The sequence below is a fragment of the Photinus pyralis genome, unplaced genomic scaffold (assembly GCF_008802855.1).
Source record: "Photinus pyralis isolate 1611_PpyrPB1 unplaced genomic scaffold, Ppyr1.3 Ppyr1.4_LG4, whole genome shotgun sequence".
NCBI classification, from domain to species: domain Eukaryota; kingdom Metazoa; phylum Arthropoda; class Insecta; order Coleoptera; family Lampyridae; genus Photinus; species Photinus pyralis.
Window position 1 is genome coordinate 15,316,442 of NW_022170511.1, and position 67,727 is coordinate 15,384,168.

The window sequence follows — 67,727 nt, forward strand, 5'->3', positions numbered from 1 at the left end:
CTCGTACCACAGGCTCATTGAAATAACAAGCATACATACAGTTTCTGTTCTTTTGCCACACACTCGAGATATTCGCATAAGGATCTTGAATATCTTCTGATCCGATTTATTTAAAAAAAACGCAATTGTGAGAGAAAACAGGTAGTGAAGATATTTATTCCTGAAAAAACTCTCAAATGTTCATATTCAAATCGTATGTACAAAAGAAAAAAACGACACTACACCACAAGTAGGTATATACAGGGTGATTCCTATAGTACCTGCCACCGTTTGGGAGCGTATAGGGGGTGCCTAGGGGAGTATTTTGATATAGGACACTTGGGGCCGGAAATCTAAAATAAGGGCGCCAGAACCAAATTTATCTTCTGGAATTTCACGCCTGTATGTAGGCAACCCAACCGACCGACGTTTCGCGCGGAGCGATCTCAGGCGGCGATGTGTGGCTGACACTTGATCAGAATTTTGTTTAAACCCACGAAATCCCGTCTGCAACGACGCGAAATAGGAGGAGGTCGGACCGTCGGTGTAAACAAACAAACTTTTCGAAATGGGTGCTTAAATGACCCAAGTATCGATGTGCATCACGAATCTGTGTGTAAAGTTAAGCCTCCGTCAGCTTACCTGCAATTGGCCTGTCTCGCACAGTCGGAAGTGAACTTCTTGAAAGACCTGTCTGCAGGGTAACTGACGGTTTGGATACCGCTCAGCGTACGCTCGTGCGTTACCATTTGCCAATCCGTACATGAAGTGCATGTCCGCGTATTCCGTGTTAGTAAAACGTGCCATAGTGTTTATTCACTTGATACGCGTCGTTGCAGACGGGATTTCGTGGGCCACACATCGCCGCCTGAGATCGCTCCGTGTGCACCGCCGGCCGGTTGGGTTGCCTACCTACAGGCGCGAAATTCCAGAAGGTAAATTTGGCTTTGGCACCCTTATTTTAGATTTCCGACCCCAAGTGTCCTATATCAAAATACTCCCCTACGCACCACCTACACGCTCCCAAACGGTGGCAGGTACTATAGGAATCACCCTGTATGTATAAACGGCCCAAAATAATATTCTTAAACACGCTCATTCTCTTCTGTCTCATGAATATAATCACCATAATAATCTTCGTCACTATCAGATTCGTCCAAGTTGATAATCACAGGTAAGATGTCTGATGTATCAATATGTTGTTCCCGTTCCCAGGCCTGGTTTATAATGCCTCTTGTATGATCAAAATATCTTTTCCATTTTTCCGGTGTAACCTAAACATTAAAGTTATTAAGTACTGTTTCACAAAACAGCATATAAAGATGTTACTTTGTGCAGTGCCTCATTCCATAAAGACAAAACGGCACTGTGTGTGACAGGCTGAATTGAACCGATCCTTGCATCGTAATGCCGTTTGCATTCTGACCATACCATTTCGATTGGATTATACTCGCAGTCATATGGAGGAAGTCTCAAAACACTGGAAATCTAACGAAAATCGTTTGACGGATTGATATTATTGACAGATCAATAATTGGTTTATTTGTCACGACTTACGTTAATGACGTAATTTTTTTGTCTCAATCGATTTAAATGTAATGAAGAGAGAATCGCATTTATGACGTCAGGTTCAGCACCAGTGAAACAAAGTATATTAGATTTTTCCGTCACTCGATAGAGAAAAACATTACAAAACCAGTGATACTAAACACGTATTTCTTTCAATGTATTTCTTATGGCAATAATTCCATGGCCGTGTCTATGCGAGATAACAAACGAACGAATTTGGTTACAATCACAACCAATCTGATGGCGTCTATTTAAAATAAGGAAGTTGATGTCAATATCTCTAAAACCGCCATTTTGAAAATGTTGTTTCTACGTCTATTGAATTTATCCCAACGGATCTTGCAACTTTTATTTGAAACTTCTTTCGATAGCTCTCTTTGTTACTAAAATATTTGAATTTCTAAAAAATGGGGGATTTTCACTCATTTCCAATTATCTACGAAACGATTTATTTTTTTAAAAATATCCATCAGCATAAAAAAATACACAACTTTACCAATTTAACCGAATCTGTAAGTATAATAATAACAAAGATAGCCATTGTATCCCACTCAATTTAAGACACCCCGTATACAATATAAGTCATTCAACAAAAAAAAAAGTAATTTCAAAATATGTAACGCAGCACCCGTTTCCAGCCTTAACGTTAACCCGCCTTATGATGAACACCCGGTATCTAGAAGCGTTTTAAGTGCGCTTCGTTACGAAAATTGTCCCTCCTTTATTTCTGTGTAGTTTAAGAAAACTAACAACGTGATAACAGGTTACACCGCTTGACCTCACATTCCAAAAAACAAAAGGGCATTGCTGGACTGCCAAATTTGGAGATTTCAGACTATTTGAAGTAGGTACAATTAACCGTCATTAGTTGAATGGGGTACAGATAACACCCTCTGATTAAGTTTAGATTACATCTGTTAGATGCGCCCTTAAAAAACTTGAATTTTGACATTGGTCCCGTATTTTTGAAGATGTCTGAGGAGGACCTCATTAATTAAAGAAGGTTTTATAAATGTTTGATATAGATAACCGAATTTGTCGGCCGACTTGGAATTACCTACGTTCCCTGCACGGCATGGATAAGCGCTTAATTTAGAAGGGATATTTTTGCATTTAGCCGTATTTAAGTCTTTTGCTTTCTGTCTTTTGCATCTTTGCAAATTACGTTTTGTAAGCACCGTAATTTTGAGCTATTCCGTAAATTTATTTTGCATTCAGATCGTTTAATTTTGGCTTTTACATTAAGTTTACCGCACAATATCTATAGCTTTTATTTTCATCCGAAATCCCTGATCGTTTACTTAAGGTTTTACTTTTTGTGGAAATGAGATTGTTGCCCAAAATGTATCCATGGCTAGCTCAACTTTATTAAAATACTTTGATACAATTCTCTTACTAAAATGGGCTTATTTGTTTCCAAACTGAACATTTAAAAAATGATCTCTTCCGCCTTGATGGCAAATAACAAAATAAAAATTTGAAATTTATATAAATCGACCGATCTCGGCCTTCCTCTATAGCCCTTCAAAAAAGTAATCTTCTGCTCATTGAACCATCCCGTATCCCAACATTTTACTACGATATTGTACGTTACCTTGAACTTAAACTGAACACTTAAAATGTATATATTTAACTCAGTTAGAAGATTTCCGTACTTAATATTGAATTTAAATGAAAAACTTATTACCTTCTCCTAACCGAGTTCACACAGGAACGTTGATTACAGTGAAAAATTTCTTTTAAACGTTTCACACACTTACAAAATGATTGGATCGAATGTTTCTATTTACGGTATTGAATAGGAATTAAATTTTTTGCACACTTTTTTATGCGTTTCCATGGGGTTTAGTCCGATCAATGAACAATAATGCCCGAGTTAATCAAACTGCAAATTCATTTAAAAAAAAGTATTACCTTCAAAACTAGTTATACAAATAACTATTACCCTTAGCCTCATTTATATAGCGTCTAAAACTAACCCTTAAGTCGTCCAACCATGGAAAACTGGATCACCCGCTATTTCCGATTCATAGAATGGAACCAAAAATCGCTGATCCTGGCTTTACTGCTCGCAAAATCTCAAGGAATGCGTGATGTTGCGCCGTCCAAATTGACGAAGTTAAGTTGAAACGTATTCATTTCATACAAAGTTGTTTACGGCGGATGATTAATAATGCCGTCGCTTAATTGAATAGTCATTTTTACTGCAGAAATTAGAGTTGGTTTTAAATTCTTGTGTAGGATTTTATGCGATAGTTCGTATTGCGCAGTATTGTTCTTGTTGCGCCCCAAAATAGAATTCGGACCTTTAGTTATTCCTTTGAAATTCCTTCAAATAAATTATCCTTAGCACGGCTGTCCCTGCATAGACCGACTTGTTATGTGCGGCGCATGAGCCGTCGAAGTTAGCATTAGCATGAATATGAGCACAATAGAAGATGTTGTACAACCGTCAACACGAACACGACTGGTAAAAAACACCATGTTACTTCGACGAATTTCATTTATCCATCACCGTTAAAGTCTACGTCGTGGTTATATTATAAACTATCCTTCAATACAAATTTTACGTAATCAAACACGTATTCTGATCATTCTGACACGCACACGCTCGTGTTGGATCTTCGAGCCTCCTTAACTTAAACCCTGACTTAAACCAATCACATGGGTATAAGGACCATTATTATCATAACAAACCAATTTGAATCAGCCATTCTGGTCACGTAAATTACACTAAGATTGTGTTATCATCCGTCAGACTGTCGCCAGTAACATTTCCCACGCGATTAACCGGTCGGTGACGCCCTCCCTTCTAACACCGTACGCATCCATTACATAGGAACGTTTCTAATTAAAGGTGAGTTTACAGTCCATTTGTCGCAGCGTAATAATTGAGAGTTGACCAACAATAAATCTCCCATTTAATTAAGGGGCCCTTAATGACCCGGTTACCGTCGAAAACGAATTACGATGGAACTTGATAAATAATATCGAAAATAAAATATAAGCAAATCACGACTTTGTATAACAGGCTAGGATTTATATGTGAACGAATAGCAGTGTAAGTGTAAACATTTCAGAACGGCACACATAATTTTAAGCGGTGCCATGAGTGCGGTCAAAATCTACTTAACGCGGCGACATTCATCTTACGTGATTTACGCAGTTGACAAGCGATGTCGTTACCGAACTATTGCAGACCTTTTATACGGAAGTAAATCACAGACGGATTTTTCTAAAGCTGACGCTGACGGTCTTCAAGCTGATCTATACGATATACGGCATACACAAATGACGACGAAACTTATTGAATTATTCAAATGGAATTACGAAAAGGAGTTTGTGCTTTTATTTGTATTTGTGTCAAAAATAACAATATATAAGAAACATAATAATAATAATAATATAATATAATAATAACAATATAATAACTATTAGGTGAACGGGATACAAATATAACATCTCTTGCCGAGTCAAGTTGGATTAAAAGTTAAATCTACATTAAGACATTAAGTATGCATGCAAGTTACTTGGAAATGGTAAAAATCGAGGCAAAAATTTAAATTTTATGTACTCGTATATCGTTGCATTATTAATACCTAAAGTATTTTAACCCTGAAATATAAATCGTCAAATGGAAAAGTTCTCATAGATTTTTCTCGAAAAGTCAAAAATTGGAAATAATACTTCATAGTGCTATACAGAGCGTTTTGAACGCCATTCAATTCCAGATTAAGCGTCGACGTCTGAGTATCAGAACTCAATTACCTGACCAAGCAAGTTTCGCTTTACCATCGATTTACATTATATCGCAAGAATTAATTTCAGTCGCTCGCCTGTAAAAAAGAGCTTTAATACAAGCTAAAGCTTAGAATCAGTTGCAGGTAGCAAATGTTCTCCCATCATTCGTTTCAATGTAAAATTGACTAAGCCAAAATCGCACATGTGGCACACCAAAGTTAAAAATTCAATTGGCGTTAAATGCAAATGAGTGCATAAAGGAAATGACAGTCGAATGACTGATGAAACCATTTATTTAGAATGAAACATCAAAATGCTGTGACTAATGTGAGTCTGAAATGGTACGTCGATGCACCAATAATAATAAAAGCGATTGCAAGTTTTTCTGGCAATAGTTTCAGGATTTCTTTATTTAAAAAACATCACAGAATAATAGTGATACATTCCATTCAGTCAGAAATATTCAGGAACGAATTGGCATCTTATTAATAGCACTTTACTAGCTCGATTCCGCAGCCTATACCCGATCGTCTTACAGGCATCGTTACTTTAGGGGTATGTTGTGTTGCCTACGGGTTGAAAACCTTGTAACTATATTGATTGTATCGTCTTTCCAACAGAAACTAATACAAGGTGTTACCATTGTTTAAGTATATTTTAAAAATTATACTTTCATTTACACGAAAATTGATTTTTATTTTTTTCTCGATATCGTCCACAGATACGAAATAATTACAAAAGACCAAAAAGTTTCCAAATAAATCAGAAGCTTAAATTCTTGTTTCACCGAAAAAAGTTTAGGGGTAGAAAAATGTAACAAGAACCAATGACATATATTTCAAATTTGACCAAAATATATCAAAAACTGCAGGGGATACAAAGAAAAAAAATTAAAAATCTTGGAATTTTAACACCCTGTAGGGCGGTAATGAAGCGTTTGTGGACCTATGCTTATATAAAGTTTTAGTCATAAAATAAGCCAAAGAATTAGTCCCTGCCTTATTTACATTATATTTAGGAACACACTGTATACAGGATGATTCAAATTCGAGGGCCACCATGGGGATCTCGGAAACTGTAAGAGATAGTTACCTAGCTTAAATTGGGTAAAGTAGCTGCTTAACAAAATGTCGTTTTGAAACTAAAAAAATTCCCACTACTTTCGGAGATATCCTGAAAAAAACGAAATTTTGCAAAATCGTTTTCATTTTTTACCGAGGTTAATTAAAAAGATATTTCAAAATAAATGACACACTATTACGGCCACTTTTTTCCATCTACAAGATGCTAGTTTTAAATTTTAAGTCTGGCGTTTTGTCTCCGGTTAACCATCATCAACTTTGTTTTTCCTTATAGAATTCATGTTTACTTGTTATGTTATTTGATAGTGCATTTTTTTATGATTTAAAAAATGTAAATATATCACTGTATTAAATGGCGCCATTAATTCGTAAAACGCGAGAAACATACCACTACCCAAGACAAAGTTTGCTCGGCAAAAAAGAAGATATTTTAACAATATTTAAAAAATAGTGATCTTTACATTTTTAAAAACGGAAAAAATGCTCTATCAAAGTAAAAATGATTTCAATAAGAAAAACCAACGTTGATGATGGTTAACCGGAGACAAAACGTCAGACGAAGAATTTAAAACTTGTAGAAGGAAAAAAGTGCCCATAACAAATTGTCAATTATTTCGAAATATCTTTTTAAATAACTTCAGTAAAAAATAAAAACGATTTTGCAATATTGTTTTGTGTGCCCGGATTGTTGGGATTTTAATAGAAAACTGTAAGTAATGTTATGATTTCATTATTTGTTAATTGTAATCGCACGCTTACGCGGGGTGTGTAACCGGACCTTGTTGTAATCCATTTTCATTGTTGGGATCTTATGACAAACTTAATTTGTGCGTTTGAAATAAATTTTGTTTGTGTGAATTCATGTGAATCGTGTTTATTAGAACCCTTTAATGATGCAGATAAATGTCTCATGCTCAATTATGATAAATTTTGTTGATCAACCCCCAACGTTTGTTTCAGGTGTCTTTAAAATTTGTGTTAAGTAATCCTTTTGGAATTTAAGGAAGTTGATCGCGGCCATTATTTGCCTTTAGAATTTGAATCGAGATTTGAAATTTTTTGTTGTGCCGGGATTCGGATGTGTCCTGGGAAAAATTTAATACGAGAGCTAGCTAGGCTTAAGGTGTTTTGTGTATGGTTCAGCTTGGCGGGCTGGGCTATTGCACACAGCAATACGAACAATACTTATAAATAAAGCGGATATTATTGGTATTAGTATTGATTGATTGATATTAGTAGAACAACGGCCAAAAACTTCAACGCGCAGAAATAAAACTTTATCGTCGTAATATTTTAAAATGTTCAATGTAATAAAAACACATACGTAAATCTCCGGCATCTGAAGCAGTCGATTGTGCGCAAATAATAATATCATTCTACAATATTGACGTTTACCGCCACATAATCTAATTTTCGAGTGACTGTTTCAAATATCATTATACGAGACCAATGTACGATTTTGTTGACTGTCCTTTTCAATCATTTGAGTCGGCTTAGTGGATCAATCAATACTTCGAGGTTGGTCGGCGAAGAAGCTGTGCCAATAGTTTCCTGTACAAATAAAGCAACCAGATTTTTGTAATAAAATAGGAATAAGCCGATTCCTTTAACCGTTTAAAAAAGTAAAAGCATATCAAATTGTATACAATTCATCATGTGTGACTAGAGATAAGTCAAGTAAAGTCATTTGAATTTAATATTAAATAACGAGAAACTTCCAGCTGAGTTCAATTTATTATTAAGATTGCAAATTCCTAACAAATTTATTGGTGAATTATGTGGTGATGAGAGTGTTAGGTGTAGTATAAATAAATTCGTTTAACATCACTACTTGATCTTAATGTGGAATTATTTATTTTGCTATTATTACAACGGCTGTAAATGAAGGCGGAATTTAATTTGTTTTAACATATGCGAATAATTTGAAATTTGTTGTCTTTATTTGGTCTGAAGCAGAGATGCGTCGATTTAAATTTTTCTATTTCGGTGTCACAATGATGATTTTGTACAACTGTTTTCGGCCGAAAACAGTTGTACAAAGACAGTGATTATAGTCGTTTTTTTTTGGTAACTCATCTCTTAAGTTGGCAGTTACTAGTTAGTACAAGTAGATACTTCGTTGGGTACTTCCATGTTTGAACTTCAAAATGTCAGTCTTACTACGCTGCCAACCTAAAACTTGTACTATTGTAAGCTTCGCTCGCTGGATAATAAGAACTGTTCATTGATCTTAGTGTTAGATTTATCTGTCAGTTAATTTCCATGAAAAGAAATATATTCTCATTAGCGGCCATCTTTCAGATAAATTTAACATAAACTTATAAAATCGGTATTAAGTGGACTGTAATTTATATACAAAAAACCCTTCTAGCCGAGTCAAAATAATTTCTAGACCATAAATTTACATTACCTTCAAATCATATTCTCTTCGACTTGAAATACGGGAAGAACGTTAATAAGAAATTTTTCTTTAAATGTGTCAATACTTATACCAGTTTCCAATAAAAATTCTTTCTCAAAGCAAAAAGCAATTTTAAAGGTGCTTATGAAAGTGTCACAAATTTTGTTTAAATATAACGGGAGAACGTGCTCACTGCAAAATTAATTTATCGCAAATACAATGCCTTTTACGGGATTTATATGTTCGATTTCCTAAACATATAAATTGAAACGACAGTTTCGTACATAACAATGCTTTCAAAAATAAAAAAGTTATTTTATGAAAATTTATACGATCGCAATAATCGCTATCCACGCGGATTTTCACTTTTCCTTTAAAGCCAATACTTTTGCAATACAATGCTTTTTAGTATGGGGTATCATTATATCTTTGAAGCACACAGCACACTATACGAGTATATCTGCAACAAAGTACGGTAATTAACCTATAAGCCACGGTCTTTCTGTCTGGAACTGCTGCATGGGCAAACGAATTGAAAACCATATATCAATCTATGTCGCATATACCCAAATTCTACAACGATAAAACGTGTTTTAACATGTATCGTGTTTATGATTGTTCAGAGAGTATTTACTGAAGAGATTTTGAATAAGTTAGACTTGAGACCGATTTAACGTAATAAATGCCACTAAGATTGCAATTACAGCTCGAAATGGCCATAAATATATTTCAAAGCGCGATCTAGACAGTTCTGACACGCACATTTCTTAAAGTTCCCTTTACTCTGTCCGTGAAAATTTTAATTGAAATTAATAACCCAGACGGGGTGCGTTTCAATTAAAAGCCAAATTAAATTGAACTATTGTGAAGAAGTTGCAGAATACGGCAGTAAGTTCTACTTTCCACCTATACATTTTATGTAGATAACAAGGGGACGGATAACAAGCGTAGCTTTAAATGAAAATACATTCATATTTCATATCCTTAGGGCGTTGACTGCAAGCTTTTCCACTTGACAGTGGAATGAAAACAGCGTCACACATTTGGCAGACTCTGCATTTTTGAAAGTTCGGTAAATTGCAAATTTTATTCGAGACGCTATCGCAAAAAAATACGCAAAATAATTGATCGAGTTTCCCCTTAAATGCCGAGCACATTACGGTTTGGCGATTACAACCAGCTAACGAGGTGTAAAGCAATACGGGAGGGTGAAAATGACCAATAAACACGAGAGGTCTGTAGTAAATGTGTCAAGTTGTATGCAAACGTGCGCATATAAATAAACTGGGAACTACTTCAATTCCCTATTTAGATTTTAAGCACCCGTCTGAAATTATAGTACGATGACAAACCCTTGCCTTTCAAATTCGCATTATCTGTAACTTACCTAAAAAAAGGAAGTTTCCGATCCTCCCGTTAACGTTAGTTGCACAAATGAGAAAAAAATTCCAGATTAACTTTCCTTTCAAGTTCCCAAGTTTTAAATTAGTCTCGTAGCGTAGCCCCTTCGGTAAGACTTTGTCCTCAAAGAACGTGATTTAATTTCACTCCCTACAGGAAACTTCTTGTTAGCCACTAGAACAACAATAGTATATTATGGACCAAGGGATGGAAAACTGAAGTGCAGTAGTTAATATCGAAATGGGAACTTTAAAAACAGTTCAATACTGTAGCGCATTTTCAAAATTCAAAATACAATGTTTGCAAACTACTTCTGAATTGTGTCAAAATTTGAGAAAAAACAGTAATTTCGGGGAGTAAACGATAAAACTGTTGCCAAGGTGTATCGTCTTGATGTACAAAGGCACGAAGAGAAGCACCCGTTTTCGTACAGAAATCATATCAAAATAACTCACCGTACATTGATGGAAGCTACCAGCTTTAATGAACACCCGATACATCGATAAACTCAAACGGGCGCTTCCTTACGAGAAATTGTAGTTCCAGACCTATGAATTTCTTTTCTAGGAGTGAGACATGGAAGCTAAAAGTAACATTTCGATTTGTAGAGCCGTTTTAACCGCTGATAAAAGAAAACCAGCCGCCGAACAGAATTCGTTTCTAATTGTTCCCGTAGAGATATGTAAATTACTGTTGTAGCATCCGACGATACTCGGCATGGGGAAGCAGGGGGAAATTTAATATTTTAAGATTTCAGCTCCGTTGTTAATTAGGTTATATTTCATTTTTCTCTAGTGTCAAATGAAGCGCGCTTAATTGGCATCAGTTTTGAGGATGGTACCACATTTTTAGGATAAAAGGGGATCGAGTAATTAATTAAAGAATTTTTGGACGTTATTACCCGAGCATGCCGGCCGACCGGAAAATCCCACTTTTTTTGGGAATATAAGATAATATGATTTTGAGGGAGCTTTTTGATCTGTTATTATTTTCAAAGTTTTCAATTTTGCATTATACCGTACCGTTTAATTCCAAGGTAAGCGCTTGATATTTTCATTCCGTTAATTATAAAAGCGGTTTTCTTTCATTTGTTTTGTTTATTTCCCGTTACATAATACCGTTAGTTAAGTTGTGCTTTCGGTCCCGCTTTGGGAAATCGCTACCGTTTCCATGTGCTGTAATTCTGTTTTAGATTATTCGCCAGTGACCCATCGCCCGTTCCGAAACCGCCGACCTTGTCCAGAAGCAGGATATCCGAATCTTCTGGTGGCGCTCGAGTTGCTTGTACCGTTCCGCAGACTATCGCCGTGCCCAGCGTTCCTTTGTAAATTAAAATTTACATATTTTCTTGTGTCTTAATTAGACTTGATTTTTTTTGTAATTATACTGTAATTAACTTAGTCATGAGAGAGCCTGAGCAGTCCACCTCCGGTAGCCCTGTAGTCAAGGGTCAGGGGTGTCGGAGGAATGAAACCCGTTGACCTTTTTCTGTTCAGTAAAGCTCCGTGAAGCGTTCTAAGCACACCGTCGGATTATTAAACGTTGATTACAATTTCAGTATTTGAGTTTTGCTCGACGTCAAACATTAATTTTACTCTCGCACTTAAATGCCGTGCTATAAATACATGCTTGCAGATTTGGCAAACAGCACTCTTCTGAGCTCAGAAAGGCCGCGGATTCGACTCAAAGGGGATATTTTAATTTCCTCGTACTACGTCAGATAACGTTTGCATTGATTACAATGATATATCACAACCTATTTTTTAAATTTAACTCATGAACCAAAAAAACCTTATTCTTTTACGGTTTTTAAATAGTAGGTCATTATATCCAAGGCAGCCAATAACAATCAACTAAAATGGCTGGCCGTCATTTCAAAAATATAGATTGTAAGAAAATATAAAGTGGTAAGGTCAAAATTTTATGTGTAAACATCGTGGATTATGTGTTGTAAAATTCCTCCGTTAGATGCCGCATGTTGGTGTCTTGTCCTATGTGCTCTATGCCGGGGTTCATTAAACCGGAAAGTTAAGGACCAGGTGGAACAAATAAAACACGAGGAAGATCTTATTCAACCGACAGCCGTTTCCGTTCCGGCTTTTGACAGCTGTATTAACACTGCAACCCTTGGCAGTGTCTCAGTCAACGCTACCACGGGTATGAATGCATCACATGCTGTACTTTAAACCCGTGGTGATCTGTGTTTTATAATTAGATTTATGATTCGTTACGTAGTCACACTGGACACATTTTAAATTCTTGGTAGACATGTGTGTTAAAATGCTATTGGCATGTGTTTTTTTACATGAAATTAAGTTATCGCTTATCATTTTGTTTGTCGTTGCAGTGTTTGTATTATGATCACAAAGTACAATCCGTCTTTTTGTACTCCAATAAATTCTAAAGCAACTGTGAACAGTTTAAACATAAAGTAATTAACAAATGCCAACATTTTTGGGTTAGATAGTATATTTGCATTCTTACCAAAGTTGGTTTCTGCGTAATCATCTTTTAGTTTTGGAACGATGTTGGAATTCTGCCCAGCCGACTGGCATTACCCGCAGGCATCAATGTAATCCGAAAAAAATGCAAAAAATTGACGTTAAAATATACAGGGTGTTGCATTTAAAAAATACCAACTTTGGGTCAAATCTCAGAATAGGTCTTCCAAAAATGTTTTTACTACTACCTCACTACATTCTACGTAAAAATATCTAAAATAAACAGTATTTGCCTTTTTTCTATCTTAAATGGATAGTAAGATATGATGCAACAGATAAAAGAAAGCGTTGATGAAATTTATATCGAACTATACCTTTGTTGCGAGACAAATAAAAAAGGATACAAACATTTTATTTGAATACTAATTTCTTATTGGCTGCGAGCAGTGAATTTTCAAGGAACGCCCCGTGAGTAATGATTACCAACTGTATGATTAATCATACCGTTACTTTACAAAGTGTTTAAGGTATCCATTGTTTGATATGAGTGTTAAACATTTAAATTATATACTTACAACACTATACACAGCGAGAAAGTCGAACGCTCGAATTATTTATTAGCGCAGTTTAGGTAGTGCCTACAGGCGGGAAATTTCTGAAACGGCATCAGTAAACGTCTCAGTCGTTCAACTTTAATGCGACAATTTAAATTTATCTTTCAATCAATCTTCAATATGTTGATAAATTGATTCGTTATGCACGAGCAAGTAGTAGGCCGCCTATAACGTCGAACACAGGCGGATTATGTAGCAGGTGTGTATCCGGTAGCGCCTGTTTAATACAGTAGAAATTTGAAATTTCCAGCGGTATAATTTTCATAAATCGTATCTGTTTTGTTTTTCTACTTTATTATCTTCATCCGCCTCCCTTAAGGAGATATCTTTAAAACGGATCCGGATTTCGAACACTGCAAATATTTGATACTACGTCCCCTAAAATATGCACGTGCTTAATCTACGAATTCGCAAAAATCCACGCGCAAGCTGAACGAAAAGGGAAAATTTATTCTTTTAATACCATCGTGAGCAAGAAAAAGGATGTAATGACAACTTGCCATACGTCAATGTTTAAAAGCAGAGCGCTGGCTTCTCTCTAAATGAAATGGCAGTAGAGCGGACCTCCGGTGCTAAAGTAACCGATTTTATGCGCTGACAAACCACATTCGATTTTGGGGGAAATTCGCGTAGGGAAACTGCTTTTAAATGCAAATCCAAATCTGAGAAGAGAACTCATTGCAGTCCGAATTGTACAATATTTAGTGTTGGCCTCGGTGTTGGCATTTCCATTTTATGCACAGACTTTCAAACGCAATTTGCACATCGAAATGTCACCTACGTTGACTATTTGAAAAACGGACCTATATATTTGTCGTTATCATCATTTTTAACACGATAGTTGACATGTAGTAGACAAAGATTGAATTATCCCTTTTCTTTTTTGTTCATTGCGATTTGTTTTTTCAGATCATTGAGTTATAATTACTTCGCACCTAAAAATCAAATTAACAGAACTCGATTTTGTGGGATGAGTTACGTACAGGAACAAGAGTATTCTATTCGCCGTCTGTGTATGCATCACTATCCTTGTGACAAACTGTGCGGTGTGTCAGTGTGTGCTCTGATCCTAAAAGTGTCAAGTGACTACTGCTTCACAAATTGACAACTGACACTCTGATTGTTTTCCGTTCATATCATCTCTCATACAGGCATACGATAATTTTCCCAAAAGTCATGACCAATATAGAAACATAGGGAAGTAGGTAATCTCGCCATTCACTGCACCATCCATGGTGGGTTTATACAATCATTATCATTAGTTCACTATCAAAAATCATTAAAAAATATCCAACAAAAACAAATGTTTATTGCACGTTGATATCCAACAAACCCATCCTAACTCGGAAACGATTGCATTTGGGTACATTATGCTTCTTACAAATTATGCTCAAAATTGAGAAAAAAATTTAAATATAGAATAATATACAGGCTGTTCGATTAAAAAAAATGCAATATTACTGTGCCACGCCTTTATGACCAACCCTGTATAATTAAAATGACTACTGCCTAGTAGACATTAAAGAACCTCAAATCTTTTGTATAAAACTTTTTTTGATACCTTGTATATTTTCCCCGATAAGCGATGGTTTTTTTCCCCTGTATAGTGTGATGTAATAATGTCATAGTACCAATGTACAGTCCCATTTTCGACAGTAGTTATTCGTGCTACCAAAAAAGTGAAAGGCGTGATGTGCTCTTTTTGTGTCAAAATTGGAAAATACTCGTCGCCTGAGAGATACGTGGAAACGTCGAAAATTGTCAATGACACTATACTTTTCTCATTTAAAAGAAATGCCGAAAAATATTCATTACACAACTTTCTTTATAATGATTGTTGCATAATATGCCGTTCTTGAAGTAAGTATAAGGAATCAGTTAAAAAGTTGTCGGACCTAACGGCATTTTTTAATGAAACAGCATGTATATTTTAATCTAAAAAGATAGCATATTACATTCTCTCTTTAAAAATATAACCGTAAAAAATAAAAAAATCAACATTGATTCAAAAATATTAAAAAAATACAAAAATCTTTTTTGACACTTCGATATTTTTTGAATATCCCTGGCGTGTTATATTTCTAAAAAGATAACTTTGTTTAAATCAAAACATTGCTATGTGCAATGTGGCATGCGGACACTACGCCACCCTCAAAACACCTGTCCAGCTAGCCCAAAACTAATCAAATTTGAATAGAATTTTATAATTTCTCCTCGTACATCCGGCATCTCCTAGACGAAAGAACCCAAATATTGGTAATATTCGTCTCGATCAACTTCCAAAGAATTTATTACACAAATTTTGATTAACACCTAAAATAAATCTTGGGCACGAATAAAAAATTCTGACATGAAGACTATTTGGGTCGAACTTTAGAATCTAGTAAACACACAATTAATTGATTGACAATGACTTAATTTTATTCCGAAACATGTAAAGCTATTTAAAATTCTTCTTTCATTTCGACATTGTTACGCCATCTATGTATTCCATCTGTAAAACCGTTTAGATGTAGATTAGTTTGTTGGTAGAATTATTATTTCATAGTTCGTTATTTTGCCGTTAGAGGTCACCCAAATGTACTTTTCTTTACAGTGACAGTGGCGACAATAGAGTGCCTAATTTTTGATTGGTTGTTGAGATCGGTGGTCATGTTGTATCGAGTATATATAATATTCTCTTGTAGTGTACGCAACATATGTCATGTGTGAATTGTGTTGCCTAATAATTTGAATTTTCGATGGCGACTGAGCTCCTATTGCGCCACCGTCTATAAAGTCACTGTACTCTTCTTTATTTTGCCCTTTCCTTGATCTTATTATTTCTGCGGGCGGATTACTACAACCACTACCTACCTATCTTTCATATCCTTCATATGAGTCTGTTTACCGATATTGTTAATTGCTTTTGAATTGTAAATAGAGAAATTTAAAATGTCATTGCCGGTCTGTAAACGATAGCTCGTTGTCGAGTCAAAATTTGCTTTTGTTTAGTTAGCGTAAATTGAATTATTGGTTCTTATTAAGTGTTAATTACGGTGTACAGTACCAGAGTGTGGAACGTTAGACATTGCTATCGCAATATTTATGTGCTGCACTATTCACTATCCCTCATGTTTTTTGTTTGTGTTGTTATCTGTCACAGATAAGACAAAAAAGCGTCCTTCTAAATTCAGACGGACGTTATGATCAGAGTTTAAAGATAATGTTTTTATTTTCGACGACCGGTTTACTATATTTCCGTTTTCTTCGTTTTGACTAGTGTACGAGAATCCCATTATTAACAAAACTGGGTTGATAAATAAGATGACAACTTTTTCGTGGCTGTTCGTAAGGTAGAAACTTTTTGCTATGACAGTTCTTTGGAAAATTGTCAGAGGGTTAATCGTAACCGTCTCGCCATTACTACTGCTCATACTGGCTAGTGAGAAAACCACATTCTTCATAAACTGCTTCATGTCACCGAATTTACTGCCAATAAAACTTTGCATCGTTTTCCAATATCTACGGTTGGTGGCAGTTTATTTTGGAGTTTCCTAGGATGCCCGTTGATTGCGATACGAGTGAATTCAACATTGGAAATCGAATCTAAGTTTAAGAAGATAGAAGCGTATTGATATTATAGGTATATATATATATATATATAGCTTCAGTATAAGAACTTTTTTGCTATGGGCTACCGTTTACGAGTTACTTAAGAAAAAATATTAGCCCCCCCCCCCCTCGTTAGCTCCACCACATCCCTTAGTACTTTTAGTATGTTGTTTAAAACACCTTCACTTACTAAGTTACTAAGTATTCCAAAATTCGATTTTATACGAATTATTTCCACTATTTGGCAGTTTTTGGTCTTCGATGAGTGGACAATTAGCTGTATTATTTGTAGGGTCAATTCTGGTAGGTTATATAAACTGACAGGCTTTGCGTTATATAATGCTGCCTTGACTTGGATCGTGCAATTAGGTCGATAGACCTGACTCCAAACGCAATTGTCATTGTTCTCCTTGATTGCCGAAAGACTCAACTGGCTCTTGGTAAGGGGGGTGTTCGCTTGGAAGATTCCTTTTAAGGGGCGTATGCCGGGTTAGTCTTAGCTAGACTTATTTGGAAGCTCGAAGGGCATTACAAAATTCCGTTTTAAGGGAAACTCGAATCCGCGATGTAATTTCGTATTTATTGTTTAAACAGTCTTAAAAGCTTTGATTTCTGGCCAGTCGGCACCTGAAGGCAATATTTAGTAAATCTTACAAGAGGGGGGTGGCAGCTACTCGCAAGAGTAAAGTACCTAAAATACATGTATCTATGTTATGGTTTTTAATGATAAACCGCTCTCTATATTAATTGCTTACTAAATTGCAAGTTTGAAATTAATTCCACTAGTTATAATGTAGGTTATGCTTAGATTAAGGCATGAAAGGAGTTCAACACATGATGTTTATTATTGGTTTTTCTCGTAATGGTAACTCACAATGAATTGATAACGCAACCACGACAATAATTACGTCGAAATGGGAGCACTGTGGCGTTTTGACTCTCATTTGTTGCACACTCGTTTCTTATCTGAACGCGCTCTATTTTCTCGCATACTAGTTCTGTTCTCTTTCATTATTTCCTATATTGGCAAATTTGTAAAATCAATCCCAAAATTTTCTAAGCCTAAAGCGACCACCTGTTGCAGAATCACTTACTACAGAGCTTATAACTGTGCTCATGCTCACACCATTGAAGGGGCATTTTCTAAAAACCATCTCTATCGTGCTTGTGCAGCATCTCCATTCACATACTTACCTACAGAAGTTAGGATCTACACCTAACACCTTCTACCGTTTTTGCAACAAAATTGATGCACAAATCACGGTCTTGACATTGAGTATAACACAGGGACAAATCGATATGTTCAAAGCTGAAGCAGCGGCCTTATCTCAATTGACGGAGAAAGTAGTAGAATGTGCTATTGATTTTGATCTTGTACCAAAACTTTCTAGACCGAATCACACAGGTACATCGAATTTTACTTTCGCTTTTCACAAAAATCGGATATAAATAATTGTTTACGTAGAAAGATGCTCTTCGAATCGATATTTAATTTTTTTTTTTATCAAATTTGTCAATCTAAGCGGATTCCTACCTGTATCCACGTCATCAGTGTTCTGGCTACGACAGGATCTGGCGGAGGTGGATTGGAATTGCTCTGTAAGGCGGAAACCAGAAAGTTGGCGGCATCTTTTACTCCCGGAGGAGATAAGGGTGGACTGACAAATCCATAGTCGGGCGAATTCGATGTTGCGGTGCTGATGTTACCTGCGAATAGAAACGAAAGGAACTTAGCGTGCAGTTGACGATTTACTTCGTGCAGTAAGTATACATAATTAGAACTTGGGGAAAACGTTAAGTAGTTTCAATTTTAGAGACAGTGTGTACATTTATCAGTGCCTTTTGGGAATGGATAATGGTTTACTAGAGAAACTGCTATTGCATTCAGTATATTAATATACAAAAATATCATACATCCCCATCACAATTGTACACCATTTTGCCGTAACTCAATTCTATTTCTCTCTATTATTCTTATCAAATATTCATTCAGGCCATGTTAAGTAACGGATTGTGTCTTTAAGGATGCTGTCCTGAGATATGTAATACCACACTGCACAAGCATGCGGTAATCAAAATCAAATCCGATCCGTGGCACACATTGCAACTTTATGTAAAATGTACGTTAAAAATTCCCTACAAACTTGACAAGTTTCTTTGTGACGGATCTAGAACTGCATTTTATAGCGGTTGATTTGAATACCCATGAAAGGACGAGAGTAATGTTTGTACATTTATCCTTTTTATGTTTTCAATTTAATGATTGGAAGGGTAAACATCTTAAGCACACTTCGACAGTGTTATTGAAATAATAGCTATTTACGTATCTAGTTATGAAATTAATTTGTTCCCACACTCGCTTTACAGCATTAAACAAGTAGGATATTTCCTAAAGTGTTAAGTACCTCCTTTTGTCTAAAAACACAACCTACAGAAACATATTTTATATGCGAACTTGTGTTAATCATGAAGTTTCAAGCGCAATGAATAGTTTTATTGCTTTATTTAACTTCATAAGCCGTTTAGGTTGTATGAAATTTGCAGGTGTGCTTTGTTCAATTTTACTATCTTGTAATATTATTGCATAGTTACGCAACATTTTCTGACATGACGCTAGACGATGATCAATACACGTGCTCTTTCCATAAAACACTTCGTTTTATTATTTTTCCCGATCTGATACGCACAGCTCTGGCATTGCCTCAATGCTGGTTGTAACACTCTTCTGACTACTATCATTTTCCGTAACATGGTCTTCCTCATAGTCGTCACATTGCCGTCACATGGTTTCAGTCTTTCTGGCGACAACACACAATGGTAAGATTTCTGTTTAAGTTGATGTGATGGTATATCACTATATCAGATACAACAAAATTAAGAATTCTGACATTACCTTGTCAATTTATTTACCAATGTCTAATACATATAAAAAAAACATAGCTCAGTATACAAAACATAAAGATCTACACCATTATGAAACAACAGACAACAATAACCTCATAACAGATCATTTTAGGTTAAAGTTATCACAAAACGGCCCTAACTAGTTGTTTCGCAAATTTTACAATAAACTGCCCCCAAAAATACGGTCTTTACCACTACACCAATTTAAAGTAGTCATCAAGCAACTGTTGATATCTCATTCTTACTTCGAATGGAGAATATTTACTTAGGGCAGACAGGGCAAAAAAATTCAATTGGATTTCAACTTGGAAATTAGAATGTAATATAGTTACATCAAATACCCCTTCTTTTGGCGAATAATTTTAGATGGATGTGTCTTGAGTGGCAATAAACGCAACCCTAATGTGAGATAATCGTATAGTGATTTGCTCTAATTTTGCACACGAATTTACACATTTATTTCCCCAGACAACATAGTTAACAATGCTTTATAATTATACCGGTCGTTAGTCTACTACTAAATATTTTCCATGTATCCCCTTTTTTTTTAAATTGCCCTTACTAATGCCAATACAACTAACGAGTTATTTGAAAACGAACTACAATTGCTATAGTACCCCTAAGAGATGCATACCGCGGAGTTTGGATTACGTTCTAATCCTTGAACTCGTGTCGATCTCCACAGATTTCGTTTTGGATGAGAATTCCCCGCGGTTAAGGTTCGTATTCGTTGGTATAAGAAGTTCTTTCCTTGCGAAAAGTGACAAAAGCCCGACATATGGTGGTACATTTGACTTACGATCCGCCCCAGATTGAATAGACTCCAGTACTCAGCTTTTAGGTCAAGGATATCGGAGATTATCGGATAAATACGACAGAGATTAAAGTTCAATATCATATGCGCGGTTTGGAATAAGTAGCACTTCACTTCGTGCGTATCCACCTGTAGTTATTCCTGTTATATTCTTTACTTACTCTTACTTAATTTTCCGTCGCTAAAGTGCGACTACGACTTACATGCAGCTATGCAAATTCCACTTTATTTTAATTTGCCTTTATTTTTGAGTGGGCGATTTTAGCCAAGGCGGCTCTACCAACCGAACCCATTGTACATTTACAAATATCCATGCCCGAACCCGGAGTCGAATCAGGGACCCTTAACACCACAGTCCAGCTTTAACAGAACTATTTCACTATTTGTAACTGGCGGTCGTTCTTATTTTTTAACTTCTTACACCAACTTCGGGATCAAAATTTTGGTGGACGACCTGCACGCTCTCACGTTCGCTGCGGGTCTTCTAACTTTTTCCTTTCCGATCGTTGCGGTCCGAAACGGAACCGAGTTTCCAACAGCGTCCTTGCGCCTTCGATAGTCCCACAGTGCTCCGCCAACCGCAAGCCACTAATGCCGAGCTAAAAATCAATACGGAACCAACGCAAAATTGACGACTCTCGTCTGCTTTCAAAACCCGTCTGGCTGTTGCCCTTAAACCTACTCGAGATTATGTACTATTCGCATGAACCGGTACATATGAATTTTACGCGGTCGCTCTATAACTCAAATAAAATCGGACAAATTTTAACCGCATAGCGGGTTCCCGTTTCATTCGGCAAACCTTGTGCGATAAGACCCTCCACATACACACATTAAGGTATAATCAACAACATTTGGATTCACGGAAGGCCGTAGAAATTTTAGGTCACGTCTAATATTAATTAAGTTGATACCTCACGTTCAAAAGTGACATTTAAAATGACACATGACCCTCTTTCGGGGTCAACTCGAGTCACTTTTTTGCTGATCGTATCTTACATGAGGTTGCTTCGAAAATTTCTGCTAAGTGATATAATCAAGATACCTATGCTGCCATGAAAACTAAAAAAATAAGGGCATTAAGTGCTTTATTAGCCAAGGACACCAAGTGTCGTCAATATGGGTCCCGACGGTGAGGCGCTAAAATTCGAATCATGAGTAGAAAGGGAAATTAGATAGCATCGACTTCCAGAGAGATCCCGTTAATGAGAAAATCGCGTTATACAGTGAGAGTGAATCGTAAAAAACCTAATTAAATCGACCGCCTGTAAAGTTAAAGCGAAGTGTATTCTGCATCAAAGGTAAATTGCACTTTACCGACAACGTCAATTTGACTCGTCTCTAAAAATAGGGGCGTGGACTGAATTTATAAAGTACGACGTACCCTGTGCGCCAAATACAAGTTTTTTGCTCGCAGTTAATGGACTTTTATTTTCAAATTTATGTCCGACGGATAGCTTAAATACGGGATACGAGTTCTCTATGGTTGATCAACTTTATGACATACGCAGAGAAGTTTGATATCGGTAAAACTATGCATTAAGGTAATCCGAGAGGTAATCGTATCTTTCTTATATTTGTGTGTTCAAGCCATTACCGTGCCTTTATGGACAAAAATTAAACTCTTATCGTTTGAAATAGTAAAAAGTAAGCCCTTAAAGAAGCGGCACTTTCATGTTCATGCCCCAAAAAAAGTGAAATTTGTAAACTTGGGGGGCAGTCTTGAAGTTGGCTCCCCCAAATTTGATTCCTTCGTAATTTTGAAACCGGCAGCGCGCAAACAAAATGCAATTGTGCGCAAACGAAGCGCAATCCATTTCAATCACGAAAATTATTCCTTTCTAAAGTTGGGGGACCAAGTTCACACAGGTGCCTCCGTTACATACACTACAGCTTCAATATGCAGTAGGTATAGAGTTCCATTATTTTATGGAACAGATTACCTATTCATCCAAAACAAAATTCGCATTAACCAGTGTCCAGCAGGTACTTACTATTCTAAATGGAAACTGCAGAGGAACTACATACGACATTTTAAAGGGAAAATCTAATTTCCCTACCGAACAAAAACTCCCATATTGCAAATTTCAGATTATTAAAATTGGAAGTGACGTGATGTGCGAATGATATAAAATACCTACTGAAATAGAATTATGCAATAATTAAATTTTGTGACCTACCATTTTGCGGCTGCAGCAAAACGAAAAGCTCAATTATGCGGGTAATGCACGTCAATATTTTGATATCGGAACAAAGAACCTTTGAAAAGCATTCTGAGGGTTAATTAAATTAAAAAGTCGCGCTGTTCCAGATCTATATGGTTTATTTTGTAGGGAGACGAGCTAACAAATTTAGTGGAAAGATAAATCAATTGTGTAGCGCAGGTCTGCGTTTTACGAAAGAGTAAGGCAGTCCGCTGTATTATGCAAAAGCGTTTAGTGGTTGGTTAATTGCGAAATTGTGTTAGCGTTCTATTTACAAAGGTCAAAGCAGTCATAAGCGCGGTTGTGTTGCACCCACTCGAGGGTACGATTCGAAATATTCAGCCTTGTATACAGGGTCATTCTTGACGAGCATCAGTTAGAAAGACATGGAAAACCTTTGCAAATGAAAATAAACTGATAAGTTTTTAAATGGTTTTGGCACATGATGAATTGAACTAAAATATTTTCAAGATGGCGCCACTTCCGGAAATACCGGAAGTAGCCATCAACTTTGTTATTTTAAATAGGGACCCCCTATTTTTTCTACATTTTCGGATTCTACATCGAATTTGGAGTACAACGATACCCCATAGTTAACCCTTTGCTCCAAGGGCTTCGTCGAATTACAAGTTTTTATGTCAAAAATTGAATTTGCAGGGGTCATTTTAAAAATTTATTTTTCGAAAACTGTGAGAGATATTGCAAAACAGTTTTCAATGCTTTATTAAGGAAAGATCGAATTTTCTTATGGTATACGAAACCGTCTAAAAAAGTGAGACTACGTCACTTTTTCAAAGCTCTCAACTTTTATATTTTTAAATTTTGGTAACTCCATTTTTTTAAATGGCACCCCCCATTTTGTTCTTCACCGTTGTTTTCCTGTTTCCCAGACCTTTAATTTGATACAAAACGTGAAAAGCTGCTTCAAACGGTTTCCGAGATATTCCATGTTTTAGTTACTTCTTGTAGCAAATTGATAAAAAAATTAATTCGCTTGATGTTATTCTTTTGTTTTTATTATGATAATGTTCAAAACGGCAAATTTGCAGGAATAACGGTATGTTTCAAACAAAAATACAAAAAAGGAAGCCTGTGGTAGACTCTGAAGAACAAGAAATAACAGCTGTATTTAGCTGCAAATCCAACTGCATCGCTTAATGATATCAGACAAGAGTGCACAAAAAATTCTCAAAAAGTATAAATGGCACCCATATTTGTTTTAAAAAAGGCATTGCCTTTACGGTGGTCTACCAAAGGCTTCCTTTTTTGTATTTTTATTTGAAATGTACCGTTATGGCTGCAATTTTGTAGTAATTAGCGAATTGTAGCCTCTATGGGTCGTGCCTTGTCAGGGTATCTTTCGGAAAAAAGACGGCAAGTCCTGGCCGTTGTTCGATTACATTCACCGTGTATTAATATTAAATTCAAAAAATCTTCATTAGTGTAACCCAAACGAGCCATTATTGACGAAAAGTATAAGTTCCAGCAGCAAAAATTTGACGTTTAGACATTATCATAATAAAAACAAAAGAATAACATCAAGCGACTTAATTTTTTTTATCAATTTGCCACAAGAAGTAACTAAAACATGGAATATTTCGGAAACCGTTTGAAGCAGCTTTTGACATTTTGTATCAAATTAAAGGACTGGGAAAAAGGAAAACAAGGGTGAAAAACAAAATGGGTGGTGTCATTTGAAAAAATGGAGTTATGGATATTTAAAAGTGTAAAAGCTGAGAGCTTTGAAAAAGTGACGTAGTCTCACTTTTTTAGACTGTTACGCATACCATAAGAAAATTCGATCTTTCTTTAATAAATCAGTGAAAACTGTGTTGCAATATCTCTCACCGTTTTCGAATAATAAATTTTTAAAATGACCCCTGCAAATTCAATTTTTGACATAAAAACTTGAATATCGACGAAGCCCTTGGAGCAAAGGGTCAACTATGGGGTATCGTTGTACTCCAAATTCGACGTAGAATCCGAAAATGTAGAAAAAATAGGGGGTCCCTATTTAAAATAACAAAGTTGATGGCTACTTCCGTATTTCCGGAAGTGGCGCCATCTTGAAAATATTTTAGTTCAATTCATCATGTGCCAAAACCCTTAAAGAACTTATCAGTTTATTTTCATTTGCAAAGGTTTTCCATATCTTTCTAACTGACGCTCGTCAAGAATGACCCTGTACATCACTAACGGCAGGTTATCTGTAGAAAACGTTATTTTGCACATACTAAATAACGCCAAATAACGTTTTTGGCAGTTGCACGTTAAGTTTAACGTTAGTGATACATCACAGGGCCGAATGCTACACGGCCCCATCCTGGCGCTCTACGCCCCACCGAAATAATTTCTAGATTATTCTTTGCGTCATGAGTCACGCTACGTAAGATTGATTCTTTCAACAAAGAGGCGATTAGGCACTCGCGGCATTCATACCTATGTTACGGATCGCTCGATCCGTTTTACTTCGAAAACCTCGCAGATGTCCGCCTCTAAGTGCTCTGGAACCTTGTTATTGACTCCCTCCTCGGACAAGACCTACCGCACCACCACGTAGACATTTTCGCCTAAGCGGATATACTGCTATCACCGTGTCCGCTAGCAACAGGCGCGACCTGGAGGCAAGAGCGCCCCTATGCTTGCAACGACTGTAGACAGTAAACAAGACAAGGCACTTGATTTTTGGCTCCAACCGGTCAGTCCGCAGTTTTCGAGTTCAAGTACCTGAGACTGTTATTAGACTACAAGCTCTCCTTCGTCAAGTTTTCACGTGGTCAGGAAAGTTGCCTCGCTTCAGTCTCTATTCCTTTCTTCACTAATCGAGACCGTTTACGCGATTGCTGCTTGCTGTAACGGTAGCTCTAAATTTTGATTTATTTTTTCGAGTTTTATTTTATTGCATATCATAGAAAATTTACAGGGGTCCATTTTCCAATAAATTATGTAGCTAGTGGAATTTCAAGAATAAATCATTTGGTAGAGCATTGTTTTTATAATGGGTTCCAGACGTCTGGAGACGAGATGTCGCTGTAACTAGAGCTGAAGTGGGTATCTTAATTAGTCATATCTACTCCAAACCAGTGAATAAGCATGAGAGGATCAGTATCATGGAAACGCGGTATACGTTCGTTATCTGTAGGATTTTATTTATTAACCTAACTTAGAAATAAAGAAAACGAAACAAAGTAGTGGAGAAACGTCCCTGATAGTGACTACCAGGGACGCAGCCTCACGACAGTTGACTAAATCCTGGAAGAGGCGGCGACGCCAGGCATATGTCAAAGTTTCAACTTAGAAATAAAGAAAACGAATGAACAAATAATGATGGCCATGAAGAAGCAATTGTGTGGGTGGTAGTTAATGAGAAAGGGATCCTTACGGGGAGATTTTTGGTATGCATTAAGTCTTGGGCAACGAGATAGTTAGTACATGGTCCAAGTTAGAATTTTGGGTGACCAGAACAAACTACGTAATAAAAATAAAAAGAGTAAACTCGTTTTCAGAGAAGTTCGGGCATAAAAAAGAACCCAGTGGTGATTAGGGTATTTTGGTTTTTATTGGGACATAAAATTTAACAACGCGAGTTCCAGTTAAAAGAAAAAAACTTTAAAGTACATTCTAACGTGTCAGTTTCATCCCCACCGTAGAAATACGGATTTATTGCGAAATTAAGGGCAAGTAATAAACAGCGTTGAGTAAATCGTATTCCGTAGGGAAATTGAAACAAACAACCGTACGCGGTCAAGGACAAACTAATTAAGCGCGTCAGTATATTTTCGTTACCATGGATGGCTATTGTTAAACATTCAGTGTAGTTGTTTGCTGCTGGTGAAACCAAAGAGGGGATTGAACTCTTACCGTCCTGGTCGTAAAAAGTGCAACTGTTACATAGTGAAGATTTCTTCTGTTTGGGATAACGTTTCGATTTCTCGTACAACGTTTGAATTAATAAAATTGCGGCTTGCCCGTAACGCCAGGATTCACCGTTATAGAACTACGCCCAGAGAACATTTGCCTCATTTGAAAATTCGCCGAAGTTGTTCGACGGCAAAGTTCCAAGTTCTTGAAGTCCAGTCTTTTTTCCTGGAGTCATTGCATTGTCACTGTAAGGAGGGATTGTCTCCAGTCTAATTTTGTATCGTCACCTGCAAATGGACCGTCTTATATGAGGTACCGATATTCTATTTACGTAAAATTAAAGACTTGAGTCTTTAATTAAAACAGCATAATTCACTAGCAGACCCGGCGAATTTCGTACCGCCTTTGGAAAATCTCGTTTTCTTGGTTGGGACGGTCGGTTTCGTGGAAAATGCAACATGGTATACGTTGGTCATACGTGGAATTTCACTCATTACCCTAGCATTTGTATACTTGGTAATGCAGAAGTTAAGAAAACGAATCAACAAGTAAAGATTGCCACGTTTCTTTGATAACAAGCAATTCAATAGATGGTAGTTAATGAGAACAGATGGTAGGGATCCTTACGGGAAGATTTTTGGTGTGCATTCGGTCTTGGGCAACGAGATAGCTTTTTTATTGAGACGTAAAATTTAACAACGCGAGTTCCAGTTAAGAGAAAAAACTTTGTACTCAATTGATTGTAATGTGTCAAGACCTACCTGGGGAGCAGAACGATACCCAATGATTCCCTATGGGTTATTGCTACGCATCCTCCTCTTCAACTCATTCTACGGGAAATTAACTGTAGCAATATCCTACGCAGAATCGGCACCTGTGCGTTGTTTAACGACCGCACTTCTACCAACGACTTCCCTTCCTTTGGAAGGGTCTGCAAGTGATATTCCTTGGGCGATAGTGGTAGGTGTTGTGACAATTCTCTTAGCATTTTTCCATTAATAAATATCTTAATTACTGGTGTAATTCATTTTTAGTCAACTGCATCTGACTCGATTACCTGATTTTTATTGTACAATGAGATGTTTTATTCGTGTATTTTTCTCTCGCATTTTGTTGCCGTACTTAATTTATTTCTTGTATTTGTGTGCTTGTTTGCTGGCCTTTTTGTGTGCGTACTATATTTAATATTTTTTTGTCTTTTCTTACGCTCCAAACTCTTCGTTTTGCTTCCGTTCTTGATTATGTCTCACGTAGCTCGTAGAAGGGAGGTTTACCACCTGACAGTAAAAGCTTTCATTTGACACCTATATGACATATGTAACAGTGGTATGTAACGATCAAGACAGACTGTCAAAACGCGAAGAATATTGGATTTTTTTCCATTTTGTTCAAAAGAAATTGTAATTGGATAGAAACCCAATTCCCGACATTTTCTGTTGTGAATTCCTTTTCATCTGATATTAATAAACCCAAACAACAAATGCATTGCGCGCCCGCATTAGTTTTAACATTTCCGACATACCTTTCAAATAACAAAATGTCGGAAGCCGTAGAAAATTCCAAATAACACAACAACGAGCGTAATGTTTCGAAACATAAATTTAATTAGTTTATTAAATGCAGATGCTTATAACTTTAATCCTTGCCGGGAATTATATCGCCGTAAAATTATAATCTCGCTCATATTTTCTTTTGAATATAAAATTTTAATTTAGAGCTCACTTTTCAAGTTTCATAATTTTCCTGTATGCATAGTTTCGTATTACAATGCAAGGAATGTATAATGGATTTGCCTTTAGTATTTTAATTAAAAAAAAGGTAAAAAGTGAGCCAAATGGGTTGAGACTCGTATACGATATACTAATGCCCGGAAAACTGCTTATTTCAAAATTCCAATAGGTCAACGTTGCACATAAATAGCAATCGATGAACTCGAATTGAATCAGTAAGTGAAACCGATCAGCCGGAGAAAGCATTGGGAAAATTTGCATGCGTAGCCTGTAGTGTTTATCATTTAAAGAGAATTTCACGGTTCACAAAGAGACACATTCATTGCGATTTTATGAAATCTGTAGCGAGAATCAGCATTCGGACTTTTTCCGCCTACTTACCTGCCATAAACCGCGTTGTAGATTCCAATATTTGAATTACTTTCAAAACCAATAAGACTCCCGTTACGAGTCAAGATCTACTATCAATTTTCAGTTCCATTCCAGGAGACCTAAATAAAGGGGAATCCAGTATTCCAAAGTTGGACAACTCAAGGGGTAGCTTTAGACATTGTATAATTAAGGTAAAGCGTAATTTGTCATTTGTTTTCAATATAGACCATTTCATTTAAGGATTTTGACGGGTTGGAATTTCAACATTTAAAGAGTAAATAGATTCCTTAAAGACTCGATCTATTCATTATTTTAACCTGCTTGAAACTTTAAAGGAATATTCCATTGTAATCGAAAGTGTGTATGCACTCAGTTAGAAGAAGGAAAACGGTTTTCCATTTCAACTCAACATTGAATCACAGCAGTTTTCTAACTGAGTTAAAACTGTAAATGTTAAGACAGATTTGTTTATAAAAAGTGCAGATATTTCGCATTTTCCCAAGCACTGTATAATGCATTTTATTACCCGACTGGGCGGAATGATAGGTAGATTCAGTCAGTCATAGTTTATGTAAATCGCGTACAACAAATTTCGAAGCAATCAAACACTAGCCCCTCCCCATTCGGGGCGATTTCAAAAGTTTCTGTTTTTACTCTAAACTCATCATCAGATCGAAATCGTAAGTTTTAAGGTTATGAGGTTGTTTTCTCAGACATACAAATTTGATTCTCTATAACCCCGGCCCCGCCCCTTCAGTCACAACACCACAAGCGTCGAGTACAAAAACCGTTGTAATTTCCTCATTTTAGTTTGGCCAATTCGAACAATATATCAACGGTAATAGCGAACATCTATCAGAGACATTCCGTCATTTAAAAGAAAAACACGAAACGAGAGAAAAGTTTGAGAATCAAAGACAAATTCGTCCACCGTGCAGCTTGAAACATTACATTATTTATTGACAGTCATCGCCGAGCAATAAATTTCCACCTCAATTCTGCACTCGGGAAGTAAGTGCCATTCATAACTATCTACACAATAATCTACAGAGCGTGTAAATCCCCCTACGTTCGATGGGATTAAGGATTTATTTCGGCAATTTTTCATTTGATATATGAAGTCAAAAGAATTCATCCCCGAAGTTTGTAAAAAGAATGCTAAAACTGGAAAATAGAGTAAATTACGCTACGGTCTCGTCACATCCTGTAAGAGATTTAAATACGGAATTGTAACTCGTAGTCGGATTACATTACGTAGGCGGTAGATTCCTGTACGTAATGGGATTCTGTTCCGGCTATACACCATGTACATACATTTCTGAGAAAAAAATGGGATTTAGTCACAACAATTTAAGTATAAGAAACTACTTAGTTTGGGTATAATAGTCCAATTTTATTGCGTTAATGCGTTCCCTATTTCTTGCTTTGAAAATTTGAGGCGCTACCGTTTGGGCATCGCCGCTCCATAGCAGTTTTTCATATTTACTACATACTTTGTTACGGTACGCTATCCTATAAGATAGAAGTGTCTTTTAACCAATTGACATGATCGTTGAAAAGATATCATATACCGTTGCAAGTTGTACGTTCGTGCGAATATCATTAATTTTTCTACAACGTTCAGTGTATACATAAAAGTATTTTGAATCAGCAAGCAGCAATACAAGTTGAGCTTTCGCATATGTCGAACATATGTCAGTTGGAGGTAGACGTGGCAATTGTACGTTGGATCAGTTACGAACCAGATAATTTGAAGTTGAAGAGGGAAAAACAGACTATTTATTTTAACGTTTATTGACAACTATTGACTTTCATTAAAAATTTACGTAAGAATTTCTGCGTGTCTTAACGATTATTTCCATTGTAAATATTATAAGAACATTTCGAATCGACTGCTTGAGATAAATGTTAAATGTTAAATATATAACAATAATAATAATAATAATAATAATAATAATAATAAATTTTTTTTTTTTTTTTTTTTAGGACACTACATAACTTCACCAGACACAGACACAGACACTGATCGTTACTTGATTTTAATCCGTGCGATTAGTTAACCAGGCTAGACCTGAGTTCTCACAAGAAACACCGACAATAATAATAATAATAATAATAAATAAAGTGTGTGAATATTTATTTTATTTTTATTTTTCTTTAGAACCCTACATAACTTCACCAGACACAGACACAGACACTAATCGTTACTTGATTTTAATCCGTGCGATTAGTTAACCAGGCTAGACCTGAGTTCTCACAAGAAACACCGACAATAATAATAATAAATAATAAAAATAATTAAAAAAAAAATACAGGCTCACAACATACTAAAATATCTCCACCAAAAACCCAAGCAACTTCACAAATACAACCTCAAGAACAAAGAAACATCATAAACACAAGTAACGCAACATGTACTACAAAGACAGGTCCATCCAATAAAGTTACACGCCCTAGCACAGTTAAAAAACACAATACTCTTTCTTCTCAGAAACAACCCACTCGTATACAACCGAAACGCAAAAACCTTAACACAGGCTCACAAAATACTGCAATATCTCCACCAAAAACCCAAGCAACCTCACAAATACAACCTCAGGAACAAAGAAACACCATAAATACAAATAAAAAACACAAAACTCCTTCTTCACAGAAACACACCACGTTATCACAACCCACTCGTATTCAACCCAAACGCAAAGCCAAAGAAACACTTACACAATGAACTCCATTTAATAAAATTACAGGAATTATTATAATGATTTTTTTTTTGTTTTGTTTTCCTCTTTCCTGATAGCGTTGGCTATTGTGCCCATCAATAGGTATGTTGGTAAGTACGAATTACATACTATCTCTAGATGTCCAATGTACGTGTGTGATTTTTTTTTTTAGACCCTACATAACTTCGTCAGACACAGACACTAATCGTTACTTGATTTTAATCCGTGCGATTAGTTAACCAGGCTAGACCTGAGTTCTCACAAGAAACACCGACCATAATTATTATTATTATTATAGACTGTAATACTTGAACAATCCAGATCCAGACATAACAAACGAAACATACACACTGCATATATTGATTACAAAAAAGCATTCGATTCAGTACCACACTCTTGGTTACAACAAGTACTCTCAATATACAAAGTCAGCAACAATATTACACAATTCCTCAATTACATAATGTCATGTTGGAACACTACGTTAACACTTACACTAAACGACACAAAACTTATTACTGACCCAATACAAATTAAAAGAGGCATTTTTCAAGGCGATTCTTTAAGTCCGCTGTGGTTTTGTCTTGCTCTTAATCCACTTTCATATTTGTTAAACACTACTAACTTTGGGTACAATATTAAGCACAACCACGAAATACATCACAACATTACACACCTGTTTTACATGGACGATCTTAAATTATACTCTTCCACAAGCATAAAACTTAATCACCTTCTACACATTACCGAAACATTCTCACGTGACATACAAATGGACTTTGGAATCGATAAATGTAAAACACAACACATCACAGCTGGAAAAAGACAACTTTTAGATTATGAGCTAGAACAGGGTAATTTAATAAATTCCATGGACGAGAATGAAACTTATAAGTATCTTGGTTTTCAGCAAAACACACACATTAAACATACGAGTATAAAACAAACACTTATTACACAATACCTACAAAGAGTACGCAGTATACTTAAAACAAAATTACACGGTAGAAATACAATCAAGGCTATTAACACTTATGCCACACCAGTGCTTACATTCTCTTTTGGGATTATACGTTGGACAAATACAGATTTAGAACAAATACAGAGAAACACACGTACACTATTAACAAAACACCATATACATCACCCTCACTCCTCTACTATACGACTTTACCTTCCTCGTTCGGAAGGAGGTAGAGGACTTACAGACATAAAACTATTGCACCAAACACAAATACACAATTTACGACAATACTTTTATAATAAATCAGATACTTCAGTTTTACACAAAACAGTAACATATGCAGATAAATCTTACACACCACTTAATCTACACGAAACTAATATACTCCCACCCACATCCAAACTTACATCACAAATAACATACAAATATGGAACCAAAAGCCTTTACATGGACGATTTCCACAAGAGGTTAGCCAGGGTTGTGTTGATTCTATAGCAACGCCCAGTTGGTTGTCTGAATGTGATATCTTCCCGGAGACTGAGGGTTTCATGTTAGCAATACAAGACCAGGTCATTAACACACGTAACTATAAAAAACACATACATAAAGATAAAACAGTGACAAATGATTCTTGCCGACTCTGTTCACAAACATCAGAAACAATCCAACATATAATATCGGCATGCACACGACTCGCACAAACTGAATACAAACATCGACACGATCAGGTAGCTAAAATCATACATCAAAAATTAGCTCTTAAACACAATCTCATAACAGATAAGACACCATATTACAAATACACGCCACAGATCATACTTGAAAACAACACACACAAATTATATTGGGACAGGACACTACTCACAGACAAAACTATCCACAATAATAGACCAGATATTACACTTATAGATAAAACACAAAAATCCATTTGTATTATAGACATTGCCATACCCAACACTAACAACTTATCTAAAACACATGCAGAAAAACACCGCAAATACACCGATATAGCTATCGAGCTTAAGACGCAATGGAGAATGAAATCTACTGTTATAGTTCCCATTATTCTTAGTGCTACCGGAGTTATACCAAACAAAGACAATACACCACAATTTACAACTATTAGGTTTGGACAAAAACACATACAAACATTTACAAAAAGCAGTCATTATCAACACATGCCATATTGATCGTAAATTTCTAAACATAACACAAGATACTACATACACAAATGATCCACAACGTATACATGTAAACAACAGTACTCGCTCACAACACGGTACACAACATACTGTAATATCTCAACCTCTAACCCAAACAAACACACAAATACAACTTACCGAGCAAACAAGTACAACAAATGATACAACATATACTACATTCAGAGATTCACCTCTGAAGCAAACCACATTATCACGACCCATTAGTATTCAACCCAAACGCAAAAGCCTAAACAGCACTTTAGACTCACAACATGACACACAACATACTGTAATATCTCCACCCTTAACTCAACCAACCACACAAACACAACTTCCTGAACAAACAAACGCAATAAATACAAGTAACGCAACATGCACTACAAAGACGCCCTCACTCAATAAAGTTACACGGCCTAGCACAGCTAAAAAACACAATACTCTTTCCTCTCAGAAACACACCTCGTTATCACAACCCACTCGTACTCAACGCAAACGCAGCAACCTTAACAGCACTAGAGGCTCACAAAATACCGTAATGTCTCCACCAATAATGCGAGCAACAACACAAACACAACCTCTAGAACAAAGTAACACCATAAATACAAGTAACGCAACTTGCACTACAAAGACAGGTCCACCCAATAAAGTTACACGTCCTAGCACAGTTAAAAAACACAAAACTCCTTCTTCACATAAACACACCACGTTATCACAACCCACTCGTATACAACCGAAGCGCAAAAACCTTAACAGCACCACAGGCTCACAAAATACTGCAATATCTCCACCAAAAACCCAAGCAACCTCACAAATACGACCTCAGGAACAAAGAAACACCATAAATACAATTAAAAAACACAAAACTCCTTCTTCACAGAAACACACCACGTTATTACAACCCACTCGTATTCAACCCAAACGCAAAGCTAAAGAAACACTTACACAATAAACTCCATTTAATAAAATTACAGGAATTATTATAATGAGTTTTTTTTGTTTTTTTTTTGTTTTGTTTTGTTTTCCTCTTTCCTCAATAGCTATGTTGGTAAGTATGAATTACATACTATCTCTAGCTTTCCAATGTGAGTGTGTGAATTTTTAACCCTACATAACTTCACCAGACACAGACGACACAGACACTAATCGTTACTTGATTTTAATCCGTGCGATTAGTTAACCAGGCTATACCTGAGTTCTCACAAGAAACACCGACCATAATAATAATAACAAACCACATTATCACGACCCATTAGTATTCAATCCAAACGCAAAAACCTAAACAGCACTTTAGACTCACAACATGACACACAACAATCGTTACTTGATTTTAATCCGTGCGATTAGTTAACCAGGCTAGACCTGAGTTCTCACAAGAAACACCGACCATAATAATAGTCATTTATTGGATAACGTACAAAAGAAACAATACATAATTCTAGTGAATATTAAACTAAATTTATTACGTTATTCCAAACGGGCGAAATTTAGATGTGTAGTGCAAACTACATTCTGTTCTACCACTTAACCCTATTAATAATTTATTGTGATAAGTCAGATAATGGCAAATAATTATTCAACATGGAACCCAGCAAATGTACTTATCCGAATATAGAAAGAAAAAAAAAAATAAAAAAAAATGACAGTGATAGCATTTTTTAAAACATTTTTCCATACAGTTTGTGTCCTCTTTTGCACTATTACCTCCCATTCTTCCATATCTCGTTTATTAGTTTCCTCAGCTTCTCCTTAACAGTATCTGTAGCAAAAATCCATGCCTCATTTCTTATTTCGTCCCTCCCTGTCTCCTTCCTTTTCTTCAGTCTCTTTAATTGTTGCTCCATCTCTTCTATCTCGCCTCCTTTCTTCCCTCATACTCTATCCCACACAGTTTTTCCTACTTACCTTGTAGTACCTTCATAAACTGCTGGTTCAGGTCCTTTATTTTTGTATGTTTTCTCCCGCACTATATGGGTTTTTCCCTTTTCTCTGTTTATCATCTTTTAAAAGTTCATCTCTGTATTTACTTCCCTGATATTTCTAATTCATATGGTGTTTCTTCATCTTTTTTCCTTACATATTCTTTTGTACTATTTCTTCTGTTCTCTCACCTCCTCTATGTATTGGTTTCTTTCTCTCTCCATCATTGTTCTTTATCGGTTTCTCAGTTTCACAACTACTTGCTTTTATCTCTTTTCTTCTTTCACCTGTTATCGCCTTTTTAATACTCTTTATATTTTTCCACTCCTCTGTGCTCTCTCCTATTTCATATACTTCCTCCTCTAGTCTTCTTCTATTCCTCCGCCTAATTAATTGATTAATTAATTGTCCCTAATTGTATCTCCATTCGTCTTTGAATCTTCCCATTCCTTGCTCTTTTATCTTCTCTGATAGCGTTATTTCCATCGGTTGATGATCCGATCCTGCCCTTGTTCCTACCTTAACATTTTCTATCGCTTTCAAAATTTTTCCGTTTACTTGTATGTAATTAATTTATCGACTTCCCTCTCCTTCCCATGTATGTGTATTTCCCATCTCTATCTTCCTCCATGTTTCCGTTTCCACTTCTTTCCTCTTCTTACTATCCTCAGTCATCCTAATATACACTTTATTCCGTATAACTTCCGTTGCACGTCATCATTTCCTGTGACGTAATTACTATGCAATAATGCCAAATCTAGTTTTGAACGATTTAGGTTATGTCACTTGTCAACAAGACAGTGCATTCTTTGTGTGAACAATCCACACCTTAAATAAAATAAAAATAATTTTTATTATTCATTTCGTTAATTGGAACCACAATATACATACAATATACCTTAATAACTTATGAACTGTACAAATGTAGCATCTCTTTTACAGAGAAAGTACTAAATATAAAATTTTACAGGTTATGTGATGTGATGGATGATATTCAAATTAATCGGAATCATCGGAACTTTCGTGTTCAAAGTTTATAATAATAGTAGCAACGTTTTCAAGATCTAATTGCTTTTCTCTTTCGTACCACTCGTGTATTACAGTTTCCGTATCCTTAATTGAATTGCGCCACGTTTCGGAAGTTATCGGTTGTAGTGTTTCTTGTCACATGTTTATGCAATTTTCAATGCTTCGTCCATCTCTACCCATGTGTCGATTGTAGTAATTTTTCGCTATGCCCCAAATATGTTCGATAGGATTAAAAACGCGATGATAGGGTGGTAATCGTAAAACGAAGGAACCGTATTGCTCGGCTAAGTGGTCAATGCGTTATGCGGTACATTTTAGCCGATTTATTCCTAAAAGTATCAACAAGATTTAGATAATACCAAATAATTTGCGAACGTACTTACTGTGCAACCTTTTCAACAGTTCGGCTTTAAAATCATTTTCGGAGAACTGCACATTATGATCTCCTAACCACACTTTAATGTTGTCTGTTTTCCCGTTATCGAACACAATTACTGACGGGTTATCAAAATTCTTCAGTAATTACTCTTCAAACCAATGCACAGCGAAAGACGTAGAAAATAATCAAAATCAAATCAAACGAAAAGTAAACCAAAAGCAACCTGTCAAATTTACCAATTTAAACGCGACAACATAGCGAAATGCTACCAATTGTTGCGGCCAAAATAAACTACAAGCTTAATGTGTTGCTTAATAAACGAAAGTAAATTTACGTTGGTACGTCGTTTTCTTCAGGCAATGACGTGCAACGGAAGATATACTGAATAGACGTAGGTATTTTAGATGCAAAATGCACACATTTAACCCTGTAATTAATTACGAGCACATAATGAGAATTATTGCGATCCCGCTCTAATGCGCCATGAAGACGCTTTTTATATCAGCATATAGATAGTCACAAAGACGTTGGGAGTAATGGGTCAGGGTATCCGATAGGTATGGGCGTGTCTTGTGCATTTACTCAACGTATTTCTATTTTCTAACTGATAGAACACAATCTCGATTACTTTGAAGCTCATGTGCACCGGGCCTTAGATTGCGTTTGATCCATTTTTCGAAATCTCCGGGGTATCATCCCTTGCGTAATAGCGCCAGACTTTGAAGTATACGTTAGGTATTTCAAATGAACCAATTCGATGTTTTCATTTTATTGCAAATATAGTTTTCGTGTAGAAGGAAAACGTAATCATATTGACTCTGACCTCTAGAATTGAGGGTATGTCATTCTTGAATAGAATCGTTTCAGTCGAGTTAATCAATTCGTCTGTTGTAAGTAATTGCCAATTTGAAAGATCGTCCTTGATACAAAATTAATTTGCTGCTGTTCGTTGCAAACTGAAGAAATACAAACAAACCAATTTGGACCAATAAAATCAAAGTGCAAAAAATCTATTTGCGAAAGAAAATTTTCTGGTAATGGCAATCGTTTGATATAATCTACATTGAACTAATACATATTCGTTTCCCTTATTAGGTGGTGAACGTAGAACGCAAACAGAAAATAGAACCAAAAATAGGTAGTAACGAAGAGGACCACACTCACATTAGCGAGGTAACGATTGTAATTCAAGAATCGGAACTTTCGAAAAATTCCAGCTCGCCTACCATATCAAAGAGTGCGGACGACTTGGGGAACTCTTTCATCAAATCTGAGTACTTTAATTTCGAACTGACGAAAAGTTTAAACGACTGCTCGTGTAGTCAAAGATTAATGAAGAGCGGCAGCGATCCCAATATATCCCACAGCCAGCTTGAGTTAGAACACGAAGACGACGGATTATACAAAGTTCCCGGGGCCGTGAGAAAAATTCGCCATTCCCATTCGTTGAACGACTTCAACAAGATCGAGCAGATCGACTGCATATCGTCCGCGCATTCGAGTATAGAGCACATTTCGTGCAGTCAAATTATAGTTAAGAAGTCGGAAGGTAACGAGGTCGATAGGGGTTCACCCGCTATGGACTACTGCAGAGTGCGAAGCAAAATGCCATTCAAGAAACGCAAAGTTAGCTTTCTGCGTAAACCGAAAGCCACAACGTGGATAAATCTGAGAGCCAAATTCGATCACATGGTCAACGAGCACGCGGCGAAGCAGAGGGTGGGTGCGTTTCCAGACAAAGATAGCACAGTCATACACATCGAAGAGATGTACAAATCATCCAAAGACAAGTGCAAGAAAATTTTGAAGAGCACCGGAAGGATGTTCAAATCGAAAAGGGACCAAGAGAATGTCGATCCAAACGGTGAGAAATCTCCGAAATTGATTAAAGCTAGTGACATCGAGTATAAATTCGACGAGGAGAGTAAGGACGATTGTACGGATAGTAGCAGTATTAATACTAAGACTGATAAAAGTGATAAATCAGTAGTGATAAGTGCCAAACATTTTTTTAGTCTTCCAATGACTATAATTGATGAAAAAATGCAGGATGGAGAGTTTCGTTCGGTGAAAAATGTATTTAGGAGAAGTAAATTTTTGCCGGCAGAGGTAGGAGATCACGTTTTGCTTTTACGGCACGTGCTTTCAGCATTGCAACTCGATTTTGCTTTTGTTTGTTTGTGTTTTCGTGTGATAATCTGCTTATCCTTAGGAAGCAATTTGCTATACCTACTACAAATTGGATTAGGTTCTTGTTATTCGCTACCTATAACTACGTAATCTATTACAGAAATAGAAATCGCCACTCGATTCGCTATAATGTGGATCAAATGAGTTACCAATAATTAGATTGTAGAAGTTCAGGGGCAATCGATTTCCAAACTGTAAAAGAGTACCTAAACCTCGCTTAATTATTCTATTGTAGTTTAATCGCAGCCTCCACGTTTTTGGTGCATTTCGATATACACAAGAAATATTTTGAAAAGAAAATCCTCCAACGAATCTCACTTCGTTCGAGGGCTCCATAAAAAGTAATACTTCTCTTCCACCATTACTCACCTTAAAGTTCCGAGAAATACATTTATTATGGATTTAAAAAAAGAAAACAAGAAAATATGACATAAAGGAAAAACTGCATCCCTAACTAAACTAATAAAATATCCTCACTAGCCAGATAATTAATTTTATCCTAACAAATAATTTAAAACAAGCAAAATCTAAAATAAATGTTTCACTATGATCCTTAAAAACATAGACAATTCGGTTTCTTTCACTGATAACTCGAATAAAGCTTAAGTAATAAAAATATATAAATCGGCACCTTTATCGTCCTTGAAATTTTTCAATACTCGCCAATTCGGATTTCAGATGTTGGTGATCGAGACCATGTTGATGATTTGATGTCGCCGATATCGTGCTTCCAAACAAAAACTCACTGAGTTTTCTTAGGATATACAATTCTGAGCATATCTCGATTTTCAATAGTCTTAAATCCTTTTTTAATTACAAACGCGGGCACTAAAAACAAATCGGAAATGAAAAGACTCCGCCAGGGTATTTTCTTCATTTCGAATTTTTTTTTCTTAGATTTTATGATATGTATTTTGTACTTGTGTATATTTACCCGTGTAAGGACGGGTAATAAATGAGCCAACCGTACAGACCCGCAATTAGTATATTACTTCAATTGTACACAACTCTTGTGCAGATAAAACCCTCTTCCGACAATTCGTTCTTGAGGTATAAGGGAATATACCCTATCACGATAACCATTCCAGGACTCTAGGACCATTCCCCTAGAAGTAGTTCAAAACGGTAGAAGTGGGTCCGGACGGACGGACGGACAAAACACAAACAATAGCACATTTTGTTTAATTCTTAAAAAATGCGCTAAAAAAACCAACCGAATAGTACGGGAAGCTTTAAATATCTTCTAAACGTCGACAAATAAGACGACAATAGGCGATTAGTTAATTGACGTGTTTGTTAATTTAATTTTGACAGTTACAAATCGGGTCTTATCGGAAAACTCGAACAGACTCGTTTACCCTGAGCTCACATACCTCGTCACAGACCTAGGCGATGTCCTTCACCATATTTTATTCGCAATTAGCATTCCATGTACTGTATCGTCTAAGGACAAAACCCAAAAACCATCGACATATATCGAAATGGAGTGCGCGTGCCAATGCTAAGCGCGGATACTGCCGGTGAGCGAGAGGGGAAAACTAAGAGGCAAGCTTTCTCACTATCGCACTTCTGTTGGTCGCATATAATCGACATTTCTCGACCAGCGCGATAGAGAGAGAGCTTGCCTCTTAGTCCTCCCCTCTCGCTCACCTGTAGTATCCGCGCTTAACATTGGCACATGCAGCCCATTTCTATAGTTTTGACATTTGTAGATAATTTATCACTTCCAAACGTACCTACATGATCTATTCTAATTTTTTTCATTACGCACGTGTGTAGGTAATGGTTACTATATCACGCCTCTAAATTATACCTTATGACCTCATTCTCAGGGTAGAAATTTTTTTCATACCTATACTTATACGGGGTTTTAGATTTCCGCTATAGGTCTTTCACATCGCTCGGGTATCAATCAATGCAACATTAGAGTGGTTTATGCCCCCCGTGTCCAGCACTTCTTGTCTATGTATCTAGGGAAGCGGCGTATGCCATTTTTTCTTCTTCAAATAGGCACGATCCGATATAATAAAAAGGACAAACAGGTGTGTGTGAGCGAGGGTGAGAGAAGATTTTTTATTAGTTTAATGGTCGAAATTAAGTCAAACAGAAAGTTTCTTCCAATTTAGAGTTTAATTTTTTTGGGGTGGCAAAAATTTTCTAAAAAAATTTTCGATTTTGTATACGGGTTAGTGGTTGCTGAACACTATGCGTATGAAAGTTTGAGGCGCCGAGAAGTCGTGGCAGATGCCGAGATTAGATAAAATTACAGCACGATTTTGCCAGGAATTTTGTGTACGTGGAATTAGACGAGAAAATTAGTTTTAATTGGTGGGCAGGGTTGGAGCCACGGAATTGATGCGAATTTAAACAAGTAAAAATTGTGCACAACCCTGGTGCAGGTAAAGCGCATTTTTTTAAACACCCCTACGAAATTTCTTCCATATATAAGAATGTTGGCCCTGCACATCCTACACAAAACCAAATTAGGAAAATGGCGCTACATTTGCTTTTATTCCAAGTGGCTATGTATCAAATTTCATTTGAATGACTCGATAAATAAGAAAGTTGGCACTGCACATGCGCAAAACAAAATTTGGAAAATGGCGCTACATTTGCTATTATTCCAAGTGGCTACGTATCAAATTTCATTTAAATGCCTCCATAAATAAGAAAGTTGGCACTGCGCATGCGCAAAACGAAATTTTGAAACTGGCGTTAAATTTGGTTTTATTTCAATTGGCTATGTATCAAATTTTATTTAAATACCTCCATAAATAAGAAAGTAGGAACTGCGCATGCGCAAAACCAAATTTAGAAAATGGCGCTACATTTGCTTTTATTCCAAGTGGATATGTATCAAATTTTATTTAAATACCTCCACAAATAAGAAAGTTGGCACTGCGCATGCGCAAAACGAAATTTTGTATCAAATTTTATTTAAATGCCCAATTGTTATATTTCTTCCAATCTTCCCAATCGCCTTTTGTAGGTACTTTCCTTTGACAACTCGCTCTTAAGATATAAGGAATTATAACCGATCACGACAAGGGTTATGGTTAGTATAAATTATATCCTTTCGTTGAGACCTTTCATTAGAGTACCATGAAAGATAAAACTATTTCCATCCCCCCTTCCCTCTCCACCCCGTACTTTCATAAGAGGACAAAAAGAAGAGCAGTAGTTTGTAGAAAACTGTTCCTTTCGTTGAGACCTTTAATTAGAATACAATGAGAGATAAAACTAATTTTTAACCCCCCCCTCCAGGCCCCGTCGCTCACTGATTTCGAAAGAGTCGCACGGGAAAGTTATAGTTTGTACAAACCAATTTATTTTGATGAGACCTTTCATTAGAATACCATGAAGGGTAGAACATGTGTTTCCCCATTTTTTTAATTCTTAAAAAATGCGCTAAAAAAGTAGTGGGAATTAAGTTGTTAGTAGAGAGCCGATGGGGGATGGGCGTTAAATCACGATAGCGTTTGAGTCGAGCGGTTAAAAAGTCGACCACCTGGATTTTAGTTTGGGTAAAGACTTCAAATTGTATGTATGTAGTGGTTGTGAGAATACTGAAGTGGTGCAGAATAGGCGATTGATTCTTGTACAAACGATTAGCATCATTTTGAAGACGTAATCTGTAAATTTTAGAAAAAGTGGCGATTAAAGTACCGAGGGCATTATGCGGGAATCCGCGAAATATTACGGTCGAATTCAGCGACAGACCAAAAAACATTAGGTGCGATGTCTGCAACAAAAAGATACTCAGCGCGACTGCGTTAAAGTCCTAATGTATGTTCAAAGTTCCAGTGGCGTGTAATTGGAATTTTTATTCTGTATGGTGTCTGGTTAAACCCTGGGTTAATCAAATAACCAAAAACTTTAAATTTAATTAAAGATTGTCAACTCAAACTCACACTCAAACCAAAAACCACTGTGAATGCTCCCACTTCATAGATTAATCATCAAAGATTGATTGATTATACTAGAGCTAGATAGTTGCCAAACCAGCAGGTAGATGTCAAAATCGATATTTATGTGTCAATTTCGACGAGAAAACGTCCGAGCACAACGTGTTAATATTACACTTATCTATAACCATAATCGCTGCTCAGGTACCGAAACGTCACGTAGCAATTTAAATTACAAATTATTTGAAACTTAATTATACAACGTGGGAATAAAAAGCTAGTTAGGTAATTGTATTTACCTATGCTTACAGATTGTCTCAAATTCCCAGATTTATTTAAGTTTCATTGGCTCATCGTATTGCGTTTCAGGAAATTAATAAATTAACAATCGCAGTAGGTACCTACCTACTGTTTAAAGTTAACACGATTTTCAAAATCAAGGTCGGTGTTCTTTTGTACGTTGTTACGAGAGGAACAAGATGTCAGCACTGAAAAGTCGTAGAAAACTAGCAGTGCCATATTTGAAAGACACGGACATAAATGAAAGAATTTCAAGACCGTCGAGGAGACCGCCCCACCCAACTTTTTTAGGATTTACAACCTCTGTAGATACACGTTGCCTATTTAGTAAACCTTATACCTATTTATTTCATGAGATATACTCAGTGACATGGAAATTGCAACACCAAGGAGTTGGAATTTTTTGACCAAACTTGGCAGAAACGTTTAACTACTAAAAGGTAACAATTGATTAAAATTTCATTCATATGGATCAAGTGGTAATGGCTTATTTGACAGTTCTTTCATTTTTTTCTAGTATTCTTATATCGTGTACGTTTTGCGAGATTTTGTTCAGTTCTTATTGTTTTCGCTTTTAATCGTTTCTTTTGAGGCTGTGATCGTGCCTAGATACGCCAAAGTGGAAATTACCGCGAATTAAGAGTAGTTGACAGGTGTCGTATTGTTGGTTTGGGCGGAGGTGGTTTTTCGTTCACAAAAATTGCAAGTCACCTTAACCGAAATCAATCCACCATGATTCGTTGCAATCGGGCATGGATTTGGGAAGGGGCAGGATCGTCGTAGAGAGGAAAGGGAGGGGGCAGGAAAGGGTGGGGGGCGAAAAAGAACAATTGAAGTGCGGGATCGTCATCTTCGACTTATGGCAACAAGAAACCGATTCTCTAGTACCAGGTCAATTGCCGATCAATTGTTAGCTAACGAAGGTCGTCCTGTAACACTTCGAACGGTTTACCGCAGAATCAGAGCTTACGACTTGCGATCCTATCGGCCACATCTTTTGTTACCATTAACAGCTCAACACCGCCAGCAGCGTTTGGAGTGGTGTAGGTTGCGACTGCACTGGAACCTAGAGTAGCATTGGGTGGTGTTCAGTGATGAATCCCGATTTTGTTTGGGTATGCATGATGGCCGTATGAAGGGCAGCCGAAGACGTGGGGAATGTCGCAATGTTGAATTTTCTGTTATATGAGGCATGTGCACTAAGCTGTGGGGACTTTGGTGTGGAGTACTATAATTTATGGGAGTAGGGCTCGTTTGTTATTCATTCGAGGTAATATGACCCCCCCAGCGATATGTGGATGACGTGATAGAACCCGATATTCTTCCATCTCTTCAGCAGTTGGAAGACCCACTTTTCCAGCAGGATAATGCCTCTCCCCACATTGAAAGACGTTCTATGGACTTATTTGCACATGGTAATGTCAATTTCTTGCCATAGTCACCCAGATCTCCCAGTATATCGCCTATCGAGCAAGTTTGGGACATTATGAAGAAAAGACTGATGAACTTACCGCATCCTCCGCAGACGCTGCAAGCTCTACACAATGAATTAGAGGTTACTCACAGTTGCTTGGAACACAATACCTCAAGAGGAAATCGGTCGTCTGCTAAAATCGATGCTACGAAGCGTGAGGGAGTGCGTAACCAATAGGGAGGGACTACTATTATTATTAATAAAAATATGTTTATATTTCACCCCTTTTCTTTTAAATTTTAATCAATTGTTACCTTTTAGTAGCTAAACGTTTCTGCCAAGTTTGGTCAAAAAATTCCAACTCCTTGGTGTTGCAATTTCCATGTCACTGAGTATAATTACCGTATAATTATTATGACTATATGTTGTGTTATAAAGCAGCGAAAGCCTAGTAGGCTGACGAGCTTTATGAAATCGTACTCTCTGTCTGTATATAGAGCATATGAATAATTGAATTTTTTTAACAGAAGCTGAGCGTTTCAACCTGTATAGTAGGATTTTCTTGAGTTTGCGTGCACGTCTTCGGTGTATTATACCGTCGGTCATATTTCTTCCAAAAACATGAACGTGCATGGTTAAAGCGTGTTATTGAATCTTGCAGTGTCTAATTGGTTCGCCGATCTTCCTGTTTTCGTCCTGGTAAAAATTGAACCACAGCCTTTTTACCGAAGACGCGTTCCTTTCTCCGCAGGCGAGGTTCACCAACCATTTTGTTGACTGCAAATTTTTGAATACCCGGAAAACATTAATCTTAATTAATTAATTACAAAAATATCTTCATCTAAAGCATCTTCCGAATTTATTATTAGTGGGGCTACATCTCCTCGGTCAAACTTTACTTCTCTGTGCCACCGCAATCTGAAATAATTTTGTTGGTATGCTGTACAATGTTGTAACGGTTGGATGCAACCTTAAAGTATAGTAGGTATTTTGGTTACGTAGGAGTTTTGCAGTAGTATGATTATTGATTTGCTAGCGTCGTTGGTTAGATATCGGTACATCCATTTGGTTGGTTTGTAGAAAACAGTTTGGGGATGGCGTTTACGGGAGATTGAGTTTTTTCTACATCATTCGGTGTAATAGGAAACATTTGGTTGATTTGGCGATGACCGAGCAAAGTTAGCTGTGATAAATGGGCGGCTTGAAAATAATACGAATTTCTCTGGTTCTGAATTCAATATAGATCGCATTGGTGCCAAAATTGACTAAAAATTCTGATCTCTATTTTTTATTGCCGTGCCAAATAGTTGCATTTGAATTTTTTTCAAAAACTGATTTTAGTTTCGCTATTTTGACGTTCAGATATACCAAAATACCAAATTTCGCATCTCTACGGAGGAATCATGCGTGAAATCGTAGTGTAGTCCGTCCATCTGGACGACCTTCCGTCTGGGCGTACGGTAACTATCGAATAGAAAACGTGGGAGTCTTGAAAATTAGTATAGGATTATCGACGAAAGTAATAATAATCAGAAGCTTGCTGCTCCTTAGGCAACCAACCATACCCTATCTATAATGGCAACGTTGAAGTGTAAGTTTTCTTGTGGGGATCCGTGTGGGATGGGCCGCACCGCGTTGTGTATTGTCGTTCCTGAGATAAAAGGGAGTAAGTAGGTATACTATAACAATTGAGAAAACCAGTACTCTGTTCTTCGGTATTGATGCAATCCATTGTTTACCTTTAAACTCTAATTTACATAAGTATCTATTGCTGAATAATCTGATTTCTCTTAAATTCACCTTTTATGAAAACGCTTATTGATTTCCACTTTATACAGATATTAGAAAGGAGCAATCAATCTGCTGTACGACAACGCAAAATGTGCATATAGTTGATATATAAGAAACTCGTGATTCAATATTTAGAAAACATGAAATCTAGCATGCCGTGTGCTGTCAGGATGCGCGGTATCTGTTATATTACACTGGGAGATTGTATCGCGCAAAAGTAAATCTTCAAAACGAAATATTGATCAAGTTGGTGTAGATCTTTTCTGTGCGATATGGCATACGGTATGCTAGATTTAATAAATTTTCTAATTTTTGAAAAACGAATTTCTTTATTTTTTTATACATCAACCATGTGTATATGGTACGTCGTCGTACAGCAGATTGATTACTCTTTTTAAATATCTTTTTAAAAACAAAAGTTGCTACTATTTCCGGTTAAACCGGAAGTGTCAATATGCGATAAAAATGCGAATAAAAGAGATATTGAGGTGACCTTTCGAACGCACTGTATGGAAAAACACCACCCTATGGTCCATTGAACTGCGCTGGCGACTTGACGCGAATTTGAGTAACGTAAAATCAAATCCTCCCTACGGTAATTTATATAGGTGGCTAACACAAACTTTGGTGAATTGTCAACGCGAAGGCTCTCGCGGTTTTACACAAAATAAAATCCACCCTACTGTAATTTACAGATGGTTGACTTGACATCGCTCACGGTTCAATCCGCATTCCCTGACGGTTCCCCGAGAACTTACAATATTATAATTGTCCGTGTACCAAAATCAGAAAAAATGCTTCTCAAAGTAGGTACTCTAATAACTGTCTGTTTAACCTTTAAGAGGGTGTTATCTGCTGGAGTGCAATTTTAAATTGAGGTTCACTAATTTTTAGTTCTACCTACACTAGTTCGTGATGTTTTTGCATTAACAACGACGTTTAGGTAGGTACTTGCAAAGATTAGTATTATCTTTGGTACTTAATTGTTAATGACTCCCGATACTAAAGAAGGAAAGCACATTAGAGAAGTATTTAGCATTTCTAATATAAATAACTCATTTTAGATACCGCCTGGTGCAAGAGAGATTTATTAGGATAAAAGCAGTTAACTCTTTCAGCAAGAATCAATTACTGCAGATCTTAAGAAATGATACACGTACACCATAAAATAAATCACTCCATTTTAAGTGAACAAAGTGGATCTATGATCTACATTAGTAACTTTCACATTTTTAATCATTAAATCTTTATTAAATTACTAGAATTAGTAACTGGTCTTTCTGCGCTGACTGGATTAAACGCATTAATTTCAATTAACGTTAAGTTATCGTGTCAATGAAAACAGTTAACCTTTTCTGAAGAAGACCGCAATGATCATAGTCATTTTCAAATCGTTTCCCAACCCGTTAACCTTTGGCATAAAGGCAGGTACGTAGATTCTCTTAATTTAAAAATTAACACCGCTCTAGATTAAGACTTATTATACAACATCGAACCGAAGTCACGAATTTTGTTCAGTTTATCGACACGTAACGAAGTGCCGGCGTACTTATACTATTACCACAATCATTCCGAAATTAAGATACAAAAATATTAAATTTCCTATAAATGTTATAAAAACTTCGGATGGAATAGGAAGAAAACCAATAACTCTAATTGACAGAGTGAGGTAACCGTACGTTTGTAAGTTTGTCCTTTTCCCATCGAAATTGGTGACGCACAGAAATGTTGAGCATGAAATGTTTATCAGGCCTAGTTTTTCAACACGTAAACGACTGGTTTGGTCTTTGTCCTAAGGAAACATATCCCTATAGGGATCTGCACCAAATACCAATTCTCTTCTCATAAGAAGTAACTACTCAACCTAGTCGATAATCAAAAACCCAGTAGTTTACTAAATTGTTTAAAACATGGTAAAATAGGAAGTAGAGACGAATTTAAATTTGGCGCCGTTTTATCCCGTAACGGTTGGCAGGCGTGGGTTTTTCATCTGATGACTTTTCCATTAGTAGCCTAATCGCTATTGTTTGGGGAGCACTAACTTTTTTTGGTGAGGATTTGTGAAATCAAAAGTGTACGTGAACCAACCACAAACAATACACCAACCGAAGGAAGAAATTGAAAGTGTTATTAGCAGCATTCTACTAGATGTTTTTGAACACGTCATCGAAAACTTCAATTAGCGCACTGCTCATTCTTGCGCGGCTTTGGGTGGTCATATGGATGACATAATTTTTTATATACAGAGTAATTCAAAATTGAAGTCAATGGTCAATGGTTTTAAGGACGTATTTACCAGCCAAAAATAAGAATTTTTTTCATATAATCGTATGTCCTAACTTGCCTCGTTTTCTAGATACAGGGTGTAAGTTATTTAAAAAAATTTAGAAAACGAAGTTTAGACATACGATTATATGAAACAAATGTCTTATTTTTGCCTGGTAAATACGCCCTTAAGACGTTACTTAATATGTTTTTGTAAACAATTTTACATTTTCTATTAAATTTTGTTCTATAGCACTTCGTTCCTACTTCCTGAACACCCTATATATTGATACTTGATACAAACAATGTGGTGGATTTTTTGGTTTGGGGGGGGGAGGGGGTTGTGGGAGAGCGGATATTCTTCTCTTATGAGATACCAAAATTCTCATAATTCGGGTTAAAATACCTGAACAAAGTAAAGGTTTCAAGGAATCCTATGGATTCAATAACAGAGAAAATAAGAGAATATAATGCTCTTGGGTAACCTTTTACATCTAACCAGATTGTAATATTATATTAACTTTGACTTAATTATTTTGAATTTTGTCTTCAATAATCATCGTACTTATATGCACTACGACTACTACATTGTTGAACTTAACTGGGAATGACTTCATGAACTGAAGCTTTGATATGACGATGAAATATAATTTCACTCTAACCTTTCCCCGTTAAGCTTCGTTGACTTACACTTTACACATTATCGTAGTGATTTACGGTCTTTTTAGCCTGTAACAAATACACAAATAAACACAATACCTCTAGGTCAGATTATTCAACAACGTCGTAGATATCCAGAGATTCCTGTATGATGAATACATTACCCTAGGGCAAAATCAGCGTTCTTTGTAATTGCAGCTCCTTTATAAGACATGGATGAACTCCAGAGTTGGCAATTAGAAAGAAAATGTAAATCGTACCAAATTAAATCTGCTCCCTTAGCATTCAAACAATGATCGCCATCTTCGCCAGGCCAAGATATAGGGTCGTACGCGCCACGTTAATGATAGTTTATAAATAAATGCTCTTCAAAACTCATTTGTATTATTTCCCTCGTTATTTCCCTATCAATAAATTAACGCGTCATTTATTAACTGATTAATTCCGTGTCGCGTATTATTGATAACTTGAACAGTGAAATAAAGTGCACGGTTCACAATTAAATCGTTTACCCGTGACTGTAGCCACCCGACTGCTAATTACTCACTTTAAAAACGCGCGGGTGAGATGTACACTTCACTGTTTATATTAGGCCAAAATGGAACCAACGAACTTTCTCTTAAACGAAAACGTGAACTTTGTACAAATAGAAATCAATGGGACGCAATGTGCACTGTTTGTCAGAGACGGTGAAAATCGCTTGAATCGTAGACCGCTTCTTGGCGTTTCTTGAAAATGTGCAGAAGAAGTGGCACGTTATGCTTTAATGTCCGATTGTATCATGCTGGTTTAAATTCAGTTACTCTGAGAGAATTGAAGAATTTGATTGGGTAATTTTATTTAATTTTACCCAACCCATTTTCTGGATTCTATCGAATCTACTGAACTCATACTCATACTAGTTGCATGGTGTGTTTTTGTAGGTAAATCATGACATACACTGTGTACAATGTATTTTTTTATTTTCAGAGTCATACGGGATTTGATGATCTACGTAAATATGTCAAGCAAGGCGGGGATTTTTGTAAAGAGCTATCAACTATTCTGCAAGAGCGGTAAGTCAATCACATTCTCTGATTTATTTCTAACGTGTTTTTTTAAATCTAATCTCAAAACGATTACTCGGTTCATTTCGTCATATTCATGTTTTAATTTTTTTGCGAGTCTAAATAGTTATTGAAATGAGAGTTTCAAAAAGCAATCTTCAAACATGAACGCGTTTGTGTACCGGGTGATCAAATAAGGACATGCTTCTATTTCTCAGGAATTAATACAGTTAGAGTTATGGGATAAAATTTGTTCTATGTACCCAAAGGGACAAAAATGTTTAAATGATGTCCCGTTTTTTTGTCGCTGTAAATGATTTTATATAGGGCGGAACAACTAGTTTTTTTCACAAAATTTGCTTTATTTTAATCATTTTTTTTAAATATTTATATTGCCAACTAGTTACCACTCGGCCTGTCCCATCTCACATGAAACTCAAAATTTACTAGGTTCGTAAACCCACGTGACAAATTTTTATTAATTACAAATTTAATGTTCGTCGTGTAACAAAGAAAAAAATCTAGAACGGAGTCGAAGTAGTCGAAGTACTCCTAAAACTAGTCGAAGTACTCACTCGAGGTACTTGTCCATGTACTCGAATGAAATTTACAAAGAAAATTTAATTACATTTATTTTCACAAATAATTGTTTACAAATAAAACACTCGGTTTGCCCAAATTAGGAGAACTCGCGTACAGTGACGTAACTAGGTATTTTTCGAAGCGGTGCCGGATCTGGTTTTGGCGCCCTACCATATTTGCCCACCTTGTCACTTACCATTGAGCTCTAATGAATAAAACACTGTACATTTTTGAGAGAAACTTACACGAAATTTTAAAAGCACTGCACTACTTAAATTTTAGAAAAATGCTTTGAATAACGAAGAATAAAAATACATTTATAATGTTCTCAATTCTCGCGTCAAATTTAGCTATGACATAGGGTACAAGTCGTAGAAATGATTGCGTTTTAGAATAAGGGTGCAAATGCTACACTAATACAGACTATTGTATATATCACAAATAAAGTATTATTATTAGCTTAAATCTGCAGCCTTTTCCTACCGCTGTAACTTTGTTCTACAAGGGCCATCCAGAAAGTTTTGAAATAAAAAATTAAGACAATGTAAGAAACAACTTTTATTATATAAGTACATTTGGAAGCTACACTCTTAGGCTATTTTTCAACATAGTCGCCATTCATATTGAGGCGCTTACCATAGCGTGGTACAAGTGTTTTGATTCAAACTTTGTATACTTCCGCCGTCTGTGGGGGCGTCAGAAGTGGGTACCGACAAAGGGAATGTGGTAGCCCCCTGACAAGATCTTATTGATTGTGGAGTCAAAACTGCCTAATAAAAGTACTGATCTGCCACACAAAATTGCGCTGAAATCCCTTGGATGTTCCGTTCATCCTAAAGGACTGTAAATTTAGTTTTAATTATATTTCACTGCACCCTGTATTCGTCTTTAGCAAACTATTAGAATTTAACCGCCGTTCTTGTCTTTTATGGCTGGCCTATACGGTACACCGCGATGCCCATCCCGACTTAGTGCCCTCGGTGCTTCAGCGCTTCCAGCGCGCCCTCTCCCATTCAGAGCGCGGTGCCGCGGTACCTTTGGCACCTACCTAGTTACGCCACTGCTCGCGTACTGGGTTCATAAACACGTGACGACATTTTTAGAACAATGCCAAACACATTAAATCAAAATTACACTATCTATATTAAATCTTCAGTAACAAATAATAATATATAACAATGTTCATCAAACCCCACAGACGAAACTAGAAAAACAATAGCACACAACACTTATGTGGTCTTCAAGGTGTTGGATTTTATTATTGTTCAAAATAGACACTAACTTTTTGATTGTTGCTTATTGATCTTTCAAAAACGATACAGGTCGATCACAAATTATATGGTGAGAACTGACTGTCGCCAAACGGGGTACCGGTATAACACAACCAGATTCACAACCGACGACGACGACATAAATTCCAAAAACTCTTTGTGCTGAATAATAACTGTCGTAAAATGTCAGGAATTCCTATTGCCGTCTGTGTCTTGACGTCTGGCATACACAATTTAAATTTCAATTTAAATAAAACGACGAACCATCTGCAGACTGATCAGTGTGCAATATATTGTGAGTTTACGTTCAAGTTCTTTACGTTTTGAAAATAATAAAACCTTCCATATAACTGAAACTGAAGTGTATTTGAAATGAGTGTGCAATGTAAACAACTCTGATACATCCACATGTGACGTTTTAATTTGACTATGATATGAATAGTAGATTAAATATTGTTTAATTTATGTCTATGCAAGGGAAAAGGTTTTAGGCAAAATGTATTTATATACTGTTTCGTCGTGTATAAAACATTGTTGCGTTATTCCACCTCCGACCACATGTCTTCGTATCTTCTACGCTGGTAGTCTTCGTGTAATATATAACTTACCTTGGTTGTTGGGAGGAAACGTCTGGTATTTAGATTCTGAGGTTCGTTCTTTTGTTTTGCTGCGACTTGTCAATAAAGGGCGCGAAAGTGAAATTTTAATTTTATTGTATTTGTGTCTACCTTTCCATCAAATTAAAAAAAAATATGTTGCCAGATGGCAATCAAAAGCATCAAAGTCGAAACTTCAAATGGAAACAACGTACCTTTTCTGAACACACTGTACAAATCTCAAAATCAAATCTCGAAGATGTAATTCCATGCAATGATGATGCCCAATTTCTACTACGCAAAATTTTAACAATGCAGCTGGAAACAATGAGGCAAAATCTGGAAACTGTTTTGAAACCTGATTTCACGAGGTCAAATAACTACTGTATCTTTATTGTGTCTTAGGTAATATCATTCGATTCTCAGCCAGTTGCTTATAAAAATGTTTAACGATTATTCCTTAATGTTCACTTTTTACTTTCCCGAATTTCGTTTAATTTGTACGAACTTAGATGGCAGTGTTTTACCTTTTGAAAACCCCTAAAATATGTCTACTCACGATACTTTGTCTCCCTTTCGCATGCGCAACGATCACTATTTTTATTAACAAACTAAGTTTTCCCTACGCATTCATTACTTACTTGATTTTGAAAGTTCTGTCGTTCACTAGTTTTAAAGTATTGTTATTTGTTTTCCTTTTCTACCCAATGTGGGATTGTTGTGGGACCTACAAGATGTGGCAAAACAAGTCTCACTACAGCCTTGGATCAATCTATCGAAAATTATATTTTTTCCGTGGTCCGCGACCGCTAGAAGATCTACCGTCTACAAGAGTAATGAGATTATCATCTTTGCGACATAGCGTCCGACTCGTACTCTTAAAATAACGACCACGTTTCGTATCGTATCATCTAAAATCTAAATCATCAACATTTCTAAAAAATTTAGAAATTAGACTTGTTTATTTTGTATCCTGTATCGTTCGATTGGTTTCAATTTTGCTTATCCCTTGCTTTCTCTAACTACTTATCTGTGTTGGATTGATACAATGATCTTATACTACTTTGTTTGACGTACAATATGAATTAAAATGGAATTTATTTTATTTCTAGATCTGACGCCGAACTACAGTATGCAAAAAGTTTATCAAAGCTCAGCGGAAAATTGGCACGGGCCTGCAGGGAGGGCGTCGGAGGTTTGAACGACACATGGAGGTCTATCGCGGTCGAACTGGAAACTCGAGCGGAGGCTCATCGAGTCTTAGGGACGGCGTTACTCGAGGACGCCACTCGTCCATTAAAAACCCTAACCGAAAATCAACACAAGATTCGCAAACAAGCCGAAATTGGGGTGGATAAATCGACCAAAGTTCTTTCGGAATGGAGGGCGGCGGAAGCGAAAAGTAAAAAACACAGCCACGCGTGTGCCCGAGATAATGAAAAATTACAAGATGCTTTACTAGACGTTAGGTAAGTGTTATCCATCAGCTCTTGTTCACCAAATCTGGGGTTAATATCCACTGCGCACATACATACATATGTTCCGTAATTGGTAACCAGAATAATGTCTAATGTTAATGTGAATCCAAACTGAATACAATAGTTGGTTCTTCGTTCTGATGATTAAACGTATGTGATTGATTAATATATTTCACGTTCCACTTCATGCTTCAAGGTACACGGTATCATTACCCATTTTAAACAAAGTGGACAATGACCATGAAGGGAATATTTTAAATTTAAAATCATTGTGTAGGTACTGAAACTACCTAATGCAATCAAGTTAGCACACGTCATCAAACTCGTATCCATTTCGGCCTAGCACAATGGAATGATCAATGGTTGAAGTTTCTTTATCTACTTGCTTTGTTAATCTAAATAAACTTGTTTTGAGAAACGGTATGGTTATTTCCCCTTTTTTCTGGATGTTATGGGTGATAGAACTTAATTAGGAAATATAAAATTTCAATTGAATGTAGGAGACAGGTATAGCAAAATCATTTTTTCATTCTATAAGTATACTAGTATACCGACACCGTCATCAGCCGGTTAACCTCTAGGGAAAAGTTACTGGCGACAGTCTGACGGGCGATAAAACAAACTTAATGTTTTTACGTCACCGAAACAGCTGAATCAGAATGACTCACAGTGATGTTAGTGTACAAACAGAGTGGAAGCAGGTTTCTCGCTTTTCGGTATCTCGCGCCGATAGGAGCTGTGACTACTGCACACAATAAAAGCGAGAAAAAGCGAAGCCGGTGCCGCAGTGGTTGCGTTCCCGACCGCTATTCGGAAGGTTGTGGGTTCGATTATCGCTTATAGAGGTTTTCTCAAACACTGTCCTTATAAGAGCTTCTTTATCCGAAACTCGCGGGAGAAACGGCAGAAACTAAATTTTTATTCCGACAAAAGCGTGGACGCAGGCGACCGGCGCCGACAAGTTTTAACCTGCTTTCACTCCGTACACGCTAATTCGAAAACATTATATGATTTCCAAAGCGAGAAGCGCGAGTCGTCGCTGGTAACCGGCAAGCGAGAAACTTGCCTCCACTCTGTTCGTACCCTTATGCAGCATCGTGAGAGTCGCGGAGTAAGCGATCTCGAAATCTGGTTGGTTTTAATAGATGGCCTTTATTCGCACTTGATTGGGTTAAGTAGATACAATTTATTGGTTACTGATGGCCCATTTAACCTATTAGCGGCATTTTGTAGGCGTGTTAGATAATTAAAAAAGAGTATGGACGGGTCCAGGAGAGATGGGGGTAAGGCATTCGGTTTTGGACCATCAGAGCGGAAAGTCTTTGGTCCGAAACAATAGATTTTATAGCATTAAACGTGAAGCTATTAGTTCGTTCAATTCGCGTGTGGTTCTTGATTGCCCTAGAGTTAATGAACCTGCAATTAAAGCCGTTCGTCAGTCCAAAATCGAAGAGCTGTAAATAACCGAATTCGAAGAACTCCACAAATGATCAGTAGGTACGGAAGTATCGTACGTGACGCATTTTAAAGGTTATCAGAGGTCAATAGTCATTTTTGTGGTGTCATTTCATTTTCAAAGTTCTACCATATTTCTTTTTCAGGAGTATCAGAGGTCCGATTTTTGTAGCTCAAGGTGAAGTTTAAAGGGTACTCGCCTCCTGGAGATGACCTTGCAAAGTGGGTCAGGGTGAAACTCTTACGTCGCTTCGGTCGTTCACACCTAAACATTTCCTCCCCTCTCATTTGGGACAAATGACCGTTTATTATAACAAAAAAATAATGTGCAAATACTCCGTCTATAGCATCTATTTAGCGCGTTTCAAGAAATATTTTTATTGGTTTGCACGGGCCAGATTTCGGCTTCGATATTCAACCCACATAATATTCAGCTTTGAAGGTATCGAGTTGTAATTTTTCCAACAATCAAAGACTTTTGATACCCGAAAATTGCAATAATTTGTAATTTGATACCCAAAAAATGACAAAATTTGTAATTTGATACACAAAAAAACGTCACCGTTTGTAATTTGATACCCGAAAAATTGCCAAAATTGTTAACATTTGTAGCTGGCTGTTCGCAAAATTCCATGAAATAGTATATTTTACTTTTACGGACAATGCATTTATTATGGCACGACCGAATTCGGTTTTTATATTTCAGAATATCGCTTGTGAAAAGCAGGAATGTTCGGTTTCTTAGTTCTTAATCGTAAAGAAAGCAAGTCTTGATGATGGTCGTTTTCGAAAGGGATCCGATCAGTATTGTAACGGAAACGCTCCAGACATGACGTCACCTTTGGCGCTCTGAAATTTTCTACGCGCGCGATAGTGGGATTTGTGTAGGAATATTCGAGACTGTACGCGAATGTTCCTGGACTTACATTGCTTGCGTGTATAAATGGTTGCGGACCGAACATCGCGGCAGTTTTTACTACCGAACGAGATCGAGCGCGGAAATATAAATTACGAAGTGTGTGATATAAATAATCGATATAAATTGTACGGTTTTTATAGTGTTTTAGTTTTGTTTAATAAATATTGATATAAATCGAACCCGAATTTATAAATAACGTTACAGTATATAATACCGTCACCTTCCTATCCCAACGTATTTACAAGTGTTTCATGAAGTGTAAACCATCGCAGCCATCATTACACGCGTATAGTTGTTTGTAGAATTATGCCGAAACGCAAATCGATACCGAACCTAAACGCCACTCAAAACAAACGTGAACGCAAGCCTAAATGTAAACGCGAGCCCAAACGTGAAGGTTCAATTGGTGTGTGTAACATCTGGATCCGATTCGCGCTCACGTTTGGATTCGCGTTCACCTTTGGGCTAGGATTCGGTTTAATACCTTGTTTAAAGTCGCTTTCTCCAGTTTCCCATGCTCTCTTAGCCGAAAACTCTTTAATAGTTGCATTGACAAAAGCACATGGTCGAATACAAAAATTAAATCTTGGTACCTTCAAAACTGAATGAGTTACAATGAATTACAAATTTTGTCAATTCTTTCAATTGTTGCAGAGAAAAATCAAAACTATGTTCTAATTGCGGGTTCAGAGGAACCTCTAAGTGATGACCGGTTGTGCGAAAAGTATAGATAGGTTTATATCAAGGGTGTATCAATTCTATCAAAATAATGGTGCTCATCCGCGTAAATTGAGTGGAAGAAAATCATTTAGGGAAATAGTTTCTTTTCTGGGAATAATTAGGAACTGTTGCAACACGCATTGCCCTCTGATGACCTTGAAAGTAGAATATGATTACAAAGATATGGAGATCATTGAGCTTGGACAACCTTGAAAATGAAGTGACATCACAAAAAATGGGATCATTGATCTTGAAAATGAAATAATGAAAAAAATGCGGTCATTGAACTTTGATGACCTTCGAACTTCACCTTGACCTACTTTTCAAAGTCACCACCAGATGGCGAGCGACCTTGAACTGAGCTAGGTTCTCCCTCATATGTACTCGTGCGCTATAGACAACTTCATTATTTGTGGGGCAATTTTATCGAAATGTTAGGGTCGGTTTGTCTAATAAAAACAAATAAAATGGAGATACCAACATCGTCTCAATCATTCACATTCTAAAGTTCCTTCAGGGCCAGATGCTTTTTTGTTCCTTCTTTTTATTCCTTTTGGATTACGAAGCTCAGAAATTGATTTATTTTAACTCGTTTGGGAAAGTATAGTTTCTCTTTATTAGAAACTAAAGCTACTGCTATCTAATCTCCAGACCCTAATACATAACTCTGGTTTCTTATCTCTCCTCGGTTTTGAAAATGATTACCTTTAAACTTAATTTTTACTAAATCGAGATAAATCGACAACCTTTTCAATAAATGATCCAGCTACCTACACTCTGATCTGATCATCAAGAAACTTGAAAGCGATTTTCCCAAAAGGGATCTGAAGGTGTTTTTAATCCAGTAATCAATTCAAGACATACGTCCTATTTTAACATATCCGTTTTTGATTTCAGATTATCAAAAACGACTAGTTTGATTCAATTGGCTCATATGCACAACCAGAAAGTGTTATCGGAAAAAGAAAACGCAAAGGTAAGTTGAAGGGCAAAACGCGCAGTCAATAATCATTTTTTCATTCAGTTGGAAGGTAAGAGGCGTAAGGCAGAAGATGCAGTAAAAAAGGCCGACATTGAATATTATACGTTATGCGTCAGAGCCGAACGCGCAAGGTAAACCCCGTCACATGCACAGATCGACAATTTAAATTTGCCTCTTTCAGACTAGAGTGGGAATCTGACATATTGAGGGGTTCGAATACATTTCAAGTACTAGAAGAAGAAAGACTGAATAATTTAAAATCTGTTTTAAATTCGTATTTACACCACAGCAATCAATTGGGACCTCGTCTTGTTGAGGTATAATCTGAGCAATCTAGAGCTCTACTAATCATTACTTCACAGGCAACCGAAAGGTTATCGGGTCCAGTTGCGCAAGCAGATCCCTCCAAGGATTTGTCAACATTTGTGAATCTTCGCAACTCCTCGCAACAAACCGCAGAGCAACTGCTTCCCGACTTTTACTGTGAACACATTACCTTGGCCATGAACAGAGACAGGAGAAAACAGGTTGGTGGTAACGTTTAGCTGTCCCATCGCTAATTTTCTTGTCCTAGGCATTAGTGAAACTCCTCCAGCTTATTAGGCAGGACATTGAGCGAGAAAGGAAGTCGAAAAATGGCCTGGAAAACTTATCAAAGGCTATCAAACAAACGCCAAATTTCGGAGCGGAAGATTCACAACAGAACGTTTCTGAAAAATTATACCACGTAAGTATCGAGATATTCGCAGCAATTCGACCTGGTAATTCAATATTTCACAGATGAAGTCAATGTTAACCTACCTGGAAGGTGCAAGATACAAAGTACAAAACGCTTTAGCCGAATTAGATAGTAAACCAAAAACGGGTCACCCACTAGCCCCTCACATTACAGTTACCAGAGATAAAGCAGGATTGCAGCAAAGTGTTTTAAAGGTTACCTTTCAATGTTGTTTGTGAATTTGTCTGGTATTGCTTGGTTTTATAGGTACCTGATTGGTTGCGCGAAGAATTTGTAGAACCCGAAAAGAGCCCAGTCAGCGAAAAATCTATTAAATCCGGCCATATCAACGAGATTGACTACCTTGAACCGGACTGGACAGATCGTGGCGCAGCGGATGGTAACTCTAATCAGCCGGATTCCGATTTTGGTACGAAATCGCCTTGATTGTGAATATTCTAACCCTACTGTATTCCCAGATGAGTTTTCATCGCAAGGTAGTTCTGCAACTGAAGAAAATCCGGTGCAACCGATAGCTCAGTGCAAAGCTCTCTACACCTACACGCCGAATCTTCCTGATGAATTGGCACTACATCCGGGAGATGTTCTATCCGTTTACAGAAAACAAGAGGACGGTTGGTGGTTGGGAGAGTGCAAGGGTTCTGTGGGTATTTTTCCAGCAACGTACGTTGAAAGTTTACAAGCATAATAGGTTGTTCTCAGGAATTGTTTTGTATTGGTGTGCTATTATAGTGAAATACCAAACGGTTAAGTTTTATAATTGCATTTATATAAATTATTTTCTAGTGAAGTATGCGATGTAAAAACAATAATTAAATACCTAGGCCGTAAAACTGTAAAAATATGTGAGATTTTTGCAATGTTATTTTCATTATATGAAACATCAGTAGTTGCATTAATCTAATTCTGTTGTACCTATTAATAAATTTTCTTCCATTTAAAAATGTATAACACTTTGGTGTAATTATTCTCTTCTTGGGTCATTACAGATTCATGCAGTGACACGATGATGATAATGCATCAATGACTGGCGAAATACGAAAAAGATTCATTAATCTGAGATGTCAATCAATTTAATGGTAGTAACAGCAAAAACTTTAGCATTGGACTTACAACTTGGCACCCGAGCATGGACCGGCCTCTTTCTTACGCATCGTGCAGTAGGAAGATGCGTTGCAGCGTCACGTGGTGAACTGTAGAATCAGGCGTGACTGAAACGTCTTATGAGACACCTCGAAACCCCTGCGTGCTCTGGAAAAGAACGACCTTCTGAGTCAAAGTTATCAGGAGCTCAACGACTAAAAAAGTCAAAGGTGGCACTCATACAGGCAAACACATTGGGCGCGGTTTCGGTTTCTCGAAGTTACAAAGCTACTTAAACCTGTAACCAGGGTATTACCACAAGGGAGTGAAGAGTAGTGGGTCACAAAGAGGACCCTGAAGAGCAACAGTTAGTAGCCCTTATGGACCAGATTCCCTGGGACAAACTGGGGGAGGTCTGTGAACATCGTCCACATTTTAACTTTTAGATGGAAAAACTTGGAAACCACCTTGAGAGGCAAGTCATGTGAAGAAAAGTGTAGACAATGACCCCGGAACGGTCATAATAGAACAGATATCCGCTGAAGACAAAAACCTCATAAAAAGTGCCATGGTGGCATGAAGGATTCACTAGAATACGGTGGAAGACTAAGAGGCTTTTTAATATAGCAAAAAGAACAGCAGGTGGGTGGGATACATATTTAGTTCACTTATAGCCTACCATAAATCCATAAAAAGGGCAAAGAGAGGGCCCTGGAGGAAATATACTGCGAGGGCATCTAAATAGCGCCCGAAACAGCAATACTCTAAACTCTAAAATACCCTTTTAAAAAAACACGAAGAAAAGATATGAAACTGGAATGATTATAAGAGTTACACGGAAACCGAAGAATACACTTTGGAGCTCCGAGATCCATAATGTTAAAATTTAATCTAAATCATGACGTTTGAGCGTACTCTCTCAATCTCCTGCCATAGCCATAAAAATAAATAAATAAATAAAAATAAATAATAAATAAAAATAAATAAATAAAAAGATTACCGGTCACAGAAGACTTCATCCCGGTCTACAATCTATGTTTTTCTGAAGATCCCAGCTGTCAACATTTGTATGTCAACATAAGGTGTACTGTGACCGGCAATCTTTCCTGGCGAGAGTAATATACAGTGAGTTTTTTTTTAATGCGAACATAGGAGTTTGCATGCAATGTAATTTCCCTATGTTCGATTTTTAAAAAAACACATCAATCTATGAGATGTGCGCGGTTCACATTCCCTAATCGCGCAACATGTGTGACTATGAACAGCAACTCATAGTCGTTATGATGAAGAGCACTCGGTAAGATTTTTTTAAATAAGCCATGCCAGGCCATAGCAACTTTAGGATACATTTTTATTAAACTTACGAAAACTTGACTTCACATGGCACGCGCTGACATCACAATTCATTGTGAACCAACCTTCAATTATTTGTAGGTCATGTGCACCTGGTATTCTACTAATTTGATCTATTCAATACATAAATGGAGAAAATAAGAAAATAAATAACGACAAATAACAATTACAATAAATGTTCGAAGTGTCCTCCTTGACATTCTAAGCAAACCTAACCGATTTCGTAACTAAATTAGACGGCGGTATTTTTAAAAATATGACAGCTGTCAATTGTATCTACTACTCATTTGAACTACTCAATAGATTGATGTGTTTTTTTTAAAATCGAACATAGGGAAATTACATTGCATGCAAACTCCTATGTTCGCATTAAAAAAAAATTCACTGCATATAATATTGTACTATGCGATCATGTTTACATGGAAAATCTTCTTCTAATTTGAATTGTCCTATTGTCGCCACTGTCTATCTATAAAGTCAGTGTACTTTGTTATTGCTAGATAGTGACATCTAGCAAAGCAATCGCCAATGTAGTTAATTTTAAGGCACCGCACGCTCTATAAATAAAATAATGTCCACGTTGTTACCTTACACGCTACCATTGTATAACATACAGTGAATTTTTTTAAATGCGAACATAGGAGTTTGTATGCAATGTAATTTCCCTATGTTCGATTAAAAAAAACACATCAATCTATTGAGTAGTTCAAATGAGTAGTAGATACAAATGACAGCTGTCACATTTTTAAAAATACCGCGGTTCAATTTAATTAGGAAATCGGTTAGGTTATTGCTTAGAATGTCAAGGAGGACACTTCGAACATTTATTGTAATTGTTTTCGGTATTTATTTTCTTATTTTCTTCATTTATGTATTGAATAAATCAAATTAGTAGAATACCAGGTGCACATGACCTACAAATAATTGAAGGTTGGTTCACAATGAATTTGTGATGTCAGCGCGTGCCATGTGAAGTCAAGTTATCGTAAGTTAAAAAAAATGTATCCTAAAGTTGCTATGGCTTCACATGGCTTATTTAAAAAGCTCTTACCGAGTGCTCTTCATCATAAAGACTATGAGTTGCGGTTCATAGTCACACAAGTTGCGCGTTTTGGGAATGTGTACCGCGCACACCTCATAGATTGGTGTGTTTTTTTTAAAATCGAACATAGGGAAATTACATTGCATGCAAGCTCCTATGTTCGCATTAAAAAAAATCTCACTGTATACCTACAATGGAGCTATTTACAAAAGATGACGCTTTTTGATTGATTATTCCTTTTTATTGCATAGGTACATTTGATAGAAAAGGCCCATCTTCTTTTATTTAAAAAAGAAAAACGCAAAAGTAGATTCTTTCAATTTCGAAGACGCATTATTGATCCCATTTCCGCAACTATAGCAGTATCAAATACATTGTTCAATCATCATCACGTTGACGAATTGAGGCAACGATATTTTCAACAGGGTAAAGCTTGCCGCACACACTGCAAATGCCACAGGTCGATATTTGAATCAATTTTACCATAAATCATAATCGCTTCATCAGCACAAGGTTTAGGGCCTCCTCGTTCTCCGGATTTAACTCCATTCAATTTTTTTTTGTTTTCTATAACGTTAAAAAAGAACATCTTCCAGAATAGTCTCCACACACATGATAAACTTCGAGAAGCAGTCACTAGGCCCTAGGGGAACTGCACCTACAGATCACAGTGCAGACAACTTTTAAATCAATTCATTAATCATTGCAATATGTACTTGTAAATTTGTAAATTAAGTATAAATAAGTCAGATACGCCACCGTAATTAAGTATAGGCACAGATTTAAATCTGTGGTATAAGTAGAGGAATGATCATCAGATACTAAATCTGTGCTATTACGAACCTTACTTGTTTTTCGGGAAATTCTTTCTTCAATCTTTTTAGATCACTCTTTATAATAATATACGTACACTTTCCTGTTTTTCATTTAAACGTACCTATCTTGCTAATTGCCGGGGTGGTGTTTAGTAAGCAATTTTATAGAGGGAATGTCTAACAGCGGTCTACTAGTTGTAGGTAAATAATTGTTTTGTACCTATACCTAAATATGTATAATAAATATAAGTAATTGCATGCAAGAAAGACGTATCTAAAAAAATAGATAAATAGTCAAGTAGGTATCTAGTGTAGTATTAACATATCCCATGAAATTAATCAGATACACTTTAGTGCGTCCGTAAACAAACGTACAAATCGTAATAGCATTTCGACAATTCCCAGGATGCACCCCAGTTTAAACTAGGGCTATAATATTTTTTGAGCAGGGTCACGATAACCACCGAGACAATGCCCTAAACATATTGCCGGTACTTAGAGGAACGTGGCCTATCAATTAGGGGTTATTATGTAAACTGTTAATGCCGATTCGTGATTTATTTCTGCAACATTTTTGCCGTATTGGCATCATTTTAAGGCGCGCATTTTGTTTTAAGCGAGGTTTTAAGCGTCTTGGTTTGAAAATAACGATCTTGATTAGTAATTTGAACAGTACGTGTAGATAAAAATATCTCATCCGATAACGACTGCTACGCGAATACATAATAACAGCTATTACGACCCTCGTAGGGTGGAGCTTTGAATTGATTGTTTGAAGTGTCAAGAGCCGGTGGAAAGACAAATTTCACGCTTCTTGAACATAACAGATTTGATGATTTGTGTGTGGTTTATAAATCGCAAGCAGTTAACACAGCAATTTGAAAGTAAAGTCGCATGGAAAAATACGTAAATTTGCAGTGAGAGGAAGAGAGTTTATTAAATCAATTCAAACGGATTGAAATTTTAATCCAAAACCACCCCATCGCCAAATAATTACATAACCCGCGCTTAAAATTAAGATCGCACACTTCAAACAAACCAACAAATAAATAATTCAAAGTCCACAACAAAACCAAAATAAATTCATGAAGCTTACCGCAAACAAATCCTGTTGGCTTATCTTTCCAAACAATTGAGCGCTGCCGGTTAGGGTCCGGTCTCTTTTTTTCCGAAACGAAGTACAGGGTGGTTACAAACCATGTTTGACACATGTAAGTGGGGCCTCTCGCTATATGCACGTGGCGCATCCGTGTGCCGGACACGAGGCCCCCAAATCACAAGGAAAGAATAGTTTGTCACTTACAGAAGTGGATACTCCCACATGTTATAATTGCAGAAATCGAAGGGAGTTTCGTGCATTTAATTATATAAATAACTATGAAAGGTCGTTGCTGTTTTTTTTGAGACTTTTGCCTTAAATTTCCAATATTAACAGTTAGTATACGTTATTTTGCTACCAAGATAATTTTATCGCTCTATTATGCTGGATAATTTTCTTCGAGAGTTTAATTTAGTAGAAAATAATAATTTTTCAAACAAAGTATTCATTTCATTGGACAATTTTTCGTGTTTCGTCTCTCCTGTATAATGCTTTGAATATTCAGACCTTTAAAAAGAATCATAACAGTCTATCCCATCCGTATGAGGCGTCTGGATACAAGTACTTTGTGCAAGTATAGACATAGGTATACAGTGTGTCCACGGATTGAGTGCACATAAAGTGTGTATGATACATATGTTTAGAGTTGGGTCTTCATGTTCTGAGGATCGTTCCTGCTTACTCTCAAACTAAGATATTGAAAAAATGACCCAAATCAATTAATATGAAGGGTGTTTTTTGCCGAATTCTAAAAATTAGTCAGAATAAGTAAACTGTCTTTATTTTAACAGATTAACAAAAATGTATTTACAAAAGTTGTTATGGAAGACTTTCAATTTCCATACAAATCAGCATGCTTTGATATTTTTTTCGTCAGCATCCAATACTCTTCAACTCGTTTGTAACAAAAATCAAAGTAGGCTGATTTGTATGAAAATTGAAAGTCTACCATATCTGTCAAGCTGATATGTCCAAGGGCGGGTTTATGCAACTTCTTTATGATTAAGTAATACTTAATTCTTTATTTCTAATCCATTATGCATAGATCTTAACTGTTAAGTAATTTCCCAACACAAATTTATACAATTCCTTAAGTGTTTTTTAACACCAAATAACTGCTAACCTTGAGGGAATTGAGAGGTCAGCTGACATGACGAACAACAAAATTCCATAAATCCGCCCTAAGATGTGATTGTTTTTTACACGATTTACTGATTTTAAAATTGTTGTCTCATGTTGATGAAAAAAATCAAAGTAAGCTGATTTGGGCACACTGTATACATATTGTAACGTAAATTTAATTACGTCGTTTATTTATTTACAAATAATTAACAATAAATTTATCACAGTCTGAAAATGGGCTAATTTATAACAGTAATTATTATTTATCACTCACTATTTAAACATAACTCAGGCGCGTCGATGTTGGAACTGAACTCGAAACACAATTCGATTTGCTTGTATAGCAAACAACATTCTTTCTAGAATGTTCTTAGAATGTTCTAGGGTGTTCAAGGTCGCTTCAGAATGTTCTCGAACCAACAAGTCATATGTCTAGGAATGATTACGTCACATCTGCCGTGCATCTTCCATTCATTAGAATAAAAGCGATCCAGCGTCTTACGAATCGGTTGCGGAGGTTTTCTGGGGTTAAAGCGAGGGACCATTATTTCCATTGCGGTGCACTGGAATACCACCTCCAGCATATTTGCGCACAATGCGCCAGTCCAACTTATCAAGGCCACATCCAATCTTTGGAATTGCCAGTTTTTTGAACGCCATGAATTTGTAGTCGCCGTTTTAAATACTGTAATTATATTCCAAAAATGTTTGTAGACTGGTCTTTTGTTACTAGATAAAAAAGAAATCGTTCCTGTTCCTGTAGGAAATACACTTTATCTTAGCTCCTCGGGACGGTGCACGTAGATTTCTCTTAGGCACCAAAATCGGTACTTCAATTCTACGGCATTACGGCAACACCGCTGGACATCTTGGCTATATAGTAAGCCAAAGCGTACGACGCTGGTGCTTCAAAAAATCATTAGATTATTCAGAGTAATGTGCCATAATTTCCGCGAAAGTGGGCTGTATTGGTTTCGTGTGGATCAAATTCGCTGCTTCCTGTTCCCCGGGTTCGTTCTGTCCAGTGTATGGAGCCAACCGATTTATATGTGCACTATCACTGTTCCATGTATTTGTTCCTCACGCTTTCTTTGTGGCCGGGTCTTGTACCAAACTTCACCCGGCCCCGGCTAAACACTGACTGTGGGGATCTTGCGAATGCCCAATAGTTGGCACAGGCTTTGGAAGAGCGCCGACTCAACATTTAGTATCTGGTCAGAATTTGTGTGATCGATAAATGTCAAAAATATACATGGTGTTTCTTAATAACATCCTAATATTTAAGGGGATGAGTTTTGGGCTTTGTTTTAAGAAAAAAACTTCCTATGAACGTATGTCCAAAACGTCTTAGCTTTTGATATACAGAGTGATAAAGTTTTAAGAAAAAAATGTATTTTTTATTGTCATTTTCATACCACAAATATTTTTTTGAAATTTGGTGTACGGCGTTTAAATGCATGAAAGAGCATTTTTTTTACCTAAAAACATTTTTTTATTTCTATCAATGGCGTCCGTACTGGGCTCAACTAGACATTTTTGAAGGAAAAAGTTGTACGCTACTGCTTTCTCTTAAAATAAAAATTATGTTTGGAGTCCCCATTCAATTTAAAACAAATTTGATGTCTTGACTTTTTTTCGTATACGACTAATCGTTTTCGCATAAAAAAATAAAATTCATTCATTTGTACGCTCTTTTGAAATGTATAAAGTAATTAAACGTTTACTTATTTAAAAAAAAAAATTAAAAACGATCTAGTAGGTAGTAAGCAGGTTTTGTTTTCTTTTACAAACATAAACACTTTTGACAGTTGTCGTACGTCAAATTTCATAAATATTTAATGTGGTACGAAAATGACAAAAATTTAATTTTTTTCTTAAAACTTTTACACCCAGTATCTTAAAAGTTCGGACGTTTTAGACATAACTAACGTTTACTAAAACGTTTTTTTCTTAAAATGGGCCCAAAAATCACCCCCCTCAAT

At 36.6% G+C, this 67,727-nt stretch overlaps 1 protein-coding gene across 1 annotated transcript; it reads left to right on the top strand.

Annotated features, from left to right (window-relative positions):
- Positions 1–38,012: 38,012 nt before the first annotated feature.
- Positions 38,013–60,179, top strand: LOC116167776 (nostrin-like). The gene is made up of 11 exons (XM_031483287.1): positions 38,013–39,027; positions 50,413–50,498; positions 54,051–54,407; positions 58,408–58,486; positions 58,535–58,623; positions 58,674–58,809; positions 58,855–59,019; positions 59,067–59,219; positions 59,273–59,425; positions 59,478–59,640; positions 59,690–60,179. The coding sequence occupies exons 1-11, from the start codon at positions 38,251–38,253 to the stop codon at positions 59,917–59,919; spliced, it is 2,388 nt and encodes a 795-aa protein (XP_031339147.1). The 5' UTR covers positions 38,013–38,250; the 3' UTR covers positions 59,920–60,179.
- Positions 60,180–67,727: the final 7,548 nt, after the last annotated feature.

Bases quoted from the DNA above. Each gene is read 5' to 3' on its own strand.
- LOC116167776 (XM_031483287.1), top strand. From the start codon at position 38,251: ATGAAGAGCGGCAGCGATCCCAATATATCCCACAGCCAGCTTGAGTTA. The intron at 54,408-58,407 runs GTAAGTGTTATC...TTTTGATTTCAG, and splicing joins GATGCTTTACTAGACGTTAG to ATTATCAAAAACGACTAGTT. The intron at 58,624-58,673 runs GTAAACCCCGTC...TGCCTCTTTCAG, and splicing joins GTCAGAGCCGAACGCGCAAG to ACTAGAGTGGGAATCTGACA.